Source organism: Megalobrama amblycephala, linkage group LG5 (assembly GCF_018812025.1).
Source record: "Megalobrama amblycephala isolate DHTTF-2021 linkage group LG5, ASM1881202v1, whole genome shotgun sequence".
NCBI classification, from domain to species: domain Eukaryota; kingdom Metazoa; phylum Chordata; class Actinopteri; order Cypriniformes; family Xenocyprididae; genus Megalobrama; species Megalobrama amblycephala.
Window position 1 is genome coordinate 13999796 of NC_063048.1, and position 61188 is coordinate 14060983.

Genomic DNA, 61188 nt, shown 5'->3' on the forward strand with positions numbered 1-61188 from the left:
CAGGTGTTGCTCTAGTCTTTAATATCCACTGGAATGTTCCTGCCATAATTCTTTAAAAAAAAATTACCACAACGTTATTATTAACGAAATTAAGCCCCATCTGAATGCTCACAGAAAGCTTGGTGGCTATTTTTGGAACAACATTCACATGAAAATTATGAACTGCTTTTGGGAACAGAATTTTACTGATTCCCTATTGGCTGAAACATGCCTACCACTCTTTTGCCTGTGTTCAACACTATAATTTGTCATTCACACTTCTCAAGTGGTGTAATCAAGCACTTTATAGTGCTATAAATGCCACTACATTATTGGTTTTATACTTAATGCGTTGCTGACGTTGCCAAGTTGTGCATTTCTTTTAAGCTTTTTTAATCTATAGGCCTAATTGTATTCTTATCTAGATGGTGTAATGTGTTTCAATTATGAATCATGGTCCTGTGAAGCCTGTATGGGCAAATGCCTTGAAGACTGCTTATGTTGTCCTATAAGAGCTCTTATTTTACTTTAAACTACATGGGCAATTTAGCTTAAAGGTACAATATGTAATAATTTTGTCCGCTAGAGGTCGCTAGAAGCCTATTCAAAACAAAGGCGTAGCTTGATGATGCCAAGTTTTAGAGCGGAATATTGGGACATGTGGTCTTCACCTCAACAGACGGTGCAAAAGAATAGGGATTGAGACTCGGGAACAAATCATGTCCATGGATGATATTATTAACATTTTTGTAGTATGAAGCAAAGCAGGACCGAGTGTTGTGGGAGCTGAACGAGGCCGCTGGAGCGATTGCACGACACACGCCTCTCGAGCAGCGGAACTTTTATTATGACACAGTTGCCGGCGCAGTATGAGGTAACACAGCTCTGTTTATTATATAAGATACATTTGAGTGTGTTGAAAAATGATTTTATAACATTACTCTGTGCGTTCGCTCGGCGGCTGCTGTGAGACACTTGTTGCGCACTGCAGTAAGATAGATCGATTTTAGAATATCATATTAAATGCTGGATGGCTTGTGTTGATAAATGGCATGCAATTAATTTTAAAACATATTATGATGGAGAAAATTCTGTATTACTTTTACTAAAAATAAAGCTGCATCTGATTATGCTATGTTAGCTACTTGACAAAATGTGTTTTTCTCTGAGGCATGGTAAGCATGGTACTCGCAAAAAAAAAAAAAAAAAAAATCAAGAAAAATAGATTTAAACAATAAGACTAAATGTGTTGAGCTATATAACAACAATTAGTTTTCTGTCTATAAATATATCAAAACAGTTGTTCCCTTGTCTATTAAAACATGTCAATATTAAAGCGTCTTTGGTGTTTCCATGGTTTCTACAAAATAAAACCGGAAACCGAGGCAGACGAAGGGTAATGCGGGTATGACGCAAATGACAGGCGACTCCTCACACGTCCCGGAGCCTTGGTTAAAATTGCAATTTTCTCAAGATTTACAAATAGTTGGAAACATTTGGGATATTGTAAGTACTCAAGTGAACAAAATATATAACACTGGCCTAGTGGTTTTTGGATATTTTACTGCAAAAATATTACATATTGCACCTTTAAAAACTGTCAAATGTTTTTACACGGCTAGGCATACATTAGACATATAAAACAGTAGCCAGGGTCCTAGTGATTTGCTTGGGTTGTATGCGCCAAGGAGCCCTTAGCATTCTTTTATTGTGATTTTAATGTAACTTTTAAGTGGACATGCATAACCAGCAGTGTGCAGTCTTTGTCTGTTATCCCAGTTTTGTGTTCCCTTTCCATTTTCTATATATTTTACACAGTACCGTTTTTAAAGTCTTTTATAAAATACATTTATATATTAATATATACATTTTAACTTATACATATATCATGTGGTAAAACAAAAACGTGATATTTTAATGCAGCTCAAAGGAATTCTGCTTTCTGAGCCGTCAAGCGCCCCCTATAGGACATTAACATTAGCAGGCAATGCAGCGCGCGCGCGCGTCGCGTCGCGTACAGCGCTGACGTCACTCAACGCTGAGCTGAAGCGCAACTACAGGCGCATTTGCTCACCATTCATCTGTCTCAGCGGTTGGATACGGGGCCGGAGAGTCTCATCACTAGGCACGGTGTCAGAAAGAGGAGATTCCAGCTCAAACAAATATGAAATAACGACATAAAAGGAATTTATATAAAACACGGATTAGTGTTTACTTATCCTGGTCAATTACGTGAGTTTTTTTCGTTGCGGAGTTCTGCTTTCATCTCTCGAATAACTGGATTAATTTTAATTATGAGTTTAATACTGCTCGCTACGTTTTCGAGAAGGAATGATTAGAAAATTGTGACCATATTTCTCGCCTCAGACCACTTTTAACAACAGGAATATGGCTAAAAATATTATAGACGTCCCAAGGGACGATTTAAGTAAGGTATCCGATGAAGAACTGCTTAAATGTAGCAAAGAGGAGCTGCTTAGGAGACTTCGAAAAGTGGATAGTGAAAAGATGAACTTAATGGTGGAACACGGGAACATGATGAAGGACGTCAACCGGAGATTACAAGTGCATCTTCACGAAATACGGAGCTTGAAGGAGATCAACCAGAAACTGCAAGAAGACAACCAGGAGCTTAGAGAACTGTGCTGTTTCTTGGATGATGATCGGCAGAAAGGGAAGAAGCTGTCTAGGGAATGGCAGAGATTTGGCAGGTACACTGCCAGTGTTATGTGGAAGGAGGTTGGCATATTCCAGCAAAAACTGAAAGACCTAGAGACCAACCAGGAGAGTGTGATGAGAGAGAATGTGGAGCTCAAGGAGATCATCCTCATGTTGGATGATGAGAGGAATGGAGCTGGATCCAGGAGCTCCATAGACAGCCAATCCAGTCTGACCAATCTGAACGGAAGTTCTGCCACTGTGAGGGATGTTGGAGACGGGAGCAGTACCTCAAGCACGGGCAGTGCTGGAAGCCCTGATCACCACCACAGTCATATTCACAAGCCAGAGGGAAAGATAGTGTCAGAGGGAAAGATAGTATCTATCAGAAGGTCTATGGATGATCTATCAACCAATAATCTTCTCAGAGGCATACCAAATGGGCTCAACGGTGAGTTTGGGCTTTTAAATTGAGGGTTTTGTGGAAAGAATCCCATATTTCTCCCAAATATTGGTGTTTTAGCTGCTCTTTTACATGAAGAACATGATTTGATGTGCAGGAATGTGGATAGCATATTGATGAACCTGAAATAGTCTGAAGCATGTAGAAGTGTTTTTTTTTTCTGAATGAAACAAAAGGAAGTAAGAAGCAAAACTCTGTAAATCAAGAATTTAAAATAATATTAGTACACTATTAAAAATAAAGGTTGAAAAAATTGAGTTTTCTAAGCGATGCCATATAGAAGAACCATTTTTGGTTCCACAAAGAACCTTTCAGTGATCAGTTCTTAAAAGAACCATTTTTTCTTAATGTGAAGAACATTTTAATCTTTTTCCACTCTAAAGAACCTTTTGTGCAATGGAAAGATTCCATGGATCTTACAAGGTTCTTCATGGAACCATCAAAGCCAATAAAGAACCTTTATTTTTGAGAATTAATAAGTAGTTATTGACTAATTTCGAGCATCAAAATGTATCAAAATTCTACTTTTCTCAATGATTCAGTGATAACTTTTGATAGACGACCAATAAAGCATAGCCCTAAAATGTCAGGAAAGACCTTTCTGGTGCACTTTTAACATGGAAAGTCTTATGCAATTGTGTGCACTGGCATCCGAATATAAAAAAGGATGCTCATCGTTTTATGCCGATGAGTAAAATGCATGTCATTGAGACTTCCAGAGGTTTTCAGGTAAACATAAACAATACAGGATCAATGGGAATTATGGCCGCAGGTTTACTTTGTGTATGTGCCACATGGCCATTGGCCAACAACTTACCCGAACAGGCTGGAGCTACAGATGCTGTTGCACTAATGTCCTCAGCCTGCGAAGTCAGATGTAATGAGGATTTAATGTTGTCTTAGCCTTGTGGCTTTGGAACATACGTGCTGTCAGGTCTGTCAACAGACTATCAGACACTTCATTCAGACAACAGTCATTTCATTCTTACAAATGGCTGAGAAACTCTATTGTGGTGGAAAATGATATACACTACTGTTCAAAAGTTTTTTTTCAGGGTTCTTTGATAATTAGAAGGTTCAAGGTTGAAATAGAAGTAACATTATAAATGTCTTTACTGTCACTTTTGACCAATTTAATGTGTCTTTGCTGAATAAAAGTATTTAGCCTATTTATTTAAATCTTACTGACCTCAAACATTTGAACCATATATAAATCAAATAATATGTAATCTTTTTGGGGGGATGGCATTTTTCAGAGGGTATTACAAAGATTTATTGTCTTTTTAATTATGTGTTTAGTGCCTCCAACCTGTGACCCTATAGAGGGTGTGTATCTGCTATTACGTAGTGTACTTTGTGTGTTTACCTTTGGTTTGCATAGACAGATACCAAATTATCTCTTGTCATAGCGTCACATTTGACTGTTTAGTCATATACCTGTATTACTTATGTTGTTTTTAGTTTCATCCTTTGATGCACAATGCACATGTTCCAGGTCAGCTTGTTTTATTCATTTTAATTCACAGCTACTTATATATTGGCTCCCTCTGTTCCACCTTTTATTTCCACAAACCTCAGTAAGTTGTACAAAGAGGCAATAAGAGCTTTACATTTGCATCGCATTTAATTTAAGCAACATAAATAAAGAGTGCTACAGTGCAATTTTATACAAATTTTCATAAATTCTCGGAAAGGTTCAAGCTATGTGCTATGGGCATAACTTGTCTGTTTTTGGTGCCAAAAAAGAGGGCTAAATTTCATATGTGCACTTTAGTGAAATGCATCTGCTAAGACATGAATCCATTGTAATAAAAGTTCACTATAGCACTCAGCAGGCCTATTTATTATCTGCAAGATTCATTCAAGACTAACAGTAGGTTCTCAACTCGTTCCCGCCACATGACAGGTGATTTATGACAAGCTCACCTCTAGCGCGGCACGTAACTGTAGCAGAAAAACGTCTGTTATTTACTGCTGATAGTGTCAGCTGGAAGCGTCTGGCATTGGTGAAGATTTGGCTTTTATATTCTTAGACTGGTGTTTTAATGTGAGTAAATATTTAAAATGTTTTTTTTTAAGTATGAAGATCTTTTTAATATCCAGTGTTACAGAACATTCGATTCCTTGCTTTTTGATATTTATTTCATAATTTCGCATGCTACTGGATGCAATACCTTTGTACATTTCATCAGGTGCCAGTCATTGGCTAGTGAGCAGTCTAGTGCCATTTGACCTATGCCTGCCAAGATGCTTTCATCTGATTGTTCAGTGATCCTTAGTTTGTCTGCTGTGCCACAACTCCACCTCCAACCTTCCTCCCCTCATGACATGCCATAGCATCACGTGTATGGAGCACAAGTTGTTCAGACAGATTAGCCTTTTTGGATTTTCTTTAGAGTTTTAGTACGTTGTTTACTTGAAAATTTATGTAAATTTGTTTCCACCTCAGAGTGAAAAAAAAAAAAAAACCAGTATATTACAATGTAATCATGCAATTGCATGTGACTTTATTTTAAACTTTATCTCACAGTTACCTTTTTATTTTTTAATATTTAATATTTAACATGTTTGTCCATCTAATAATAATTGGTGTTGACTAAGCTTAAAAGCTACCCAGAACACCTTAGCAGCCACATAGTAACACCCTGGAATCATGTTGTCTGTAGTTATGCATAGACGAACAGAGTACATTTTTCTTAAGAAAATGTTGAAAAAATCCTGTGTTCCTTTGTAATATTTTGTCAGTGGGAAACTGTGATGTATTCTCAGAACTGTAGTAGTATTGTATGTAAGCCTGTGTTCGGTCAGGGAGGGACATTAGTCTGGCCAGCATTCTCTTTCCCAGGCCTGACCCCCTGATGAGTTAATCTGAGCCACAGGTTGCATCTCTCCTTGTGTATAAAAACTCAAAACAACCAACTTGGACTGCCAGCCAACCAGGGAAACATTCCTGCTCCCCATACCACATTGACCAAATGTGAAGAGTTCCTATTCTTTTCTTTGTGCATCAAAAGGAAAAAGCAGTGTGTCAAAAGATGCATATTATTTTTTGTATCCTCAAAATAAGTTTTTGTATTTTTTTTTCTAGTGTGTAGTATCTGGGATAGTTCATGCAAAAATGAAAATTCTGTCATCATCTACTCACCCTTGTATTGTTCCTAACTGGTCTGATTTTCTTTCTTCTGTGGATATGGAAGCTTGTTTCCGCCACTGAATAAAAAAATAAAAACAATTTTTTAATTGTGACCTTTTATCTCACAATTCTGAGTTTACATCTTGCAATTCTGACTTTTTTTTCCTCAGAGTTGCTTGATATAAACTTGCATAAATAGTTATAAAGTCAGAATTGCGAGATATAAACTGACAATTTCAAGTTATAAAGTCAGATTTGTGAGATATGAACTCACAATTGTGAGTTATAAAGTCAGAATTGCGAGAAATGAACTGACAATTTCAAGTTATAAAGTTAGAATTGCGAGATATGAACTCGCAATTGCGAGTTATAAAGTCAAACTCAGAATTGCGAGTTATAAAGTCAGAATTGCGAGATATGAACTTAACTGAGAGTTATAAAGTCAGAATTGTGAAATATGAACTCAATTGCGAGTTATAAAGGCAGAATTGCGAGATATAAAGTCAGAATTGTGAGATATAATGTCAGAATTGCGAGATATAAACTCAACTGCGAGTTATAGTCAGAATTGTGAGATATGAACTCAACTGCGAGTTATAAAGTCAGACTCAGAATTGCGAGTTATAAAGTCAGAATTGTGAGATATAAAGTCAGAATTGTGAGATATAATGTCAGAATTGCGAGATATGAACTGACAATTTCAAGTTATAAAGTCAGAATTGCGAGATATGAACTCAACTGCGAGTTATAAAGTCAGAATTGCGAGATATAAAGTTATAAAGTCAGACTCAGAATTATGTCAGAGTTGCGAGATATAATGTCAGAATTGCGAGATATAAACTCAGAATTGTGAGATATAAAGTCAGAATTGCGTTTTATAGTCACAATAGTGACTTATAAAGTCAGAATTGCGAGTTATAGTCAGAATTGCGAGATATGAACTCAACTGCGAGTTATAGTCAGAATTGTGAGATATGAACTCAACTGCGAGTTATAAAGTCAGAATTGTGAGATATAAAGTCAGAATTGTGAGATATAAAGTCAGAATTGTGAGATATGAACTCAACTGCGAGTTATAAAGTCAGAATTGTGAGATATAAAGTTAGAATTGTGAGATATGAACTCAATTGCGAGTTATAAAGTCAGAATTGCGTGATATAGTCAGAATTGCGAGTTATAAAGTCAGAATTGTGAGATAAAAAGTATTTATTTCTAGTAATTGCAAGTTTATATCCCACAATTGTGAGAACAGAAGTCAGAAATGTGAGAGTCATTTTACGAAATATCTTATTTTGTGTTAATTGCATTAAGAAAGAAAGTCATACAGCTTTGGAAAAACATATGGGTGAGTAAATGTGAGAAAAAAGAAATAGAATTTAAATTTTGTGTGAACTATCCCTTTAAGTGTATTTTTATTTTTTTTTTATTTAGTTCAGAATAATTTTACGGTTAAGCCATCCAGAGATCCTGACTTTACTTCTGTCCTGCTTTGAAAAGACTCTGGCCCCCTAGCAAGCCACCAATAAACTGAAAGTTTAGTGGCTGGGGTCGAGATTCTGTTTCAGAGTTCAGATAACACTCCTCCCTGACTCTTCCCACGGCTGGGGTGAAAAGGCCTTCAGTTGCCCCCATTCAAGACCCTCCATCAAACCTTTAGAGCCCTTCTGCGCCACTCAAAGGTACAGATGTCTGGCTTGTCATAAAACAGATCCCAATTTACGAGTGAAGCTTTCATTGTGGAGGTCACCCCTTTGAAAAAAAGCCCCTTATTTTCTTGTGTTTGATTGAACTTGAATTGAATTTAAAAGCATTGTTTTATTATTCATTGGCAGTACAATCTAAATTCAGTTAGCTGGATAACTCACAGTTCTTTACCAATGATGGGAACTCATGAATTCCCTCAGGTAATCTGTGAGATAATTGAATTGTTCTCCTGGGAATGCCAAATACAGGATAACGGCTGCACCTTTTAATTCCCCATGTCAATTCTTGTTTAGTCATGCTTTTAGGTAATAACCAAACAGTAAAGAACAAAGCAATACTAGTTAAAAGCTGTTTTTTTTTCCATCAGACCCAGCGGCAAGTCGAGTGACTCTGCAAGTGTGTGTCCTGGTTGAGGCCGTCTTGTGCAGTTGGTGCAAGGCATTGTTCTTTTAAAAACAAACAGTGATGGAGTGCACCTCCCCAACTGCTCAGGCTTGTCAGAGGGGGTCTTTGGTTCTGCTGAATCTGAAGTTTGCCATGTTATTGCTTGTTCCCTGCTGCTCGTCTTTGCCTTATAAAGAAAATAATAATCTTACGAAGCATGCAAAGTCCCTGTGTGGCAGTTTTGCCAGAGCAAGTTTTAAATGGGCCTGTAATTGGGCTGTCCCACTTTAGTCCGCTGACATTTACAAAATGGTCTCCTGGGACCAGTAGCTCTGAAGTGCTAGTGATGATTATGGCTGAGAGGAAGATGGTGTTTAGTTTTGTGTTTTAAAGAAATATTATGGGTTCATTTTTACATTATTACATATATACTACAGTTTAAATGTTTGGGGTTTTAAATGTTTGTTAAATTTTGTTTTAATGTGTCTTATGCTCACCATGGTTGCATTTATTTAATCAAAAATACGGTAAAAACAGTGATATTATGAAATATTAACTGCTGATATACAGTGATACAGTGAAATAGTAACTTCTATTTGAATATATTTACAAATTTAATTTTTTCCTGTGATGGCAAATCGAATTTTTCAGCATCATTACTCCAGTCTTCCTTCAAAAATCATTTTAATATGCTGATTTGCTGCTCAAGAAACATTTCAGGAAACATTCTGACATTTTTTATTATTATTATTACCAACCACTGTTGAAAAGAACTGCATGTATTTGAAAAAAAGTCTTTGTCACTTTTGGACTTAATGTATTTTATGAATAAATTATTGATTTCATTAAAACAAAACAAAATCTTACTGACCCCAAACATTTGAACTCTAGTGTATAGGCCTACACAAATGTGGTATCATCCATTGAGATTATTTATACATTAAGAAAAGACATTAGTACATTTTTTTTTTTTTTTAGTAAGCCTGTCCCATAGTTTTTATACAATGTTTCTGATGCAGTGTGATTTGTATCCATCATCTACAGCTCTGAGTTGTGCTATGATAATGATCAGAAAGCTTTGACAATGTCTAAGTGTGAGTTAGGAGGAAGGAAAGGTGGAAAAGAGCCTTATTTTCTCTCACGAAACCTCATTGATCATCTTTACATGGAGAATCCTCTCAAAAACTCCTTAATCAGACTCTAAAGTTAATGAATTTAATCGCATCTAACTCCCTGCATCACTCAAGTCTTTAGCACGTTGCCAATGGTTAAAGCTGACGTGGTTGTTCCTGGAAAGAACTGTCTGCTCAGAATGAAACTAAAAGCATTACAGATTACTAGGGAGTGAGTAATCTTTTAGAGAATACTAATTACTATTCAGGAAATGATGGATACGGAATTTTCTCTTAATAGAAACCTAGGCTTCATTGTGTTTCTAAAGTAGTTTACGTACATTTGAACAAGGTGCATTGTGGTAGACGACGTCAATGAGGTCAAGAGACGTATGAGAATGAATAACATTTAATGTATTTGACGTCATTTTAAAGGTGCTCTAAGCGATCCTGGGTGGATGTAACTTCCTGTTGACGTTCGAAAGGGTTGTCAAACAAAACAGAGGCTAGCTAGACCCTCCCTCCTCCTCCTTCTCCCCCTCCCCTCCGTGCTTCCTGAAACAGTCATGAACGCGCATTTAAAATCATTCTTGTCAGTTATTGGCTGGAGCATGTTTATTATGTTTCGTGGTCCAGGCTGCACCAATTTGTTTTTATTGCTGTTTTCGGAGCTTGTGGCGACTACAGAGACCGGGTTTTTTTACAGTGTGTTCAGGGGACAGGCAGCTAGCGGATAGTGAGGAGATGTTTGCTGTATGTGACAAAAAATGTTTTGGCCCAAAAACACGTGACATCGCTTAGAGCACCTTTAATTTGCCTTGGTGACTAACTAAAAAATACGTTTAAGTACTACTAAAAGTGAAATAAAACTAAAACTAAATAGAAATACTAAAAAAAAAACAATAATTAATAAAAATGACAAAAGCACATAACAAAATTACTAAAACGTAAACTAGAAATAGAATGAAAAATGAAAATATAAAATAAAAGCTAATTTAAATATTAATACATGCTATAAGTAGTAAAACAATTATAGCTAAAATAACACTTTCAGTCTGTTTCTCACAAAAAGCTGTCATATGTCTTCAGAAAACTTGGAATATAGTTTATGAGTGATGTTTACTACTTTTATGTTACTTTAATGGTGCTTTGAAACGTAAATATATTATGAAATATGATTTTTGGTGTTTTCCCATGGTTTAGCTATTGTGCCCATCCTATGTATGCATGAAGCATCCCAAGTGAGTTTTTTTCTAAGATATTTCCAGTCTTGTGTATTTAAAAAAGTTGGCTGTCCGGAGTTACTACATTCCGTGACAACAATAGTGGAAGTTTCACATTGTTACTGAGTGAATACTGCTGAAGGGGCGGGGGGCGGTCAGGGTTTAACTGTTGAATTCTGTTGTACTCTGGATGCGCAGAAAGAAGAAATGCCGTCAGCTGTAGTCGGTGAACTGGTTAACCCTGTCAGAGTGTTGAACAGATGTAAGGTAATGAAGTCACTACTGAATAAATACATTTACACATGCCTACATGAGCCTGAGATTTCTGCCCAGCGAAGCCGAAGAACGTCCAGATAGAATTAATTAACCAGTCATCTGAAAAAAAAAGAGGTTTTGTATTTTGTATATCCCTCACTTTCATGTCCCCTGCTCTCTTTTACCCTGTGGAAAATATGAAGGCAGTAGATTGAAATGGGGTCACAGGGTGGGTGGCAGCGCTGGGTAGGTGGTGAGTGCCATAGCAACAGTAATTATCAGCTGGTTGATTGATCCTGTAGAGCAAGATAAGGGCGGCACTGTTTGTATCAGAGATAGTGGGTCAGGAGACTGGAGGGCACCTGGGGGGAGATGATTGAGAGGAAGTATGTTTGGGTTTCTGGACCACATTAAGGGAATGCAGTCAGTATGTGACATTTGTGAATGATTTGGGGTCTGTTTTCTCATATTTAATGGATTTAAAGAGATAGTTCACAAATAAAATGTAAATCTGGCCCTCATGTAACCAGCTTAATATTCAGGCTGCTCTTTTCCATACAACAAAACTGAATGTCGACTAGTTAGCTGTCAAGCTCCAAAAAGTCTGAAATTTAAAGGGATAGTTCACCCAAGAATGAAAATTTGATGTTTATCTGCTTACCCCCAGAGCATCCAAGATGTAGGTGTCTTTGTTTCTTCAGTAGAACACAAATGATGATTTTTAACTGCAACCGTTGCCGTCTGTCAGTGGTATAATGCAAGTCAGCGGGAACTTGGACTGTAAGAGTAAATAAATCACGACAGACAAATCCAAATTAAACCCTGTGGCTCGTGACGACACATTGACGTCTTAAGACACGAAACGATCGTGTTTATATCATTTTTTACCTCTAATACATCACTATGTCCAACGGCATTCATCACTCGATTTGTGAGGTCTGATCGCGCTCTGACAACGGCAGTGATGTCTTGCGCTCATTGAAGTATATGCGCGAGACATCAGTGCCGTTGTCAGAGCATGATCAGACCTCACGAATCGAGTGATGAATGCAGTTGGACATAGTGGTGTATTAGAGGTAAAAAATGATATAAATACTGTTCGGTTTCTCGCACAAACCGATCGTTTCGTGTCTAAGGATATCAGTGTGTCGTCACGAGCCACAGGGTTTAATTTGGATTTGTCTGTCGTGTTTTATTTACTCTTATAGTCCAAGTTCCCGCTGACTTGCATTATACCACTGACAGACGGCAGCGGTTGGAGTTAAAAATCATCAATTGTGTTCTACTGAAGAAACAAAGACACCTACATCTTGGATGCGCTGGGGGTAAGCAGATAAACATCAAATTTTCATTTTTGGGTGAACTATCCCTTTAAGAATGAAACTTGGCGCAAAGAATGAAAGAATGAAACCTTTAAGTGGTGGTCATATGATACTATTTGAAAAGTTCATTATTTTGTTTATTGGGTGTAATAGAATAGCTTAGAATGCTTTAAAGGTGGGGTAAGCCGTATTTCAAAAACACTGTTTGGAAGTTAGTCGCGCTGAAACCAACAACAAACGTGTAACCAATCAGCTTTAGAGTATGACGATCAAGGAGAGAGAATGAACAAGAGGGAGATTTGAAGAAAAACTGCAGAAAGAGAGATGAGACACAATACAAAAGAGCTCAAAAGATACTGAAATGAAGGTTTATGACTGGGCAAGCGCTTTAGGACACACGTTAATATTAGAAAAGCTTTCCAGCAATGGAGAGAGCTAAGCGGGAAAAACTGAAAACAGACACAGGAGCTGCTTTGATTCCGCTTCACATGTGAGTAACACTGGTTTTGAGTGTCATTGATTGTCTGGAGCTGCTGTGCTGTTGGCGACTAACAACAAACTTGTTTGTATTTACTCTTATGTACTGTACATTCATTTTTTGGGCTGCCTTGTCGTTCGTTCATCATCTTGTGCTTTATTTTTTGTCAAGCATTATTTTGTTGTGTCAGCTGTGTTAAACAGACATCCACTCTCGCATTGCGTATGTAACAGTGGCCAGCTAGTGAGAGTTGATGACGAGTTAGGATTGGAGGGTGAGTTTTGGAGGTGGAGCAATGAAGAGAGGGGTGTGTTTGTTTGGGTAGATTTCAAATATCAACAGCGTTTTTGAAATACGACTTATCCACCTTTAATGTTCAAAAACACATGATTTTTTCACATACTGTACATTATTGCATGCAGCTCCTCTACTCCTAGTCTGTCTGAAACCGGTTGATTTCTACAAATCCCCTCCTTCCGAAAAGCACAGAGTGCTCTGATTGGCCAGCAGACCCAGTGCGTTGTGATTGGCCAGAACACCTAAAGCGTGTGGCAGAAATGTTATGCCCCTTACCATAATTACGAGCTTCAGCTTCCAAGCAATTGTAGACACAGTTAATAATGTCATCGTTTTACCGTATCAGTTTTTTTGGGTTGTACTGCTCAGAAACAGTGTTATAAATAAATCTTAACTGATTCCTTACGAAGGGATTACAACTTTACAATTCACTGCCTGCAATTCAAGCATCATTTTCTTTCTTTGCGTATGCCTTTGAGTGGGAATTATGCTAATATTTCACACTGTGACATAGATGTTTGAGGAAGTAATATCTGGACTTCGGTCAAGGTGTTTAAGGCAGGTCTGTTCTCTGTTAGATAGAATAAATCCCTTTGTGGGAGACTATGAGCTTTGTAACTTTGCAGATACATACACAAACAGATGCATTACACACTAAAGGAAAAGGAAAACATTAAAAAGCATCATATGACCCCTTTAAGATATGTTCTATTGCATAAACTTCTTCTAGTTAAAAAATTTGTGTTCCATGATACAAAAAATAATATAAACCTCTCCAACAGTGTGTAATGTTAGCTTTAGCCATGGAGCACTATTCTTTATTTTAATTATTATTATTGTTATATATTTTTGTACAAAGTTTTTCTTTGACTTGCAGCCTTCTAGAAATATAGAAAAAAGTAATGTCTTATTTTAAAGGTGCCCTAGATTCAAAAATTGAATTTACCTCGGCATAGTTGAATAACAAGAGTTCAGTACATGGAAATGACATACAGTGAGTCTCAAACTCCATTGTTTCCTCCTTCTTATATAAATCTCATTTGTTTAAAAGACCTCCGAAGAACAGGCGAATCTCAACATAACATCGACTGTTACGTAACAGTCGGGATCATTAATATTTACGCCCCCAATATTTGCATATGCCAGCTCATGATCGAGGCATTACACAAGGGCAGCCAGTATTAATGTCTGGATCTGTGCATAGCTGAATCATCAGACTAGGTAAGCAAGCAAGAACAATAGCGAAAAATGGCAGATGGAGCAATAATAACTGACATGATCCATGATATCATGATATTTTTAGTGATATTTATAAATTGTCTTTCTAAATGTTTTGTTAGCATGTTGCTAATGTACTGTTAAATGTGGTTAAAGTTACCATCGTTTCTGTACTGTATTCACGGAGACCAGACTGTCGTTATTTTCATTTTTTAAACACTTGCAGCCTGTATAATTCATAAACACAACTTCAATCTTTATAAACCTCTCCAACAGTGTGTAATGTTAGCTTTAGCCATGGAGCACTATTCTTTATTTTAATTATTATTATTGTTATATATTTTTGTACAAAGTTTTTCTTTGACTTGCAGCCTTCTAGAAATATAGAAAAAAGTAATGTCTTATTTTAAAGGTGCCCTAGATTCAAAAATCGAATTTACCTCGGCATAGTTGAATAACAAGTGTTCAGTACATGGAAATGACATACAGTGAGTCTCAAACTCCATTGTTTCCTCCTTCTTATATAAATCTCATTTGTTTAAAAGACCTCCGAAGAACAGGCGAATCTCAACATAACATCGACTGTTACGTAACAGTCTGGATCATTAATATTTACGCCCCCAATATTTGCATATGCCAGCTCATGATCGAGGCATTACACAAGGGCAGCCAGTATTAACATCTGGATCTGTGCACAGCTGAATCATCAGACTAGGTAAGCAAGTAAGAACAATGGCAAAAAATGGCAGATGGAGCAATAATAACTGACATGATCCATGATATCATGATATTTTTAGTGATATTTATAAATTGTCTTTCTAAATGTTTCGTTAGCATGTTGCTAATGTACTGTTAAATGTGGTTAAAGTTACCATCGTTTCTTACTGTATTCACGGAGACCAGACTGTCGTTATTTTCATTTTTTAAACACTTGCAGCCTGTATAATTCATAAACACAACTTCATTCTTTATAAATCTCTCCAACAGTGTGTAATGTTAGCTTTAGCCATGGAGCACTATCAAACTCATCATTACATTGATTCAAACTCAGAATCAATGTAAACATCCAAATAAATACTATACTTACGCGATTAGACATGTTGCATGACGAACACTTTGTAAAGATACCATTTTGAGGGTTATATTAGCTGTGTGAACTTTTTTTTGTTGTTTAAGGCAAGCGCGAGCTCTTGGGGCGTGGAACACGAGAATTAAAGGGGCCGCACACCCTGAATCGGCGCATTTATAATGATGCCCCAAAATATAAAATTAATTAAAAAAAAAAAAAACTATGGGGTATTTTGAGCTGAAACTTCACAGACACATTCAGGGGACACCTTAGACTTATATTACATCTTTTAAAAACATGTTCTTCGGCACCTTTAACTTTTGATTATTTATTTTAACTTGTTTTTTAATTTTTATGTTTTTTTTTTATTTCCATTTTTTTAACACTGTTTTTCTCTGACTCACTTGCGGGATTCCAGTTTGAAAATCCCTGCTCTTAGGTACAAGTACTATTATTAGTGCACATCTTTCTCTGTAATAGCTCAGAATGCATGTGAATTGATGCCTTTTTAATGGGACCACTTTTCCATGGAAGCTCTGAAACGGGTCAGTGTTTTCCAGAGAGCAGCCCGGGTCCTAGAGTACTCGTTGATGTCAAAGGGAAGGTCAGATTTCAGCTCCATTGCACTGATCTTGTTGACTCAGGTTCCTTGTCCTGGCATGCTACCTCTGGAGGAAACTAGCCAAGCATGAATGAATCCGGTCGGATGAGTCTTTTATTGCTGAATTATTTTTCTTTGGATAATGGCCTGCCAATAATTTGATATTCCAGTGACTTTTGGAGTTTTCTTCCAGTACACACCTATATTGTATGTCTCATTGAATTACAGTTGTGGTTTTATTAGTTGTGCTTGCTGAGGCCCGTATTCATTTTTGACATTCAATAACAACTTTCTTTGTGCAGAAAAGCAAATATTTAATTTTATAGCTTCTTTCCACACTCATCCTATCCTTTATGTTTGTTTTAATATCAAAATAGGTCGCCTTTTCCTCACTAATGCTTTATATAATGTACTGTATGTGTTGACAGTTGATATCCAGACCATTGCAGGAGTACGTCACCAGATTTGAACCACTCTGAAGGTGTTTGGATGGATCTTTCTCTCTTGCCCCTTCACTCTAGAGGGGGGTGTGAGGCTGGCGGACCCCTGCCACTCTCTAGAGGGGGTGTGAGGTTGTGTGCCTTCGGTTCACTTGAGCCATCTGTCCAACAGTATTGTTTAACACACAAAGGGGAACGAGCCCTTCAAAGACCACCAAGTGAATAGAGCCATAACGTCATTCTGCTTGAGCATGAGAGCGTCTTCTAGTTCTCTGTTTCCTGTTCTTTACTTCCTGTCTCATTCGTACTTTATTTTTTGTTCCAATCAAACTCGTGCGATCCACTATCTAAACTTTTCTTAACCCCTTTCTGAAAGACCTATGAGACACATTGTAATCTTTCCTTCCACTCTTCTGTAAAGATAAACTTGTGAGAACATGAAGTTGGGTGACATCAGTGTATTTTCTCAAAGAAGATATTTCAATGATATGAATTGTCAAATGGGCTTAATATGCCATTGTTAGACAGCAAGTGAAGCGAATCAGTACTCAGACTTGATTTCCTGGGTTTTGTGAGTCACAAAAACTGCATGTCATGGTACTACTACACTCCAAAATAGCGTTTCACAGCGATGCCATAGAACAACCACTTTTGTGTCATTGGAAAACCTTTCAGTGAACAGTTCTTAAAAGAATGACTGTTTTCTTGGTGTGAAGAATGTTTTAATAATCTAAAGAACCTTTTTCCACTAAAAAGAACCTTTAGGTGAATGAATAGGTTCCATGGATTTTGAAGGTTCTTCATGGAACCATCAATGCCAAAGAAAAAAAAAGAACCTTTGTTTTTGAGTGTGTAACACTTAATAGTGTAAACATTATTCCATAAAACAATATTTTTACCTTTTTGAAGAAAATATGAGTGGTGCTTTACTGTGCAAAACTTGATTGGGTGTTGTAGGTGGTTGCTAAGGTGTTCTGGGTGGTTTTTAGGTGGTTGCTCTCTGGTCCAAGTCCGTTTTGTTCTTGTTAACTAAAACTAAAACTATTAAAAATGTTTATGAAATAATAAATGAAAATTAGAAAGGTTGCCTTGGCGGTTAGCTGAAAAAAATAAGTTGAAGTAATAAAATAGCTAAAATGGAAATAAAAATAAAGCTAAATAGAAATATAAAAAAATAGAAATAATAAAATAGAAAAATATAATGCTAAAGCAATCACTAAACTTAAACTTAAATTAAAATGAAAACTAAAAATATATCAATAAAAGCTGTCGAAATGATAGCCTAGTGGGCAGCATATTGACATATAGTGCCATTGCGCTTCAAGCGACCCAAGTTTGAGCCACGGCTTGCGGACCTTTCCCGATTCTGTCCCTCTCTCTCTACCACTTCGCTTCCTGTCCTATCATAATAAAGGCAAAAATTTAATAATAAATAAATAAATAAAGCTAATTAAAAATATTAATAAGTACTGTACTATTATATAAATAATTCTAAAATAATACTGGTCCAATTTAGAAGAAACCAAGTTTTCATGGTATTATGGTTCCTAATTTAGTTTTTTTGTTTGTTTTTGTTTTTTTGGACATTTTATTATTTTATTATCCACTGCAGGCAAAAAAATCTGATCACTTATAAAAGCCAGTAAGTCACACTATTTGTGGTATCATTGGTGGGGTGAATTACACACTGAAGTTTAATCCTTGAGGTTGGGGGACTCTACTGACTGTACTTTGTAAAATACTGTGGGTGCATCTCAATCAGCTCCCTAGTTCAGTAGTCAGTGCACTGATCAGGGAGTCGACCATTTTAAGGGCAAATTGCAATTGCAAAATCCTACCAGTGCACTGAAACGTTCGCTCCCTAAAAAGTCCCACAATGCACCCTGAAAACCGGGGAGCATCAATGCTCACTGTGTTCCCTTAATGGAAGTTCTGAAGCACAAAACATAGCTAGGGAGCTGATTGAGACGCACCCTGTGTGCTTTCGGTGCCCTCAAACTGTCAGGTCTGCCTTATGAGATATCTTTGAAGCTGTGCCATGTGAGGTGTATTTGGAAATCACTGTCATCAGCACACCTGTCCACGAGGAACCTTTAAGAAACACTGATTTCCCCCACTGAACACGCTCCAACAGAGTTAAAATAGCGTGGGTTTTTAAAGATTCTCCAGTGGCGCAGTGACTGTAATTTCTCACATGCCAGTTTGAATTACAGCTCATAACCTTGAGGGGGAAACTTCACACTTCATAGAAGGGAAAATAGCACATGTATACATTGCCTGTATGACATACTTGTCTTTGTTACTACCAGTTTTTGTTGTGGGCGAAAGTAGTATACATAAACATATCACTCTTGCTTCAATAAAGTGTAATGGCTTTTTCCACCACAAAATATGGTTAAAAATTCTTGATACCATATTCAAGTTTTCACTAAGCTTTATTTCTCTGTGTTGCATGTGCTTTTTACATGAACTACTTACTTTTAGAGATCTTAAACATCTCTCAAATCATTCCTCTACCTATTCAGTATGCAGTTGTGTGGGTGAATTTGTATAACACCCACCCTGCTTCCAATGCATGAAATGCGTAACGGCGTACAAATCCAAATCATATGATTGTGTTTTCTGTAATAGTGTTTTGGGATTCCACCTTCATCATGGGTGTGATCTGTTTGCCCGATAATCATGTGATTACTCAGGATAAGATGTGCAATCAAACAGTGAGTCATGTGTACAGCATATTGATCATGCACAAAACTGAGAGTTTCCTTGTAAAAGAATATTTGAATAAGAAAATACCAGAATAATGCGTTTTTCTCCTTCTAGTACGAGCTGCACTGCAGTCTATGCATGCTGAATTAATGTGTGTGTGCTGAGAAAAGCAGAGAGAGAGTGAAAGAAGGAAAGAGAAAGCTCATTTGGCAGAGGCTGGAGGTGTAATACTAAAGCACTGGCAGGCCCTTTAGTCAAACACTAGGGCTTGTTGCTAGGATACATTCTTATCAATACCTTGGTATGCCGTCTATCTTCCCCACACGTTTCTCAGAGCTGCGCTCCGCCACTCGCTTATTCACTGCTCTATTTTTGAATCAAGCCAAGTCTGCAGCAAGCTGGGAGACCCCAAAACCCCTGTGTTGACTTTTAATGTTGACGAGATACCCCATGCATGCATTCTGAGGAAATATACTCAGATCTTTTTCATTTAGATTTTTTTGTATGTGCTTTAATTCTAGAATGTGTCGTTATTCTTAATTTTTCAGCATACATTTTTTGTTTTTTTTGCAACCAGTTTTAGTCCCTATTAATGTGTTCACAAGATCTTTTTCCTCACCAATTTGTGTTTCTTTTTTGTCTGCACTGCAGAGCAGAAAGAAAACACAGATTCTTCGAATCACTGTTAGATGGATTGAACTTTACTCATGTCTGCATATTTTCAGAGGGCGTGTGTTCAGTCATTTCAGTCTGTGTTAAGCCGGTTCTTTTGTCACACGTAATGCATCCAAACAGTTGTATGTAGTAGATAATGAATGGTTATCCTTCATTAAGTCATTGAAAGTACATTTGAAGGCAAGCAAACAAAACAGTTGCATAGTTCCTTTAATGCACAGCTTCCATATTACATAGTTTTGTGCAAACAAATTGCGTTCTAGATCTTTACTTTCTTTGTGTGATAATGGACGAGACAAATGAGAACAATGCATTAGGTACTGTAAGCAGAAAGTTGACGACGTATACCACACTACTCCTCTAGGAATGCAGTGCTGTATGTGCACAGTGTGCAGATCTTCTGTATGCATGGAATACCTGGATGACTTATTACACACGTCAAAATGTGCATCCCATAATGTACTATTTCACAATGGACTATGCTAAATTTGACATTCAGTTTTGAGAGAGAAATGAACCAGAAGTGATATCAATCTTTCATTAAAGGCCACTTTTTACAAGATGTAATATAAGTCTTAGGTGTCCCTAGAATGTGTCTGTGAAGTTTCAGCTCAAAATACCCCACAGATCATTTACTATACCATGTTGTTAAAGTGTTAGTTCACCGAAAAATGAAAATTCTGTCATTAATTACTCACCCTCATGTCGTTCCACACTCGTAAGACCTTCGTTAATCTTCGGAACACAAATTAAGATATTTTTGTTGAAATCCAATGACTGAGTGAGGCCTGCATAGTCAGCAATGACATTTCCTCCCTCAAGATCCATTAATGTACTAAAAATATATTTAAATCGGTTCATGTGAGTACAGTGGTTCAATATTAATATTATAAAGCGACGAGAATATTTTTGGTGCGCCAAAAAAAAACTAAATAATGACTTATATAGTGATGGCCGATTTCAAAACACTGCTTCAGAAAGCTTCGGAGCATAATGAATCAGCATGTCGAATCAACGGTTCGGAGCGCCAGAGTCTCGTGATTTCAGCAGTTTGACGGTTTGATATGCGATTCGAATCACGCACACCCCTAGCACTCACTGCTCTTAATTGAATAACTTTAGTAGCTTTAATAAGAATACATATCTTTTTTGAATGCTACTTTTAAATGCTCTGGCAAGGAGATAAACATGGCGGACTGTGTACAGCACACTCAAGGGAGGAGCTAAGCTCATAGGGCAGATCCCGTCGAAAAGATGTGGGCGGGGCCTGTGCAATGTGATGACACATTGGAGTACATTCCTGAACGGCTCATTTTGAGACACTGTTTTAGATTTATGGGGAAAATAACGAACAAATTGGATGGATTTTTACCATAATAGGGTGGCTGTGTACACACTTGCGGACACATAAATATGTTCAAAATCAATATAAATATAAATATACATTTTGCATAACAGGTCCCCTTTAATCGAACTGTGTTTTATTTTTTATTTTTATTCAAATATAAAATAATTTTAGCATGATAACTGATGTCCAAAACACTAGAGATCTATCAATTTTTTTTTTCTTACCAATAACACTTATTTTTGTTTAATGCCTGCTATACAGTTTTGTGACTTTTTAAAATTGTAATCTATTATTTTTTAGATAATCTATTATTTTAATTTTTTGTAATTTTAATTATCTAAATATTGTTCATGGAACTCTTTTCTTAAATTTTACTTGGACATTTTTACTACTTTCAAAAGAACATTCAAAAGTAACAATCCCATACAAATTTTCAAAATTAAATATTCCCTTTAATGTTTGCATTACCAAAATTTAAAAAACTGGATGTTTTGTGTGTTCATAACTTAACGTTAGCAAAACGTTACATTCATTTTTAGCTGGGTGTCCATCTCCTGTAACTATGTAGCATCTATGTAGCTATTTAAAATGTTTCACATTCTATTTTTAAAGCCACTAGGCTGTAAGCAGTGCATTAGGATTGCATTCTGAGCATGGTAGTTGTGGTCGTCTCCATTCACAGTCATGGTAAGTGAGGCGTCAGCAGATCCTGTGATGGCTCCTCCCCAGAGTGCTGTCTGAAGACATGCTCTGCTTTTCCTTCACTGCCATTAAGTGCTTTATTCCCTGGTGTTATTTTAAAAACCTGTAGATAAGCGATAAAAAAAACATATGACCAGATAAGCCCGTAACATGGCATTGCCACAGGCACATTTATTGCTGTGTATTTTCCAAAGTCACTCGCAAAACTCGTGGTGACAATTACCTGGCAGTAAACACACACTGTGCAATCATTCTTCACTGAGAGAACACACAGCGTGATTCACTCTTATGAGTTCAGTAAACCAAACAGATGACCCCTGGGCAATTTACACCTCTTTAGAAAGACAAACATCAAGTTCAAAATGGAGAGAGAGGGCAATAGAGCAGAGAGGGAGAGATAGTGGGAAGTTTAGTGGGAGAGAGAGCATATGCCCCTCTGCTAATCTACAGATTTCAGCTATAAGATGATTACAGCTTTCAGAGCCTGCTTGAAAAAAGGCAGTGGGCAAAATGGCTATAGTCCATCCAAAATTAATTAAAGTGAATTCTGCACCCCAGCACAGTGAAACTCATTAATTAGATACTCAGCAGTGGGTTGTTTCGCAAGTACAGGGTCAAACAGCAAAGAAATCTTTAAGCTGTTTTTATTGTTTCTTTCCTTAATTGTGTTGCTTGCCGTTATTCAGCAACTTCTCTAATGGACTGTGTAGATTGATTTCCATTTTCTAACAGGGGGATGTATAAAATAGTGCATTCAAATATGAAAATGCTTTCATTGTTTACTCAGCCATATGCTGTTGTGTTTTGTGGAACTCTAAAGGAGAATATTTGAAGGATTTTTATTTCAAATATGTATTATTTATTTCCCAAATAACGGCATTTTGTGGTGACCAAAAAGCACCATAAAGGCATTTGGAGAGAATAGGGTCTTAAAAGGGATAGTTCACCCAAAAATAAAAATGATTCCATGACTTACTCACCCTCAAGCCATCCTAGGTTACTATCTTCTTTCAGACAAACACAATCAAAGATATATTTAAAAATATTCTGGCTCTTCCAAGCTTTATAATGGTACGGAATAGGGGGCGAGATTTTGATTCATCTATCCATCATGAAAATAATCCATAAGGCTCCAGGGGGTTAATAAAGGCCTTCTTAAGTGAAGCAATTGGGTTTTGTAAGAAAAATATCCATATTTAAAACTTTATTAACTATAATAACTAGCTTTCGGCAGACAACCGTGTACATCGATTTGCGGCGGAAGAGTGACCTCTGACCGAATGAAAGATGCAATGACAAACATGGAAACACAGAGGAAAAGACTAAAACGAGAAATTTTAAAGAGAAATGTTGGAGGATTTGGAGCTTGAGTTTGTTGCCCAGCCCTATTTGTTTAAACCGCAAGAGGCGTCTAAGCTTAAGATACTCCAACATCTTGCGTCATACATCGTGTCAGGGGTTACTCATTTGGCGCAAATCGACTCGAGCATTATGCGTACTAAGCTAGCTATTAGGGGTGGGAATCGGAGGGTACCTCACGATACGATACGATCACGATAAATGGCTCACGATAACGATAATATCGCGAGTCAGCGATTCTGCGATAATCGATATATCGCTAGACAATCCTATAATGATACATCGCGATATTGGTCTTAATATGAAAACAAAATGCACGTGAAAAGGTTAAGTGCAGGTTAACGGATAAATCCGATCTTATATGTACATTTAATAGAATTCACGTCACCGAAAGCAAGAAATATGAGGTGCATTTTATTGACCATCAGTTAATTTCAAAATCAAAGACTGCAATAGGAGAGAGCGGCAACAGCACTGGTATAAGGTCTCATTACTTTTAATGAAGATAATTGTGTGTTATGCGTCTGCGACTTACTTTCACTTTCATATGCGGCAGTTTGCGCGTCAGCTTGCTGAAGAGATCTGCGGCGATGTGTGATGCAGTAGCGTTGTCATATCTGACTCTCACATGTTTCAGTTTTAGTATTTTGGGGAGAAGTAAAATTTATAGTTTCAACAACCAGATGCATTTAGACTGAGCATAGACAGTTTTGACTGGAATGCGTCCCAGACCATCTCCTGAAGTGGTTTGAGCGATCGGATTTAAATCCGTCTCAAATGCGTATTTAGGCATTTAGGCATTTAGACCTGGTCTTTTCACGATCGGATAGCTATCCGATCAGAGAAAATGCATGAAGTCACCAGGTGCAAACAGACCCTTTGACGTTCTTCAAGCGCTTAGATATACACGGGAGCGTTCGAAAGCAGGCGTCTATCAGAGGATCCCTAATATATGCTTTCAAATGCTCCCGTGTATATCTAAGCGCTCGGTGAAGAACGTCAAAGATGTCTACGACTGTCACATCAATGGTATAAAAGTGCGTCAAGACTTTGAACTTAAACGTGGCTGGGGCATCTATTTTACTCACACTGCTGTCCGCCATCCTGTTAATAACCTCTTTTTCTTAGGCTAGTTAACTTAAGTTCACGTTTCCCTCATTCATGTGTCGAGCACCGCCTTGAAGTAGGACGCTTTGAGCAAAGAAATCTATATATAGCGCTTTATTTTTTTTAATTAAAATATCGATATTTGGCGCAGCGATTCGATTCTCGTATCGCACAGAGAAGGATGACGATATATCGCCATATCGATATTTTGTCCCACCCCTACTAGCTATTATAGTTTATAAAGTTTTAAAGGTCCCGTTTTTCGTGGTTTTTTGAAGCCTTGATTGTGTTTATAGTGTGCAATATAACATGTGTTCATGTTTCGCGTGTAAAAAAACAGTATTTTTCACATAATTTACTTATCTGTATACCGCTGTTTCCACTGTCATAAAAACGGGCTGATGACTTCCTTGTTCTATGAAGTCCCTCCTTCAGAAATACGTAACGAGTTCTGATTGTGCCAGCGGTTCCTGTGTTGTGATTCGACAGCAGCTTAGCGAACCTTGCCGGAAAAGTCACGCCTCTTACCATAACGTGGAGATGCACGCGCTCAGTGTTATTGTAAACATGTCTTTAATTTTACCCTATCAATTTGAGCCGGAATCAGACACGTTGATTGGACTGCGGGATGAAAATAACAGCGTTTCGACGACATGGCGACAAACACACTCTACAAACGCAACTCTTGTGTATTCCTGTGGGCGGAGGTTAGTCAAAAAACTGTTTTAGTGACGTCATTAAAGAAGGAAGTAGAGGGATGTAGTCCAAACTGGCCGTTCGATGTAGGCGACTTCTGTTAAATAAAATAACTCGCTTGGCATTGAACTTTGAGCTTTAAAATTTTACAGATTTTATTTATACTCTAACAACAACATTACACACTAACTAAAGTTGGAAACATGGGATCACGAAGAACGGGACCTTTAAATATGTATATTTTTCTTACAAAAACCCATTGTTTAACTTCAGAAAGCATTTAGTAACCCGCTGGAGCCGTATGGATTATTTTTATGGTGGATGGATGCATTTTTTGGGGGATTCAAAATCTCGCCCCCTATTCAGTACCATTATAAAGCTTGAAAGAGCCAGGATATTTTTAAATATATCTCAGATTGTGTTTGTCTGAAAGAAGATAGTCATATACACTGTAAATCATGTAAGAGTAAATCATGGGATAATTTTTTTAATTTTGGGGTGAACTATCCCTTTAAATGTAAAGTCTGTTTTGCACAAACTATCATATGGCCTCGGTAGACTTTGAATATTACACATGGACTCATTTTATGAGACTTTTAGGATTTTTTAGGGGGTTTTTTTCATCCTTTTTTGAGGTTGGTCATGCTGTTTTATTTATGTTGTTGTTTTATGGAAAATAGCTACATGAAAATTCATTGTCACTTTTTTTGTTCAACAGAAAAATTAAATGGCATATACTGTAGGTGTGAAACGAGCATTAGAATTAGCAAATAATGACAGAATTGTCATTTTTGGTTGAACTGTTCCAGTAAGAAGAGACTCATTTAGTTGTCTCACATTATGAGGGCACAAAAATAGGTATAATTAATGTCTGTTGCACAATTAAAAAAAAAAAAAATATTTAGGGTTAGAAGTTTGTTTAAACAGACATCAACACGCATTGGAAGATTCCACTGTTTTCAGTTTACTCACACGATTCCCTCATCGTTCATTAAGAATGCGTGGGTCGTCGTGTAGCACTGCTGCATTCTGGACCTCTCAACTAAGCATCAAGGGATGTGTCTTGCACATGAGGGTCGTGGTGTGGTTGCCAAGGCAGCGTGCATGATGTTTCTGTAAGTGACGGGGGGCACGACTGACTCACGTCCTTGCCGCTTTATTACACCCCTGCGTTCAGCACCGCAGACAGAGATTGATAGTGACAGTGGCGTTGCTGCACGAGGCTGCGTGCACAAGGGCACATGCACACTCTTCCCCTCTTTCCCTCCCCGTTCTTCCTCAATCTGTCTCCTTCTCTCGCTCTTTTTATTTTCCTCCCCCATCTTTTCTCCGCCTCTGGCTGTTTAGGCTGCAGACCCCATTGAGGATACAGGAAAAGCATTTGTTGACATTCAAATACACCCGTGGGCCATGTCATATAAGCACACGCTCCGTCACTGACACATGCTCTGCTCCGCAGCACATGAAGCCTTCTGGTGTTTCTTTGAACATGATATGTCATTGCCAGAATGATAATTCATATGAGAGGCTTTGTTTTGAAGACTGGTTTGTGTGAATGAAGACAGTATGAATGAATCACAATGGTTTTAGATGAATAAGACTCTTTATATAGTTTACTTCTCCCATCTGTCATTTCCTTCTTCCTGGAATTGTCTTAATTGATATGCAACCTGAAATGCTCTGTGACGATTTAGATTTACTATTCAAATCTACTCATTGGGAATTTTACAAGGAAGAGTACTTCGGCACTGTTCTAGTAAACCTAGTAAACTGCCTATTTAGTCCATGGAGCAAGGCAGATCACTATCCAAAAGGAAACCTTATAAGATAAAGTCGTCCTCATTTGAAGCACACAATTGATCCAATAGAAGCTAATGTTCAGATGCTGTTAAGATTATTCTGTGATTACTAAGTATGAAAATACAAGGGTCACATAAATATTGGGTAAAATATTTTAAATAATATTTTTAAAAAAATATTTTTAAATTATTTAAAAATGTCTAATAATGTTTTAAATAAAAAATACTAAATTATTTTACAGACAATATACTATATTATATATATACTACCATTTAAAAGTTATAAAATTAATTCAAAAGAAATAGTAATTTACACCATTTATTTTCTGCAATTGTCTGCATTTATTTGATCAAACATACAGTAAAAATGTGTTGAATCAAACGATTAATCGCGATTAATTACATCCAAAATAAAAGTTTGTTTACATAATATATGTTTGTACTGTGTATATTTATTATGTATGTATAAATACACACACATGCATGTATATATTTAACAAAAATATATTATATTTATATATACAATATTTATATATAATATAAATGATATAAATTATGTATAAATATTAGGGCCGTCAAAATTAATGCGTTAATAACGCGTTAATGCAAATTCATTTTAATGGCACTAATTTTATTAACGCAGTGCATATTTTCTAGCGCATATTTTTTCGTAGTTGGAGAAATGGAGATGCAGTCATTCACATGTCGCGTCTAAAAATGCATAGAAAGCGCAGCCGCGCCGCTTTCTCGCTCTTTCCAAAGCGCTTGCACTCCGTGGCGTCTGTTGTTGCTATGCCACCATGAACCGCGCTCTCCACAACGACGAGGAAGTTTCAGGAAAAAGGATAACCCCTTATTTACGCATCTTTGGCGCGTACAGCTCCGACGCAGCCACCGGAGTCGATCGCGGCAACTCTAGTCAATGCTTGTGTTTACTTTCAGAAGCGGCTCAACGTGCCGTTTCTCTAAAGATAGGGGCCGTTCACATGTCGCATCTAAAAACGCAGCACTTGTGCTCCCATGGCGTCTGTCGTTGCTATGCAACCATGAACTGCGCTCTCCATGATGATGAGGAAATTTCAGCAAAGGATAACCCCACAATGATGACTTATTGTTCTTTCAAACATTTAATACATTTAAGTTGTGATTAATCACGAGTTAACTCATGACAATCATGTGATTAATCGCGATTAAATATTTTAATCGATTGACAATAAATATACATGTATACATGTAATTATTTCTTAAACACATGTATGTGTGTGTATTTAGATATACATAATAAATATACACAGTACACACACACACACATATATTATGTAAACACAAACTTTTATTTTGGATGCGATTAATCGCGATTAATCATTTGACAGCACTAATAATTTTACAACCCCAAGCTTTTGACCATTTTTTTATGAATATTTGATTTTTCCTGAGTTTGTCTGCCATCTTGGATGATAAAAAAACCCAGAAAATGACAATCTGCATGAAAACTTATATAATATTTGTTGGTGAGTGAGTGATACGATGTACTTTGACATTGGTATTAGTCTGGACATGCCTCTACTGTGCATTTAATGTCCTGTAGTTCCGTTGCTGTCATTGTAGCTCATGTCAGAAGGCTCTCTGTATTTGCCCTGACAGCAGTGCACAGACGTGCCCACGGGGCCAGGACAGGAGCCTGTTTCATAACACAGTTAATGAGTGAAATCAGCACATCTCATGATTGTTAATGTGTGAGCTGCACTCCCTGCTGAGCTTGCGCAATCTGAACTGGATACCTGCGCCAGAGCTTCCTGCCTCTGCCTCTCGGTGCCAAGGTTGTTTTACAGGAAGCAGACTGTTTAATTCTATACTTGTCATTAGCGATTGAGCGAGGGAGTCGGTCTCGACTTTGCTGTAATTTGGTCAGCCTCATTGATGAGAGGAAGGCTATATTTTCTATTCTAAGCTCTTTGAGCGGTATTTTTTGCAGAGTCTTCATTTATGGTTGGAAAATTTCTGATGGAGTAGACATGAGTCATTAGTAGTTTATAGGACCTGCAGGGACACCGTATCTCTGAATGATGCCGAGCTCTTATCTAGTCACAGTAGGGAACGTGAGATACCAAGATTATGTTATGTAACTGATTCTGAGATGTCTGTAAACTGTCAGATTGTTATTTTACGGAACAATTTTTTGTTTATATTGTATATATATATTAGGGCTGTCAAATTATTAATCAAGATTAATCGCATCCAAAATAAAAGTTTGACTTAACATAACATATGTGTGTGTACTGTGTATATTATATTTTATATATATATATATATATATATATATATATATATATATATATATATATATATATATATATATATATATATATATATATATATAAATTTTTTGTCAAACGTATACATACATGTGTGTGTATTTATATGTACATAATAAAAAATATACAATACACATTCATATATTATGTTAAGACAAACTTTTATTTTGGATGTGATTTTTGACAATACACATTCATATATTATGTTAAAACACTAAATATATATATAAAATTGTTATAAAATTGTATTTAAAATTGTTAATCAATACAGTTCAAAATGAAAAAGTATCTGGACACTTTTGTTTTCACATTTTTATGCAATAAATTTGTAAATTTTTAATGTGACTTTAGTGTCCAAATACTATATTTTGATAAAAGAAAATGATATTTGTCTTCATAATTATGACAAATTATCTCTCATATGGATAACTGTGTATTTAGCATACTTTAGAAACATTATTATGCGTAACGTACCCATGAACTGTAGCAATTGTTACCTGAGAAACGTATTTAGTTCCTGGTAACTCTTGCTAGAGGGGATCAATGTTCTAGTTGCGGGTGGACAGTATCCAGGTCCCTTTGAATATCAACCCGCTTCAGGTTTCATGGGGAAATGCTTCACACCAGCGAGACGGACCACAGTGGTGTGGAACAATGCCTCCCTGTTTGGCTAGCCCCACTTCCACATCTTGCAGTAATTGAAATCATTCCTGGGCCTCCATCCTACCAAAGCTTATTTCCCCGTGCTGCTCGGGGACTTGTACACCCGTGGAAGGTGGGAGGGGTGTAGAGTTGTTTTTGTAGAGTGTTACTTTATGTATGAATCGAATGTGAGGTCAACTGGAAAAGCTAATGAGCTTTTTATTGATTCCAGCAGTCAAGCTGCCTGGGTGGCTGTGTTCAAATCAAGAACTGCAAAAGTTGGCACTGAAAATGCCTCGTCCACACCCATACTGTAATATCTTCAATGCTTCCAGACATCACAAGACTAAGATTACGTAACTTATGTAACCAATGTGTGCTGGAGATCAAAGTCCTCGCAGAGTTTTCCACCTCTTTAGTCCATTTCGTCATTGCATGCTAATGTTTGTCCAACCTCTAAAGAACATATATGCAGTTTTTGCTTTTTTCCCTTTTTGTCAGTAATGGCTATATTGTAGTGCTCATTATGTAGAAACTCTTGTGAGAATGTGTTTGCTGCAGAATGGAGGTTACTGCCGTATCTAGCAACAACTGTTTTAGTCACTTTTTTATTTACATTTTTGGACCTTTTGTCTTTTATTTTGTTAGGAATGTTGAGTGTAGACAGGAAAGTAGGGCCAAGAGAGGTGAAATGAGATCAGGACATGACCCAGGTTGCACTACAACCTGGATTCCCATGAGCCAATGGCTCTTACATGTCCTGAGCCACATCTGTGACAGTTTTTGTCACATTTATTGATATTTATACACTGTAAAAAATAAATCCATAAAATAATGGAAAACGTACTAGCAGCGCATTACCTGGACATTATCCAGTAATTTTTACGGACAATTCCGTTAACCCTAAAACACAACTCGAAGTGCAAAATTCAAAATACTGGTAAAACACCTTTAAAAAATTAAATTCCGTTAAATTAATACAGTACATTGTGCCCTATTTTTATGGATTGTTTTTAGAGTGTAGTTGAGAGAGAACAGGAAATTATGGATAAAAGTTATATGATATGAGCACCCTAAATGCTATCCAATAATCCATAAGGGTTTTGCCACTTTAATGTGACACTAGCAGAAACCATGCCCTGCCCAGGGTTATAATAGTTTTTAATTTTGGAATTTTAATGCCCAATTTAGGATGAAAGTAGTTATTTTATTTTCTATTTGTCTTTTCAATTTTTCTGTTATTTTAGTTTTAGTATTTTAGGGCTGCCAAAGTTTATTTGCTAAGTAGTGTCGTTTACAAATGTTTAACAGCGTTAGGCTACATTTCTGACCACTGTCTTGTGTTATTGCTATCTGGTGGTATTTTAATGTTTAAAGGCCACTATATAACTTTTTGGCTCAAAAAGTCAATATAGCAATCCTTTTTCCAAAATGCGTTTTATCTTACCCTGATTCACTCTGGTAAGCCTATTATAAGTGTCAGTGAATCACCCATTTAAAAAAAAAAACAGAGGAGAGTCTGCTGGCAAAAAGAGAACATGACAGAGCTTGTAATAAAACAAGAATCAACATTGGCTTGGCTTGTTTTTGGAGATGGCGAGAATTGACTATGATTTGAAATGTTGTAAAAGTGATTGAAAAAGTGTAAAAGTGTTGAAAAATGTATTTTCAAGGAAGTACCCTGCCTATTAAATGGATTTATCTACAGTAATGTCTTCAGCTAGTCAGCTTGAGATCCTTTCCATCTAATCTTATATCTCTTCCTAGTAGTGAATGTTTTTTTATGAGGAGTAGGAAGCCATATTCATTCGCACAGTCACGCAATGCTGTAAACCAGTGGTTCTCAACTCCAGTCCTCGGGACCCACTGCTCTGCACATTTTGTACCTCTCTTATATGCAACTCAATTCAGCAGGTCTCTCCTAATGAGCTGATGATTAAATCAGGTGTGTTAAATAAGGGATACATACAAAATGTGCAGAGCAGTGGGTCCCGAGGACTAGAGTTGAGAAACACTGCTGTAAATAAAACAATCTTCTTCCGCAAAATGCAGGGTTTTTTAACAGCTAGAGGGCCAAAGGTTACACAGTATACCTTTAATGCAGTCAGGTTGTACTTTTTAAGTTTTATACCATGTGTTAAAAACTAAAACGATACTTTTTTTTGCTATTATATTTTATTTTAGTTATTTATTTTCATTTGTAAATGCTGAAAATGTGTTTTAGTTATGGTTTTTCCTAGTTATGTTGGGTTTTATTTTTTTCTTACAGGTTTGGTTAGATTAAAATAACTGGTGTGATTGTTCTGTTAGTGCGGTTCATTTGAATAAGTTTGAACGCTGCCATCTGAACCTTGATGAACAAGTGGACAGAGAACCACCTTTTCAGGGGGTTGTTTTGACTCCTTTACACATTTTATAAGCTATTCAAGAGTTCTCAGCTGGTAAAATACCACCATATGTACCAACATACAACAAGCACATTTAGCCGAGCAGACAGCATTGTTTTGGATGTTCAGTAAGTTACTTCTCACATATTGACCTTTGGTTTGACCTTATCTTTTTTCCTTTTGTTTTGTAACTTTGTTTTTTGTTTTTTTTGGTCCAGACTAAACAAATTAAGAGAACTGAACTACAAGTGTAAATAAACCCTTATTTTCAGTTAGCAAAAAATGTTTTCTTTAATTTTCGTTAACCCAAATAACACTAACCACACCTCAACCGGACAGACTCAACAGAAAGAATAAAAACATGGCTCTGCAAGTGGGTCACTACTATGACAGGATCAAATAAGACAGAGGGAGACTTTCTCTGAGGTTATTCCACATCACAGCGTCTCTCCAATTAAGTCAAGCGCACCCTGAGATGTTGCCAGCACGATAGCAGATAGATCTGGCATTACCGCAAACACGTGTTTCACTCCGTTTCTGTAAAGACACAGTAGGGCAGCTTGTTAGAGTTGAATGTTAAGTTGTGTGCTGTGTTGGAGAGCCTACAGCGCTTGTGCGGATGGAGGCGAGTGCTGTGCGGCTGAGAATGCCTAATTGAGGTTGGCGATGCTCTCACGACCGTCCCTGTGCCACTAACTTTGCCGTTTATCTCGTGTTGCCCATCAAATGCTGTCTAATAACCTAGAGGCGTGTTTTTTATTATCCTTTTTGAATGTGACTACACGTGTGTTTAAGTTCTTTTTATAATCCTTCACTTTCAACAATTGTAAATGCTTGTATAATTCAGCAATAATCCTCTACGCCAATAATGGCTGTATTCAAATCTGGGCGTATACCTCATTTCTGTGTTACCCAACAAAACATTACGAAGGGGTGTAGAAAACTATTTTTCTCGCACATTCAAAGAGTTCCTGCTGCATTGCAGCCCCTGTGGAGATAAAAGACTCTCCGGCTGTGAATGGAGCAGGAGGGAGTGTAGCGTTCCGCTTCGTCTTTCTCCGGTCACGCCAGAGGAGGGTCGAGGCGGGGGTTATGTACATGGCAGAACCGGTCAGGCTTTGTAGACAGCCTCCCTAATCAGCTTGGCTGTGCGTCAGGTGATCAGATTTACTGTAGTTAGATTAAAGGGTCACAAGAATTGGCAAAGAGGATTAACGAAGCAAGACTACCGCTGCAGTTCTTGTGGGCCCACAACCGTATGTCTATCCCATATGAGTTATTTAAGTTAAATTACCTTTCAAATCGCCATCTTCACGCATGCATTGTTGTCAGAAATAAGAGATGATTAAAAAACAAACAGCGATTCGATTCTGGGCTCATTAAGGGTTCATCAGGTGTAAACAAGTCAGAGGCAGCAGTGACACCTGGTGGAGATAAAGATCTCGATCATCAATTTCACTGTGATGAACAATACAAAATGGCGTGGGAAATGTTAAGATGATTGATTGGAGAATGAGGATTGGCCGTGGTTTATTAGTTTTGGGTTCAAAGTGGCACAGGAGACGAACCTTTGCATCTCATTTCAAAGGGTTGGGTGACCCATCCTTGACTGATGCTGTTAAAATCTTCCTGATGTTTCCAAGGCTATCAGAGTGATTCTGTGGGCAGAAACATGCTTTTCATGTTTTTTTAAAGAAGTCTCTTATGCTTAACAAAGCTGCATTTATTTGACTAATAATACAGTAAAGACAGTAATATTGTGAAATAACTGTTTTCCATTTGAATAAAATAATTATTCCTGTGATGCAAAGCTGAATTTTCATCATCGTTACTCCAGTCTTCAGTGTCACATGATCCTTCAGAAATCAGTTCTAATGCTGATTCGATTATTATCAATGTTGAAAAAGTTTAAAAAGAACAGTGCTGCTTAAAATTTTTGTGGAAACCCTGATGCATTTTTTTCAGGAATGTCTGATGAATAGAAAGTTCAGAAGAACAGCATTTATTTGAAATAAAAATCATTTAATTATGAATGTCTTTACTGTCACTTTTTGATCAATTTAATTCACCCTTGCTGGCCCTAAACTTCAATGATTATAAAAATATGCATTAAACAAATATGCTATACAATATCAAGTAAACTTTAATCAAACACAATAATTTCATTATTTCTGTAAATGATAATTTTATAGTTATGCAATGTAATTACGATAATTTACACTTTATATAATGTTATTTTAGGCCAGGCTTAAAATAAAACACTCATTTTTGTAGCGTATTGAACAGGGGCTTCTATTCCGTCACCATGGGGTCCTTGGTCTGTTCAAAGAGAAAGGAAGCAAGAAATCCTGTTGATGACTCATTCTGCTGTCATTAAAGACCCTTGTCGCCTCCTATTTGTCCAATCACACAATCCTCACTCAGTTCCTGTGCGACACACACTCTGCGTGTGTTTGTGTACGTGAGTGTGTACATGCTCTCAAACAGCTAATCTCTTCTTCAGTTTTCACTTCCTGAATGGTGCCAATGCATGGCACCCACATCACCCTCATGATGCCTGCCTTCTGGAATTTGCATTACTCAGATATTGTAGTAAAAAAAACAACTGCATTGTTGACATCATATTATGTAATTCAAATACAAAGAAACCAGGAAATATCAGTATGTTTTAAAGAGGCCGTATTATGACCATTTGCAAAGTCTTGATTTTGTTTTTGGGGTGTACTAGAATAGGTTTTCATGCTTGAATGTTAAAAAAAAACATATTTTTTTCACATATTTTACATTGTAGCAGCACCTCTTTCCCCAGTCTGTCAGTATCGATCTGTTTAGTTACTGTCTCTATGAAGCCCCTCCTTCTGTAAAGCACAACATGCTCTGATTGGTCGGCTGGACCAGTGTGTTGTGATTGGTTAACCGCTTTGAGCGTGTTTTGGAGCGTGTTTCTAACGCAACTCAAACAGGCCTTGCCAATCCTGGAAAGTTCTTGGAAAAAAGACTTCGAGGTGTTTCAGGGAGTTAAAGGGTTAGTTCACCCAAAAATGAAATTTCTATCATTAAGTACGTACCCTCATGTCATCCCAAACCCGTAAGACCTTTGTTAATCTTCGGAACACAAATTAAGATATTTTTGATGAAATTTGAGGGTTTCTGAACCACACATAGGCAGCAACGTCATTGCACCTTTTGAGGTCCAGAAAGGTAGTAAAGACATTGTTAAAATAGTGAACGTGACAACAGTGGTTCGACCTTAATGTTATGAAGCAATGAGAATACTTTTTGTGCACAAAAACAAAACAAAAATAATGACTTTATTCAACAATTTCCTCTCTACCCTGTCATTCTCCTATGCTGTTGATGTAGTGAACACAGTACAGTGCTTCCGTGTTCACGTCCAAACGCCGGCTCAGTATTGGCAGACGCTGTTCACGTGAGCAGCACGACACAAACATGTGATGCTGATGCAGGAGCCGGCCAATACTGAGTCGGCGTTCGGATGTAAACTGGAGCTGGACTGCATTCACTACGTCAACAGCGTAGGAGACTGACATGGAAGAGAAGACATTGTTGAATAAAGTCGTTATTTTTGTTTTGTTTTTGCGCACAAAAAGTATTGTCATCACTTCATAACATTAAGGTTGAACCACTGTAGTCACGTGGACTATTTTAACGATGTCTTTAGTACCTTTCTGGACCTTGACATTGGTGGTTAAATTGCTGTCTATTGAGGAGTCACAGAGCTATCGGATTTCATCAAAAATATCTTATTTTGTGTTCCGAAGATGAAAAAAGGTCTAACGGGTTTCGAACGACATGAGGGTGAGTAATTAATGACAGAAATTACAATTTTGGGTGAACTAACCCTTTAAGAAACAGTGCTTACTGATAAAGAAAACAACTCCCTTTGGATTGGACTTGTGCTTTGTAACTTTGCAGACCTTTTTCATGCTCAAACAGCAAAATTATACAGAAAGTTGAAAGAAAGTTGAAAATGTAAAAAAGCATAACAGTAGGTCCTCTTTAAAAGACTGTCTGAAACACTTGATTCTGATTGGATCAAGTGTTTCAAGTGTATTCTGATTGGATCAAGTGTAATGCAGTGATCAGATCACAGCTAAATTGTATTATTGTTTTAAGACTTTTTTTAATCTCACATAAGATTTTCATTTCAATTTCATTTCATTTTTTGATTCAGAACCTTTCTGCTTTGTGTCAGGGTCCTGATTATCCTGTCTGGGTTTATTTTGCAACACTGGCCACATGACTGTGCGCATACATGATTGGATTTAGATATTCTAGATATTTTTTTACACCTTTTGGCCTCTTTCATGAGGGTTTTGAGAATGGAGTATGGTATTTAGTATTAATTCTTTTAGACAGAGTTTTTTTTCTTTTCTTTTCTTTTATATGGGTCCTCCACTTGAGGTAATGTTTTTGCCACTTAAATTGAAACCCAACGTCTGGTAGGTTTTGTGACTCTGGGAATGGAGAGCTAAAGATCCTCTAAGTCTCTCCACTTTTTTTTGTTCGTTCGATCCCTATTTACCCGGGACAAAAATGGGAGGACGTAACAAAGGGATATGTAAGGATTGCCAAAGTAAAATTACAACACACTCTTTTTGGCATCTCCTCAGGCCAACAGATCCTTCATCACCAAAAGGTCATGAAAGGCATGCTGGGAATGCAGCATACACTCAAGTCCAGACACTTCAAGATCCCCCTCTGCCACTATGCCAAAACTTTTCTTTTTTCCTGATTCATTGGCTTTTACTTAACAGAGATGAAATCAGTTTGTTTACCCGTGCCTGTAGTTTCTCTGACGTCTGATTATGTTTGAGACAAACGTCAGACGGCTTAAATGAAAGCAGCTTGTGTGTGTCAAAGGCAATGTCGATTTCCTGATTTGAGATTTCTTTGTTGTCTGATTGAGCTCTTTAAAGTATAAGCCTTTATGTGATCATGTAGGATGTGAACTATGCTAAACGTTCATCTTTCAGCATTTTTCTTTTGCTTTGACAGATGTCTTCTATTTAACTTATGTAGCTGAAGTGCATTCTGGGATATGGTATTGTATGTCAGTGCCTAATAGAAAGCAGCACCATTTCAAAATGACTCCGATTCTGGGATGACCAAATCACTTTTAGGGAGTATTCACAGTAAACTGGTTTTCATAACATAAGAAATTATGTTTAGAGAAACTTGAGGAGGGAAAAAATCTCACAAGCTGCATGTAGATGAAAAATCAGGGGCCACACACAACTGCAGATCGTCTTGATTCCATTAACTGTCCTCATCTGTCCTGACTGAATTGCAAATAAGAGGAATGCTTATATATATATATATATATATATATATATATATATATACTGTTCAAACGCTTGTGATGTGTCTTTAAAAAACCTCACTGAATTGAAATTTTGAATTGTAGTGTATATAATGCATGTTATATGTTCAAAACTGCCAGTTTCCAAACTTTCTAATCCATATTTCTGTTTTTTCCCCTTTATTCTTTGTACAGATTCATCTTCAAACTACATCCGCCAACTGGAGACTAAAGTCCGCATTTTAGAGGATGACAACAAGCAATTGTTATCCCAGGTAAGAGTTTAATCTGTCGGTTATGTGATTGAAATGTACATGTAATGAAAACACAAAGCTTCCTTCCATAGCCAATCATAATCATCATACAGAATGTACATATTATAGTAATAAGCCTGCAGAATTCTATGTGTCTGAAAGATAGGAAAAGTTGTCATGTATATCTAAATTCAGTTGTTTGTGTTAAATAAATAATAGGATGATAAAAGTCATTATAAGGAATAATATATAATATAATAGATAATCATTAATAATATTAAATATGATAAAAACTTAACATGCTTTGTTTACTATTTTGCACAACATATACAGTATTAGTCTTTTATGGGTTTGGTGTGCAGTGCAGCAATATAATAGTGTGCTTAAAGGGTTTTAATCAAATGCTGATGTTTAAAAACATGTTGCCCCCAGTTTGGCTTACACGGCACATGATCAGCAATATAATGAAAATTAAAAATGAGTGTGGATATGTGGGCAGGGGGCGCATGCTTTGGTCAAGCTGGGGCCTCTGTTTCAGCCTTGCCTGTGATGTAGTGTTTGCACTTTTTTTGTGTGTTTGTGTTGTAGTATTGTAGTACAAGAGGTAGGTAGTAGGGATGGTATCAAATATTTTACCAATTTAGTCACCTGACTTTCACAGCTCAGGTGATCAGCTCACAAACTTTGCTAAGTGCCCATTAGCAAAGGAACATCCTGTTCCTTTAATGCATGTCATTGCACCAAGACTTACAAATCTCAAAGCTTTGATGCTGAAATGAGACTCTGATTTCGTATTATGACACCGTAAGTGCTTTGAACAAAAGGCCCTGGAGCTCCGACAGTTATATGAGACAAAGATACAGATCTGTCACTAACAATTTTCTGTTTCAGACGGTCTTCATCTCGCATTTTCTGAGCCCAGATTTATCGGCAGAGATAGCACATCCATCTCAATATATTTAGACGGCACAGGCGACTAGTTGCTGTCAGTTTAATTGCATACGCTCATCTCTGTTATTCTAATGCTGCTTCTTCATATTTTCTTTCTCTGATGATGGATAGAGCCACGCTTTCTTTTTATTGCCTCCATAGATAACTCAATTCTTTAAGGAAAGATATCTCAGAATTTGCAAGTTTTGTATTTTTTGCTCTGGGTATTTTATTACGTGCCTGATAACCTTCAAAAATGGCTGATCAAGGCATTCTTGCTGTTACTGTAAGAAATATGAGCATTTTATAGAATGGTCATTAGCTGATAGGACTTTTAGAACAATCATTTAGCTATAACTCTGTCACTGTATTCCTCTAGCAGGTATAGAAGAACCTGATATTAAGCCGCCTTTGGCTGCATAATGCAGGTCTTAAGAGGAGAAGAATGTTGTTACCTGCAGGGTCATTAGTTCATGCCAAAGATCTCATTCATGGGGTCAAACCTGTGTTCAATTATGCATGCTCTGTAAAACAGAAAGCAGAAAGGCATTTGTTTCACTCCAGTCTTTTTAGTCTTTATATATATATATATATATATATATATATATATATATATATATGCAGTGAGGAGGCAAAGTCCTCACATTTTTTATATAAATTTTTATGTAAATTTACATCTGCTATTCTTAATTTTCCTGGTTAAATAAACATTATATAAAAAAGAAAGGTCAAATACAATTCTATTTTGTATTTTTTGCAATAACTATGTAATGTTCTATTTATAAATGCAAGTATAAATTTCATCAAGTTAGTGTTTTTAGGCATTTTTACATTTATTCCAAAATAATAACTAAAGGCAGTAACAATTTAAATAATATATATTATGTGTGAACTAATGTTCAGCTTTTCTTTTTAATTGTCAACTTATTTTCAACTACCTTTACTTTCCCCAAGCTGATTGCTCACTAAAAACCCCCACAGTCATCATGTTTTCAGGCCATTTCAAGTTTATGACGTTGCATAAAGCGGTGAAATGGCTGAGTTGTTTACTTACTTTTTAATTAGTCTTTCCATTGTTGTCATTATAATATCATTGTCTTCGTTCAGGCTGATTAGAACGCACACGGAAACAAGAGGCGGGATTTATCGTGTGAACCAGTCATAACCAATCATAACCAATCATATCCAATCAAAGCGCGATGGAGGCATTGCATCCTCTCATGTGACTTTCCCCCATTCATTCTCAATTACCCCCGACTAAACCCACATTAGGGTGTCTGTTTTAAGTCAATGGGGACAGAGGAGGCAAGCCTCCTGCTGTAACTTCACCTGAAGGTGTCACTGTTGGACACTGTTACTTTATAAAAAAAAGTCTTTTACACTATGACATTTTGCAATATTTGCATTGTTTTATTTTTGGTAATATCAGTTATTTTTCATCCAGGTTTTTTTTTTAGCAGACACTGCCTCTCCTGCCTCCTCGGAGTAAACGCCCCTGATATATATACATACACACACACACACACACACACACATATATATATATAATATGTAATGAAATAATAATAAAAATATATATTTACAAATACAAACCCGATTCCAAAAAAGTTGGGACACTGTACAAATTGTGAATAAAAACAGAATGCAATGATGTGGAAGTTTCAAATTTCAATATTTTATACAGAATACAACATAGATGACATATCAAATGTTTAAACTGAGAAAATGTATCATTTTAAGGGAAAAATAAGTTGATTTTAAATTTCATGGCATCAACACATCTCAAAAAAGTTGGGACAAGGCCATGTTTACCAGTGTGTGGCATCCCCTCTTCTTTTTATAACAGTCTGCAAACGTCTGGGGACTGAGGAGACAAGTTGCTCAAGTTTAGGAATAGGAATGTTGTCCCATTCTTTTCTAATACAGGCTTCTAGTTGCTCAGCTGTCTTAGATCTTCTAGTCATGATGTCTTAGATCTTCCAGCCATGATGTTATAATTGATGCAGTATGTGGTCTGGCATTGTCATGTTGGAAAATGCAAGGTCTTCCCTGAAAGAGATGTCTGGATGGGAGCATATGTTGTTCTAGAACTTGGATATACCTTTCAGCATTGATGGTGCCTTTCCAGATGTGTAAGCTGCCCATGCCACACGCACTCATGCAACCCCATACCATCAGAGATGCAGGCTTTCTGAACTGAGCGCTGATAACAACTTGGGTTGTCCTTGTCCTCTTTAGTCCGGATGACATGGCGTCCCAGTTTTCCAAAAAGAACTGCTTCGTCTGACCACAGAACAGTTTTCCACTTTGCCACAGTCCATTTTAAATGAGCCTTGGCCCAGAGAAAACGCCTGCGCTTCTGGATCATGTTTAGATATGGCTTCTTTTTTGACCTATAGAGTAACGGCAACGGCGAATGGCACGGTGGATTGTGTTCACCGAAAATGTTTTCTGGAAGTATTCCTAAGCCCATGTTGTGATTTACATTACAGTAGCATTCCTGTATGTGATGCATCCAGTATGGTTTTCCGGCCTTGACTCTTACGCACAGAGATTGTTCCAGATTCTCTGAATCTTTGGATGATATTATGCACTGTAGATGATGATAACTTCAAACTCTTTGCAATTTTTCTCTGAGAAACACCTTTCTGATATTGCTCCACTATTTTTCGCTGCAGCATTGGGGGAATTGGTGATCCTCTGCCCATCTTGACTTCTGAGAGACACTGCCACTCTGAGAGGCTCTTTTTATACCCAATCATGTTGCCAATTGACCTAATAAGTTGCAAATTGGTCCTCCAGCTGTTCCTTATATGTACATTTAACTTTTCCGGCCTCTTATTGCTACCTGTCCCAACTTTTTTGGAATGTGTAGCTCTAATGAAATCCAAAATGAGCCAATATTTGGCATGACATTTCAAAATGTCTCACTTTCAACATTTGATATGTTATCTATATTCTATTGTGAATAAAATATAAGTTTATGAGATTTGTAAATTATTGCATTCCTTTTTTATTCACAATTTGTACAGTGTCCCAACTTTTTTGGAATCGGGTTTGTATATAACTATACATAGATGTATGAATATACAATGTTCATTTAAAATAATAAATGAAATATGAGACAATTTCAGTACAACCAGGGGTTTAGCTGCAGTCTCATGTCCTCTTAGCAGAAGTTTTATTAGTACATACTGGACAGTTACGTAACTTACACATGTAGACATGCTCAGAAAACGTTTGTAACAATCCACTTTTCCCTGAAAAAGTTCACAACCTCAATTAAGCTCCAGTAATCCCTTTGTGAGCTGTTTGCACACAACAGCCATAAACATACGGGACAAAAAAGGTCAAAATGGGGATAATCACACACAGATGCTTTTACTATGGAATATTTATTTATTCTCCATTGTGCTGAGGGGTCTTCACTTTTTTGTCTGTTTTAAAATGGTATGAAAATAGGGTCTGTCATTTTACCAGGTCTGTGACCTTTTTACAAGGTTTTTCTTGTTTAGAAGGTATTTCATGACCTGTGACACTCAAATATGCAGTGGTAAGAGTTTTGCGGACAGGTGCCTTTTGGCTAAATTTCTTAGGTCATTATTTATGAAGCATGCTTGACATTACCTCTGAGCTCCAGAACTTTCTGTTTTGCTTTTTTTGCCTTTTACCCTCTTCTCAGATCACCATTCAGGAAATGATCTCACGTACCATGCGCTATCCATTTTTCATTCGCAAACGTTTTTGCAGGGGTTTTGTTATCATCCTGAAGTCAGATATGTTGAAGACAGCACATTCTACTCCAGTTGTTTTTCCAGTTTCATGCCTATAATAATAGAGGAAGTGGAGTTGTCCCTGTGGTTTATATGTGCTTGGACTGCTAGATCTTTATCATTGTTCATCTGGTAAAAACTATGAGATTTGCTTTAGTCACTTCTTGGTGTTTAGACATCTTGTTCTTGGTTGTGAGAAGAGGTCAGGAAAGGTTGAAAAACCTGTATTGGTTAACCACTAAACGTTAATCAGGGACAAACTAGTGGTCAGAGAGACTAGATAAAAGGGATAAAGGGGACCCACTCTTGGATCCTTCTAGTGGCATGGATTGATTTCATATTTGTATTCATATTTTATTATTATTCTATTTTTGTGTCTCTTTTTTGTTGCCATTTTGATTTATCTAGGGAACTGAAACATTTTTGTGTCTGATTTAATTTTGCTCTTAATTCTTCTGTGTTTGACACTTATGCTTCTCTCCACAGCAGGGGAACGTGGGCGATCTGAAGACACTTCGGAAAGGACTGTCCCTGTATCACTCAGAGTCCCAGCTCTCCTCGCTATCCCAGTTTCAGGACACCTTACAGAATGTACGTATTCCAATGATGCAATTTAACATGACCCCATTATTTTGCATGCGAGCCAAAACCTAAATCACAGTTGAGCTTAAAAAGATTTGTCATGTTGAGCCGATTTGGAAGAGATTTGACAACAATTAGCTGTTGCAATTCCAGCTGGTTTCAGGATTCTGCTTTGCTTTTTGTACAAGCAGATGAGAACTGACCCGTGCCAAGAAGCTTAAAACATCAGGAGCTTAAAACTTGAATGACAGCGTAAAGTACCATTCAGGACAGTGTCTCAAGGTTTTTGTTGTTGTTGTTGTTGTTGAAAGAATTGGTACCAGTAACTCAGTGGTTCAAGGTGCAATGTGTAAATTTTAGGAGGATCTATTGACAGAAATGAATACAATATACATAGCTATGTTTTCAGTGGTGTATAAAGACCTTACATAATGAACCATTATGTTTTTATTACCTTAGAATGAGCCATTTCTATCTACATACACCGCAGGATCCCCTTACATGTTAAGTCACCATTTTGCGCCGGCATGTTTCTACAGTAGCCCTAAATGGACAAACTGCTCTACAGAGCACGTATGATTGACTAGCTACTCTCTGCTGTCTCAGATGACGACATATTTGTCCTGTGTTGGCCACCGTAGCTTCTCTATATTGCAATTCGCGACCTCACTGCAAGATGCTGCTAAAATTTACACACTGCACCTTTAACCTTTTCAGGTAGCGGACGGACAACTCAACATTTATCAACAAAAATTGCGCAGTTTAGCGAATGAGTCAGTGCACGAGAATAAAAGTGAAAGTGATGCTAGACGCTACAGACAGAAGGCTGTTATATCTTACGTGAGCATTCAAATGCACAAATATTTTCATAATAACATGAGCCGACTGGAATGAAGAAAGTGATCTGTGTGATTGATATTCAAAATGGTAAATAATTGCTGCTTTGTTCATGTACTTTGTTTGTATATCTTCAGTCCTAGTTTCGGTTTTCCTTTTTGAATGACAAAAATAGACTATTGATACCTGCTGATATAGACAGATATTTACTTACACACAGGCACAGATACCCCCTTTCCACCAGCACGAATCGGGTGCTAGTTCAGAGCTAGTGCCAGTTCGGAGTTGGTTCAACTGACAAGCCTTCTAAGAACCAGTTTGCCTTTCCACGGGCTAGAGAGCCAGTACAGAGCCAGGTCTTACGTCACTGTATACGTCTCATATTTCACAGCAAAGCTAGCGCCGCAGTGCCAAACACAAACACACCAGGCTCGTTTGAGATGCATCAGCTTCTCGCAGAGCGATCGGCGCATGACATCAAAGCTCCACGAGAACGATCCAAAAGCACAAGGAGTCGTATGCTCTACAAAAGCTCCCGAAGATCTGCGGCACCCGCCAAATCAGTCCGCGCTGCTCAGATTCATCTCGAGCAAGCCTTCTATCAACAACCGCTGATGTTTCACTACTGTTGATGCTCATGGCTTTGCGAACCTACATCGGCATCGGTATATAGACAGAGATTACAATGGAGCTGCTATTAGCTCGATTAGCTGCTATTTCAAAAATGGCGGTCACTAGATCCTTGTTGGTCACGGTAACCCCGCCCCTAACCCCTGACGCAAGCGGTTCTTACTTCTAGCCCAGCAATGTTTTGGTGCTACTTACGAACCACTTTTACTGGTTTGGAGCTGGTGCTTTGTGTGTCGAAAGACAAAGAACTGATTTGAAACTAGGCTCTAGCTCCGAACCAGCACTCAAACCTTGGTGGAAAAGGGGTAAGAATGCACATGCTTTTGACAGTTTCCTTTAGTCCTTTTGGTGTGTTCAAGCGCAGCTTTTTGGCCGAGACGCAGCCGACGAGAGGCGACAGCACAATCGGCTTTTGTCACCGCTAGTTCTTTGACATCGGCTTAGTGTGTCACGGGATTTAGGCTTCCAAACCAAATGAAGATTCCATAATGTAAAATAGACTCTATCGTAGCTCTATAAAAAATTAACAATGTTACGTTTTGCTCACGTCGGCAGCGTCTGGGTCCAAAGTTTCCCTGACACACCAAACCGACGCTCGACAGCCGATGGCTAAGTAGCACGTCCGTTCTGCATCTGCGTAAGATGAAATGCCTTTCCGTATCAGCAGGTGGCAGTAGCTGAACAGCCAATCTGAATGATCCAATGGCCCGACGAGCCCCGACGCCGATTCAACATGTCGAATCAGCCGAAAAAAAGCTGACAAGGACCAACTTTAGCCGACAGTGCAGAACACACTGAGAAAACTTAGTCGGCCGACAAAGAAAAACTGCCCGACGGCCGACCGTCGGCTTGATGTGTTCCTGTCTTAAGAAGCAACCTGCTTAAAGGGCTAGTTCACACAAAAATGAAAATTAATTATTTACCCACCGTTCCAAACCTGTAAGATATTTGTTCATCTTTGGAGCGTAAATTAAGATCTTTTTAAAGGTGCCCTCGAATGAAAAATTGAATTTATCTTGGCATTGTTAAATAACAAGAGTTCAGTACATGGAAATGACATACAGTGAGTCTCAAACTCCATTGTTTCCTCCTTTTTATATAAATCTCATTTGTTTAAAAGACCTCCGAAGAACAGGCGAATCTCAACATAACACCGACTGTTACGCAACAGTCCGGGTGTAGGCCCCCAATATTTGCATATGCCAGCCCACGTTTCCAACATTATAAAAGGCATTAAACAAGGGCAGCCAGTATTAACGTCTGGATCTGCACAACCAAATCATCAGACTAGGTAAGAACAATAGCGAAAAATGGCAGATGGAGCAATAATAACTGACATGATCATTGATAACATGATATTTTTAGTGATATTTGTAAACTGTCTTTCTAAATGTTTCGTTAGCATGTTGCTAATGTACTGTTAAATGTGGTTAAAGTTACGATCAGTTATTACTGTATTCACGGAGACAAGAGAGCCGTCGCTATTTTCATTTTTAAATGCTTGCAGTCTGTATAATGCATAAACACAACTTAATTCTTTGTAAATCTCTCCAACAGAGTAGTATTAGCCGTTAGCCACGAAGCACTATCAAACTCATTCAAAATCAGAAGTAAACAATATAACTGTATACAATACTCACATAATCCGACGCATGCATGCCGCATGCATGACGAACACTTTGTAAAGATCCATTTTGAGGGTTATATTAGCTGTGTAAACTTTGTTAAGGCACTGTTCAAGGCAAGCGCGAGCTCTGTGGGCGTGGACCACGGGATTTAAAGGGGCCGCAGCATAAAATCGGCGCGTTTATAATGATGCCCCAAAATAGGCAGTTAAAAAAATTAATTTAAAAAAATCTATGGGGTATATTGATCTGAAACTTCACAGACACATTCAGGGGACACCTTAGACTTACATTACATCTTTTAAAAACATAATCTAGGGCACCTTTAAATAAAATCTGAGAGCTTTCTGTCCCTCCATAGACAGCTACGCAACTGAAACTTTAATGAGCATTTGAAGTTATAAAAAGTTCATAAAGAGATTGTAAAGCTAATCCATATGAATTTAGCAGTTTAGTCCAAATTTTCTGAAGAGACTCAACTTACGACTTTTTTATGATGAACAGATTTAATTTAGGCTTTTATTCTATTTGTATTGTAGTATGTAGGTAAGAAGACGAATGAAAGATGCTTTGCTCATAGGTCATTTCCTGTGGCCTTGCAGGGGGTTTGTTGTGCTCTCATCTCTGCTGGAGTCTCAATGCTGATCTGTTCCTTGTTTTCAAGACCCTTTCTAACCTAAAAATGACCTTAGAGGAGCAATTTAACCAGCCTCAGTTTAATTTTTCCAGTGCATCTGATTTATATCAGAAACTATTCTCAGGTTTGCCAAGATACCAAAGCTCTTTATTTCTCCAAAGTAATTTTATGAGAAACATCAAAGACAAAAACTACAATGCTGTAAGGGGTGGAACAGAATGCAGAATGTTTTGTCCTGAAAGTCATATCTAATGTGTCATTTTGTCCACTGAACATTTGTGAAAAATTCAGTCCTGAAGATTCACTTCAATATATTGAACTATTTTTCTGTATCTTACAGCCTTGTTTTTGTTCATGTCATCATGTTGTCTCTTACTGCCATAGCTCACCTGTTTTATATTATCTTTTATATTTATTATATTATATTTATATCTTCGGTCTTCAGAACTATTTCCCTTAAATCGCATTGCTCATATTAGAGAATGTCTCACTTAAGCAATTAAATCAAGGAATCTGTTTAAACAAATTTCTTTTCTCCTCCCTCGCTCTCTCTCTCTTCTCCTGAGATATCATCATCATCATCATTCCCCTACACCCTTATCCTCAGAAGAGGTCATCTGCGAACCTGGTGCTTTAGCTAATAAGTGCACTCATCAGCTATGACAGCACAGCTGCTCCACTTTAATATGAGAGACCGCTTCCACAGGAAAGAGAAATCAATTAGAGAGTGGCGTGGGTCTCGTCCTCAGAGGCTGCTGGGCTTATTTTATCCCAGCTCGTCTCAGCCCTGTCTACGAGCTCATCGCTTCATTAGCATGGCTTTGAACTTTCGCTTTAATCACGGGGGGAGATGGCACTAAATAATGCAGTGGCGAGCTACTGAAACAATAATCAGGTTCGTACAAGCGACAGATCGGTTGCCGTTGTTAGAGGTTACCTGAGGAGGAAGTTGAGGAGAGGTAATCAGAGTAGTTTGGTGCTTTAGCTGTTACTAAAATGTACTGTGTTAATATGGTTTTTGACATGAATAACGCCTTGATTTCATGGAATCAAGGGAAGTGTTGTCTTCATGTCTAAGATGTCTTAATCGTAAAAAGATCGCTGTCTTGATTCAAACACCCACGTGATCTTATTTTATTGAACATTTGACAAAATAAAAATCATACTGGAACATTCAAATCTGTGTTCGTGCTGCCATGGTGAGCCAGAGAGTAGTTTTGGACCACACGTTAGTTGGGCTATTTCTATGTTACAGATATTCAAATGATCACAGAACTACTGAGATAAAAGTTTAAATTTAGGATATAAACACTGATGTCTACGATAGTGATCAAAATAGAGCAAACCACCGCCACTAGTTGGTGACAAGTGACTGTTAAAAAATGTATTCATCTTTGAATCATTCATTCAAAAGATTCGTTCAAAAACACTGATTCATCCAGTAATGAAACAGGTATTTATTAATGAGTCATTGAATTCATTCAAAATCATTTTTTTAATAATTCATTCAAACATTTTTTTAGCAATTAATATTTTGTCAGAACCTCTAGTGAATTACATGTTATATTCTTTAGTTGTATATTCAGAATCGTGGGAGAATCGTGATCTCTATTTGAAACCAAAAAATCGTGATTCTCATTTTATCCAGAATCGTGCAGCTCTACTGGAGCGATTGCTATCTCTGTAAATCAAGAAAATGAGATTGAACTATATAACAATGATTAGTTTTCTGTTGATGAATGTATCCAAACAGTTGCTCACCTGTCTAATAAAACACATAATATATTAAAACGACAAAATAAAACCGGAAACCGAGGGTAACATGGGTATAACGTCACTGATTAAAATTGCTTATTTCTCTGGATTTAAACATTCTTGGAAACTTTTGGGATAATGTAAGTACACAAGTCAACACAATATATAACTGTTCTAGTGGTTTTTGGATATTTAATCCAAAAATCTTACATATTGTGCATTTAATACAGTATTTTTGTGAAAACTGTGATACATTTTTTTCAGGACTCTTTGATGAACAAAAAGATTAAAAGAACCACATTTATTTGAAATAACAATCTTTTGTAACAATATAAAAGTCTGTTACTTTTGATCAATTTAATGAGTCCTGCTGTATAAGTAATGATTTTTAAAAACTAAAGTTCACAAACTTTTGCGAATACAGTTCTTCTCAGTTTGTTCTTCTTAAAGGTGCTAAAGAGGATCTTTCCGTCGACTGAGAAACCAAAGACTGTTAGTGAGTTTTTTAAATGAGCGCATGCATAAGAACAGCCCCCCTCTCGAGGGAATGCCTCCCAAAACTTGTGCACGAGAATTGGAACATGAGTGTTTGTTTACCACCAGCATTCGCTGTGTCCTGTTAGTGGATTCATTATGTCGGACTCACCGCAGGTAACTCATAATCTGCAGCTGTTATTCCTGTCTCCTGACAAAAACATTGCATGCGGCGCCTGTAGAGTTTGGAAAGTTACTGGAGCGTGCAGCCGCGCACGTCTAGCACAAGGAACGTCATGGCAGTGATTGACAAGCCAGAGACCCAATCCGCGCACGTCTCTCACAAGGAACGTCACGGCAGTGATTGACAAGCCAGAGGGCCAATCGTTTACACGATGATCGCGTAAACGATTGGCTGATGTTTTTAAGGCCCTACCTCATGCACAGATGATGTATTTTAATATTATTCCTTTCAGTGCACCTAATAAATCGTCTTTTATCAGTTAGTAAAGACAGTTTCAAGTAATATTGCAAAAATGTATAAAACAAAACATCCTCTTTAGCACCTTTAAGTGCTTGTTTTAGCTGCCCAGACGGACTGAGAAAAATAGGCTCATACTGTACATAATTCACTTGCTAGCTTTTTTGAAAGGCTGATGGACCGATAACTTTTATACATATAACATCCATCCTGTCTTTTTTAATGAGAAGTGCCACACACATCAGAGTAAGGTTGTTTGCATAGCTAACCAGTCGTCCATGTTTATGTGGTCGAGTCTGGATTTTTTTTAATCCAGCTATGGCCTGTTTTCTGATTCTGATTTCCAAGTGGTGTTTATGATCAATGCATTTTGTGGATTATAGAAAGCCTCTTCAAACTATCCAATAATATATTGGTCCTGGATTTGATAGGACTATAGAGATATCTTAATGATTGAATTTGGCTACATCTATCACCAGTAGTAATATCTCCTCTTCTCTCTTCTCTGTTTGTGACAGCACTCGGCACGCTAGCCAAATTACACAGATGTTCCTCGTGGCAAGGCTTCAAAACTGGGCTCCAAACAAATAGGATGATCACTAAAATGAATCACTGTTAATGCCTTGAGATGCCACTTACTTCTTAATAGATTATTTAATAATCTGTAATCTGATGAAATTCTGTCCTTTTAGGTCAATAAAATAAACACATGGGAGATTAATATGATTATTATGTAATCTTGGTTTTGAGATATGGTTTGCATATATATATATATATATATATATATATATATATAGTCAAATCATCTTCAATAAATAATGTAGTTCAGATAACATAATATTTTGAGTTTCTGTTGATTAAACCAATCGCCTTCATTGTATTAACTCAAATTTTTAATATCAATGAACTCAAAATTTTAAGGCAACCAGGTAACTTACTTTTTTAAGTTGAACCAACAATTCTTTTTTACAGTGAGATCATATATATCTCGATCGCTAAAATCAAGTATTTACATTCTAGTATAGTGCAGAATGATACTAAATAGTCTTCCATATGTTTATTCTATCTTCAGTTTTTACTAAAGAAATTAAATTGTATGGGTCCGAATAGTCATTGGCATTTGCTATTAAAAAATCCATATCAGTCAACCATGCTTGGCTTGTACTGGCAAATGAATCCATGCAGAATGAATTGTGGGACTCCTGGGCTTCTCTAATCAGGCTGCAGCAATGCATGACAGCGAGCATTGGGTCAGGATGTTCTCGGGTCAGTCCAGGGTAAAGTACCCACGGCTCCAGCCCTCAATAAACCTGCTGGCAACTGCAAGTGAACATCACAGTCCTGTTCTCCCAGGCCAAAAGCGAGTTGCAGTTTCCATCCAGGGGTCCTCTCCCGACTCTACTGCTGAAATGCCAGCTCAATTGTTGTGGATTTAACGCTAGAACGGGATTCAAAGGGCTGTGTCTATACAGGGGCTCACAAGACCCTGTGCACTGAAAGAGCTCTTTGTTGATGGGTACCCATGAAGGGGGTACAAGCAGAGATGAGTTATAATGAGATGGTTTAACCCATTTTGAGCCTGAGTTGACTCAGAGAAACAGCTATGGGCTTTTCCAGTGTTTGGATCTCTTCTGGTAATCTGAGAGAGCAGTATGAGTGATCTTTGATCGTGATGAATGTGTGTCCATCTGTCCACAGGGGTCCACGCGGATGCCTGGAGGTGATCTGCCGCCCCCTGTCACAGGATACCTGACTGCAGCACAGAAACCAGAGGCTGTTGTACATGCCATGAAAGTAAGTTTATGATACAGATGTTACAAAATCAAGTCTTGTTTGAATTCTGGAACTAACATAAGTTCAATATATTATGCTAAGTCATATTATGCTGAAATATTACTGTTAAATTTGTGGCCTAGCAGTTAGTGCTCATGCATTCATTTCCCAGTTGAATTCCCACATCATCCCAGTTGCCATCTCTCAATAAAAAGTGTCATAAATCATTAAAAAGGTAAAGGTCAAGCCTGATTTCACTGGAATTAGATTGAGTTTCATGGTAGAAATGCTTGATTGGTTTTTCGTTTGATTCTCCAGGCATAGGTTTTAGGACGCATCAATGATTTTATGAGATGAACTATTAATTATTATACTAATACTGTGACCTAGAGGAATTTCTATGAACTGTTCTTCTGTGTTATTTGAAAGAAAACAAACATTGGTAAAAGGGAAGCAGAGAGATTATTCCAGTTAGTTTTTTTTTAAGTTTCATTTTTTAATATAATATTTATATTTTATTTTAATTCAGCTTTATTTCGATTAACAAAAAAAAAAAAAAATAGTTTTAGTTAAAGTCCCCCTGTAGTGAAAATCAAGTTTTTAATGTTGCTTATATGTGTATATGGGGTTTTTAATATATACTTTGTCAAACCATGTGCAAATTCATTAGTCAACACCATTGCAGAGTATTTTCTCTTTAAAACTGCAGTGAAAAAACGCAGTTTGAAATCGCCGGTGTTTGTGATGTCACAAACTACCTTGTAACCAATCACGTCAATATGCGGGTGGGCTTTAGCATATCATTAACTATGACCACTCTGAATCAGGGGAGTCTCAAGAGAAGTCAGGTTTTCCTGGTATATTTTTCTATTGATATGAAAAATCGGGTACATGTAGCAATATAGCGGGTGAGTTATGTATATGATGTATATTACGATGTTATGATGAACTATATGTCTTTCTCCCCTGATGCATTTCTAAGAATACTGATTGTTAGAAGGCAGCTGTTTGACTCTGGGATGATGAACGGGAACATGGTAACATGTAACATTAGCAACACATTATTAGCTGTTTGATAACGTAGTCAAGCAAAAGGTTAATCATATGAATTAAGGTTATGTGTCTGACATTGTAAAGAGCGAAACCATTGTGCAGCGTTTACTACAGTAGACCGAGTGGATCTCTGAACTGTTGTGAGTGAGTGGAGGAGGGGACAATTTGCATATTCATGGTTCCACGTATACTAAATGAGGCAAGGGTGTATTTTAAGGTATGAAGAATTTTTTTCACAGGAAAAAACATTTAGATATGTCATTTTGGTGATCAAAGATGAGTTTTAAAGGTGCCCTCGAATGAAAAATTGAATTTATCTTGGCATTGTTAAATAACAAGAGTTCAGTACATGGAAATGACATACAGTGAGTCTCAAACTCCATTGTTTCCTCCTTCTTATATAAATCTCATTTGTTTAAAAGACCTCCAAAGAACAGGCGAATCTCAACATAACACTGACTGTTACGTAACAGTCGGGGTGTACGCCCCCAATATTTGCATATGCCAGCCCATGTTCCCAACATTATAAAAGGCATTAAACAAGGGCAGCCAGTATTAACGTCTGGATGTGCACAACCAAATCATCAGACTAGGTAAGCAAGCAAGAACCATAGCGAAAAATGGCAGATGGAGCAATAATAACTGACATGATCCATGATAACATGATATTTTTAGTGATATTTGTAACTGTCTTTCTAAATGTTTCGTTAGCATGTTGCTAATGTACTGTTAAATGTGGTTAAAGTTACCATCGGTTATTACTGTATTCACGGAGACAAGAGAGCCGTCGCTATTTTCATTTTTAAACACTTGCAGTCTGTATAATGCATAAACACAACTTCATTCTTTATAAATCTCTCCAACAGAGTAGCATTAGCCGTTAGCCACGGAGCACTATCAAACTCATTCAAAATCAGAAGTAAACAATATAACAGTATACAATACTCACATAATCCGACGCATGCATGACGAACACTTTGTAAAGATCCATTTTGAGGGTTAAATTAGCTGTGTAAACTTTGTTAAGGCACTGTTCAAGGCAAGCGCGAGCTCTGTGGGCGTGGACCACGGGATTTAAAGGGGCCGCAGCATAAAATCGGCGCGTTTATAATGATGCCCCAAAATAGGCAGTTAAAAAAATTTATAAAAAAAAATCTATGGGGTATTTTGATCTGAAACTTCACAGACACATTCAGGGGACACCTTAGAGTTATATTACATCTTTTAAAAACATAATCTAGGCACCTATAAGTGTTAAAATTATTAACTACGGGCAGACTTTAATAAAAACACTGGGTAGGCCGTTGTCACAGTATGTTGTCATGTGGTTGCTAAAGTGTTCTAGGTCATTGCCAGGTGGTTGCTAAGGTGAGCTGGGGAGTTACTATGTGGTTTCATACTGTTGCAAATGAAAATAGCCCACCCTCAAGTCTCTGATAGTCTGACTCCCCCTTTCATTATAAGTCTATAAATTTTTTCACCTGTTTTATGGCCCAAAAAAAAAGTTATTTCACTTTTGATTTGAGGTATCATTCATTTTGTAGTGCCGGAACCCAAAATACTTAGGGTTAGGGGTTCAAGTCAGTTAAGTATAGTAATAGTGAAGCTTGCTTTAGCAAACACCGCTAATAATTTAACCCTCTGTTGATTTGCTTTGTAGGTATTAGAAGTCCATGAGAACCTAGACAGGAAGATCCCAGAGGACTATGAGGAGGATCTCAGTGAGAAAGAGAAAGCCATTGTCAGAGAGATGTGTAATGTGAGTCTACCTAGTAACTTCTCATCTGCCTCCCCCTACCCTGAACCTCAGCTTAGATTCCTCTAGTGCGTTAATAAAACCCTGTTCCACAGAAAGAGGCTGTAAGTTTGTGCTCCCTCTCCCATGTGTTTGTTTTGCTGTCACTTTGTATAATTACGCCTGCTTTGATTGAGGACACTGTTTCAATGTTTCACAACAGAGACCCACTTTCAGACCACTTTAATGAGAGGCCTTGGCAAAAGTCCTCAGACTGTTTACCGCACAGTTGTCTGTGCAATTAAAATAACTTGGTCGCTAAAACAATGCAGGTTTATCAGCTCCCTGAAGGGCCCCTGGAATCTGGGACCTGTGCTTTGTTCCTGCACCAGCCTGTCAAAAGCAAAATCTCAGATAGCACAAGGGCTTCTTTCTTTTCTGATCATAATTAGTCCCCAGTCTCACCCAACCCCCTTTTAGAAGCTCTCTCTATGAGTCATTGTGAAATTGGGGGATTCTTCATATATATATATATATATATATATATATATATATATATATATATATATATTAGTTAGCTAATGTGTTCTGTTAGGAAGATCTCAGTCACATCATAATTACACACAATATCAAACATCCGCACATTATAAATATGACAAGATGTTTTTTCCAGGACATACTGTACAGTAACACAGGAGAAATATATTGAAGACATTTTTTCATTTTACAACATTTCATTACCAAACTGTGTGTTTGCTTTGTGTGATCAGGTGGTGTGGCGAAAGCTCGGTGATGCAGCAGGAGCCAAACCCTCCATCCGCCAACATCTCTCTGGGAACCAGTTCAAAGGCCCTTTGTAGCTCCCATGTCAATGACCGGCAGGGCCTCGAACAAACAAACAAATCTGTGAATATGACGAGAGGAGCAGACAGAACTGGGCAACTTCAGGAAACGACACAAAGAACTTCGCTTCTACTGCCAGCTTCTCTCATGGCATTCAGTTGAGACATTTCAAACCTGTTACCTATGACACTAGGTGGTAGTTTAATATATAATGGACTCACAATTAGCACAAGCTAAATCACAGCTCTATTTATGTGTATACCTCCAAGTATTCATATAAGGCAGCTTAATGGATTTATTTCTCATTCCTGATACAGAATGAAACAGATAAATGCCCCATGCAGATGCTCCTATAAAATTGAACCTTTCCACTCCTAAATGCTTTTTTTTTTTGTAGACCACTGCCATTCAAAAGTCTCTTATGCTCACCAAGACTGTGTTTATTTGATCAAAAATACAGTACAAACAGTAATGTTGTGAAATATTAATACAGTTTAAATACAGTTTTCAATCTTAATATTTTTAAAATCCTGTGATGCAAAGCTGAATTTTCAGCATCATTACTCCAGTCTTCAGTGTCACATGATCCTTTAGAAATCATTCTAATATGCTGATTTGCTACTCATGAAATATTTATTATCAACAATGTTGAAAACACTTGTGTTGCTTAATATTTTTGTGGAAAACAGTAATACATTTTTCAGGATTCTTTCCAAAGGACATCATTTATTTGAAATAGAAATCTTTTGTGACATATATGTTTTTACTGTCACTTTTGATCAATTTAATGCATCCTTGCTGAATAAAAATATTAGTTTATTTTCAAAATTTCTTTATTGACCCCAAACTTTTGAATGGATTTATATATTTTTGATTTAAGCCACTCACATCACATCAGAATATGAATATTATCATTACAAATAAACTTAAACCAAGAATCATGTTACTTCTAAAGTTACCAGCCACTGACAAAAAAATAACAAGTTTAATTTGATCTACAATGCCAGTTTTTACTCATTTACTCCTGACAGTTGTTTTTGGAACCTGTTCATGTAACGGAAAAATAAAATATGAATACATATAATACTTTTGCTCAGGTTCCCAGACATACTTAAAATAACAAAATAAAATAATACTATATACTTTATATAAGTAACTTCTAGTCTGGTCAAGGCCAGCTCATGAGCATAAGCATTTAAAGGTGCAGTAAGCGATTTCTGAGAAACACTGTTGATATTTGAAATCACCAAAACAAACATAGGATCACACCCCATCTTTATAGCTTACAAACACGCTATGCAACACAGGCACCTCCCCCTAAATGAGTGTATACACCCCTTACTGCTGATTGGCTATAAGCGTGTTTTGCGATCCACTTTCAACAGCGCTTCTCAGAAATTGCTTACTGCACCTTTAATTAAAGTATTTTATCCAAACAGTGCTTATAAATGCCAGTTCTTCTTTCACAGCATATTATATAAAGTACTTTAAGTTCCAAACTGACAATCGTGATTAATTGAAGCTGCTTTCTATGCTTTTATTTGTCTTTGTAATCTTTCAAATGAAAGCAGATCAAAAATGTCAAAATTCAAAATCATTATTTTATAATGTGTCCCAGTGTAGTGCTTTTAATTGCATATGCGACCTAACGGCTTTATGGTGTCATAATTGAAAGTACTGTTAAATCTGTTTTAGGTCTACAGATACTGTATGAAAAGAACTGGAACCCAATTTCAGGTTCTAGATACTGAATAGGTGCAATATAGAAACTCTGTCTGGATGAATGGAAGTATGGAAGTGTTGTGTGTTTTCAGTTCAGCCTGGATTAGCATAACTGATTCCAGTTTGCAGTGTGAGGTTTCATCATTACACTATTTGTAAAAGCATTTAAAGGGTTAGTTCACCCAAAAATTAAAATTCTGTCATTAATTACTCTCCCTCATGTCGTTCCAAACCCGTAAGACCTTCATTCATCTTTGGAACACAAATTAAGATATTTTTGATGAAATTCGCGAGTTTTATTTTTCTCCCATAGAAAGCAATGAAATTACCACATTCGAGGTCCAGAGAAGTAGTAAAGACATCGATAAAATAGTCCATGTGACTACAGTAGTTTAACCTTAATGTAATGAAGCGACAAAAATACTTTTTGTGTACAAAACAAAAACAAAAATAACTAAATTTTTCAACAACTTCTTCTCTACCCTGTCAGTTTCGTACGCAGTTAGCGCAGTGTTTACGTCCGAACGCTGGCTCAGTATTGGCCGACGCCGTTCACATGCTCACCGCAACGCACGCATGTGATGCTGAGGCAGGAGCCGGTGTGGTGAGAAATTGAGTCCCGCCAGGAATCAGGTCTCCTTTAGGTTTAATGGGCTTTTAATGGGTAGTATTTTTAGCGACTGTTTATTATTCCTTCAAAATCATGTTATGATTTATATAGTTTAAAATACGTTGGTTCAAATATTAGTATATAACTGAAGCTATAGGTTGTGAAATCAAGCATTTCTCGTTCTTACTGTTTTTAGTTAGCTTTTGTACTACTAGCATAACATACATCTACGCGATTAGCCTGCTAGATTGTTTTTAGCTTCCAATATCTGTTTCCAGTTTGTTTTATTATGCAATACACAGGCATTCATTTTATATTTCAAACAAGTTGTTTGTGCACTTAATGTAATAAACATCATACAATAGTGAAATAGGTTAAATTAGTAAAGACATCACGATAACAACTTATGATTAGGCATTACCTAAAGGATTTCTCATGACATAAGGGCCAATAATGAGTCGGCGTTCTGACGTAAACATGGAGGGTCTGACTGCAATGTGTCTTCAACATAAACTAGATAGTAGAATGACAGGGTAGAGAGGAAATTGTTGAATAAAGTTGTTATTTTTGTTTTGTTTTTGCGCACAAAAGTATTTTCGTCACTTAATTACATTAAGGTTGAACCACTGAAATGTCTTTACTACATCTGTGGACCTTGAATGTAGTAATTTTGTTGCTTTCTATGGGAGATTAAAAAAAAAAAACCTTGTATTTCATCAAAAATATCTTAATTTGTGTTCCGAAGACGAACGAAGGTCTTACGGGTGTGGAACGACATGAGGGTGAGTAATTAATGACAGAAATTTCATTTTTGGGTGAACTAACCCTTTAATGTGTTATGAAACTTTAGCACATGCAATTTTAATTGCGTAATCTGCGATTGGAGCATGTAAAGTACCTCAGTCAGTCACATTTTCCATTATTCCTTTTACCAAGGTTATCGTTTCTGCGTATACTAAATTAAATCAGACCAAACAGTATGTGCTGATAAAAACTGGATAAGGTTAGCATTATTAATAATGAGCTTCTTTTGCTGAATTTTGTGTAAAACGTCAAATTCTGCTCCATATGCCTATAGTTCATGAGACCTTCACGCAACATCTTTTTTGTGTGCGTACTGACACAGTATAAAGCAAAGTCTGAATGGAAGTAAATGAGAACGCAGTAAATGAAGTGTATTTTGAGTTTTGTGTGTTATAATTCAGAATCATTATCTTTGTATACAAGAACTGCCTGAAAAGATGCTTGCTGCATTCACACAAAAGCTCTTTTTTTGAAAACCAGTGACCCGATAAGCCATAATTTTGTATTGTTTGTTTAAATCGAAGCTATTTTGAGCATTGCCGAAATCCCTCAGCCGATCTAGTTATTTTTGTATTAAAGTTGTGTGGAATTTCATTGAAATTGTATATTTATGAGAGCACTTTTACAGTGCTAGACTGAAATCACATTCGTATTGGATGGTTTTGTTCACATTGGATGCAGCAGGTGGCTTTTGGCGGTGTGTTAATTTTTTTTTTTTTTTTTTTTGTCTTATGTTTATGAGAACAAAATGAGCAGCAAACATTTGACTAAGTAAAGAAAATAATTGCATATTTTTATGAAAAAGGATACGTTGTGAATTTGGGTCAGTAAGTATGTGCTGTTAACAGCACAGTAAATATTGTCTCGGTTATGCTGTAGTGTTTCATGTGAACACAATGCCTAAATAATAGGTGTTGAAGTACACATATTCATTAAAACTATTTTTGAAATCTAATTAAAAGTGTCCTTTATAAGCAGATCTAGTCTACACAACTACTGACTTTTTTTGTATTTAAGTTTAAAGCACAAAAGAATCTGAAATGCTGATATTTTCCTATTTTCTTTTCAAATGCACTGCTTCTTTTGTGAATGAGGATTTGATGTTTGAATCCTTCATGAAATTCAATGTTCTGTGTAGCTCATCTCTATGTGAAACACACATTAAGTTGTATTCTAGGACATACAGTTCAGCGCAATGTAAATAACTTCTATTACTGTAGAATACCTGTAACTAGCATGCGTTTATATATTTTTAATAAGCTGTATGTAGCTGAGAATGGACCTGTATTTTAGCTAATGAAAAAAAATTCTAAATGCATTGCAAATAACCCTCTTGTAGATTTGAAATAAACAATCCTTCTCTTTGTAGAATGTCTTCTTTTTGTGTTGTGTGAAATGAACAGAAAAAAGGCAGAGTCTGCCATCTACTGGAGATTTACTGCAATTGAATGGATGCTCCTAATGTTGACAGATTTATATATTTTTTGTCTTTTCCAAAAATTATTAGAGGAAGTAGGTGCTTGACCTTCAGAATGTTATTTGCCAACCTCAGAAGGTCAAACTAAATATTACATGTTTTATTCTTTATTCATTCTATATGAGCTTCCAATCCTGTTTTTGTTGTGTGTTTTTTTTTTTTATATCTGAATGTAGTTTAACCTTAAACCCTAAATTGTTGTTGTTTTCTAAGAAATTATATAGAAATAACATCTTTGGTGTGATTTATACAGGGTTAGGGAATAACCAGTTATCATATCATTACCACAATTGATAAATATTATATAAAATTATAAATATGAGAAGTAAAAAAAGGAAAATAAATTATATTATACATTATAAAGTAGAAAAATAGATGGCCCACAGCCATTACATATTTAAAACAGTAATATTCTATACTAAACCTAAACTAATCTTGACAAACTATATATCATTTGAAAGCTTAGAATCTCTAGTTGTCATATTTTCATATTTTGATTCAGAGGAGCAGTAGTTTATCAATTTGCAACAAGCATATTTTCATACTCATAAGGCATGTTCAGACCTTTATTTTGAAATTTTGAATATGAAAAATCATTTAAGACTGGTTGAAACATGTTTGTTTTCATGCCAAGAGTTCAAAAGATAACATCCATTCAATTTGTTTTTTTTTAAAAAAAAGGTCTGAAAATGTTTTTAATAAAAAAAAAAAAAATACATTTATGATTGTGGCGGCGATCTATAACCCACATCCATGTTGTTTTTATGTTTATTAGAGGCTGAATTCATATCAAATTCTGCCAAACTTCCCATACTACTTCTATATAGGATGTCTACTTCATAAATTGTATGAAAATGATGGAAATATATGGTTCAGATCACTCAAACCATATATGGAAATGGATGCACCCTTATATGGTCAGTAAAGGAGCTTGGTTGTCATCTAGTGAAAAAGTGTGGTACTGCGCCCAAACAAAATCTTACTGAAAGCTCATTTTTTAAGATATCAACCTGAAATTTGGAACACAACTTGTTCAGATTTTTGGCTTTGATATCCTCGCAGTTTTAGAGTAAAACTTGTTTTGTAAAATATATATTTTATATAAAATATTATATTTTTACATTTTACATTTTCATAAGCTTAAACTTCTATAACTTTTTTTCTGTTTCACTTACAAAAGTTATTTCACTTCTACAACAATCTGCCAAATCTCATCTTTAAAACAAGACCAGCCTTTATTCCAAAGTATTCTTGAATTACAAACATTTAAGTTTGAATAGTGCATTTTCATGTCTAAAAAAAAAAAAAAAAAAAAAAAGTGGGGGTGACAGTTAACAGGTTAACCTTAAACCCTAAATTGTTGTTGTTTTCTAAGAAATTATATAGAAATTACGTCTTTGGTGTAATTTAAACAGGGTTAGGGAATAACCAGTTATCATATAATTACCACAATTGGTAAATATTATATAAAATTATAAATGTAAGAAGTAAAAAAAAGGAAAATAATATATATTATATATTATAAAGAAGAAAAATAGATCAATTAAACGCATTATTAAAAAGTAGTTTTAATTTAAACGCCATTAGAAACACGTTAGGAATCATTATGAGTTTACTTTACTTATAAATGGTCATTTTTATACATTCATAAATTAAGTTACTTATACAACCGTAGTTTACAGTCCTTTTATATGTTGTTCCTGTGATTGACGTTTTCCTCCGCGAATCATGTTGTGCAAACTTTATCCTTTTATGGTCACTTTATGAACCCAAAGTAAACTTCCAATCACAAGTC

At 36.8% G+C, this 61188-nt stretch overlaps 1 protein-coding gene and 1 long non-coding RNA gene across 4 annotated transcripts; one reads left to right on the forward strand and one right to left on the reverse strand.

Annotated features, from left to right (window-relative positions):
* Window positions 1–2037: 2037 nt before the first annotated feature.
* Window positions 2038–55279, forward strand: ccdc85ca (coiled-coil domain containing 85C, a). 2 transcript variants are annotated; one of them, XM_048190791.1, is made up of 6 exons: window positions 2040–3088; window positions 37594–37673; window positions 42842–42946; window positions 51075–51170; window positions 53863–53961; window positions 54708–55279. In XM_048190791.1, exons 1-6 carry the CDS (start codon window positions 2368–2370, stop codon window positions 54795–54797), a joined length of 1191 nt encoding a protein of 396 aa, XP_048046748.1. In that variant the 5' UTR covers window positions 2040–2367; the 3' UTR covers window positions 54798–55279. The 2 variants fall into 2 exon arrangements, with proteins under 2 accessions (XP_048046749.1, XP_048046748.1); XM_048190792.1 differs by lacking the exon at window positions 53863–53961 and having other exon boundaries at window positions 2038–3088.
* On the reverse strand, window positions 21499–30508 carry LOC125268523. 2 transcript variants are annotated; one of them, XR_007184907.1, is made up of 2 exons: window positions 29544–30508; window positions 21499–21873 (listed from the first exon to the last, which is right to left on the reverse strand). It is a non-coding gene; the product is annotated as an uncharacterized LOC125268523 (long non-coding RNA). The 2 variants fall into 2 exon arrangements; XR_007184906.1 differs by having other exon boundaries at window positions 29521–30508.
* Window positions 55280–61188: the final 5909 nt, after the last annotated feature.

Excerpts from the sequence above, each read along its gene's own strand:
- ccdc85ca (XM_048190791.1), top strand. The coding sequence starts at position 2,368 with ATGGCTAAAAATATTATAGACGTCCCAAGGGACGATTTAAGTAAGGTA. Across the intron at positions 3,089-37,593 it reads CATACCAAATGGGCTCAACG|ATTCATCTTCAAACTACATC; the intron begins GTGAGTTTGGGC and ends TTCTTTGTACAG. Across the intron at positions 53,962-54,707 it reads TTGTCAGAGAGATGTGTAAT|GTGGTGTGGCGAAAGCTCGG; the intron begins GTGAGTCTACCT and ends TTGTGTGATCAG.